Source organism: Salvia splendens, chromosome 10 (assembly GCF_004379255.2).
Source record: "Salvia splendens isolate huo1 chromosome 10, SspV2, whole genome shotgun sequence".
Lineage (NCBI taxonomy): Eukaryota > Viridiplantae > Streptophyta > Magnoliopsida > Lamiales > Lamiaceae > Salvia > Salvia splendens.
The window spans coordinates 28,904,292-28,976,380 of NC_056041.1; the positions used below are offsets into that span (position 1 = coordinate 28,904,292).

At 34.7% G+C, this 72,089-nt stretch overlaps 1 long non-coding RNA gene across 28 annotated transcripts; it reads left to right on the forward strand.

Moving 5' to 3' along the window:
- The first annotated feature begins 7,845 nt into the window (after nucleotides 1-7,845).
- On the forward strand, nucleotides 7,846-37,244 carry LOC121751716. Of its 28 annotated transcripts, none has more exons than XR_006040164.1 (91): nucleotides 7,846-8,192; nucleotides 8,703-8,754; nucleotides 8,905-9,014; nucleotides 9,280-9,357; nucleotides 9,429-9,589; nucleotides 9,688-9,840; nucleotides 10,246-10,326; nucleotides 10,828-10,943; nucleotides 11,057-11,387; nucleotides 11,499-11,572; nucleotides 11,653-11,768; nucleotides 11,905-12,133; nucleotides 12,244-12,396; nucleotides 12,498-12,615; nucleotides 12,746-12,892; nucleotides 12,976-13,034; nucleotides 13,129-13,252; nucleotides 13,677-13,757; nucleotides 14,259-14,374; nucleotides 14,510-14,816; nucleotides 14,928-15,001; nucleotides 15,082-15,197; nucleotides 15,289-15,516; nucleotides 15,627-15,784; nucleotides 15,886-16,003; nucleotides 16,134-16,280; nucleotides 16,364-16,422; nucleotides 16,517-16,640; nucleotides 17,065-17,145; nucleotides 17,647-17,762; nucleotides 17,898-18,205; nucleotides 18,317-18,390; nucleotides 18,472-18,587; nucleotides 18,724-18,952; nucleotides 19,063-19,215; nucleotides 19,317-19,434; nucleotides 19,565-19,711; nucleotides 19,795-19,853; nucleotides 19,948-20,071; nucleotides 20,496-20,576; nucleotides 21,078-21,193; nucleotides 21,329-21,626; nucleotides 21,738-21,811; nucleotides 21,893-22,008; nucleotides 22,145-22,372; nucleotides 22,483-22,635; nucleotides 22,737-22,854; nucleotides 22,986-23,132; nucleotides 23,216-23,274; nucleotides 23,369-23,492; nucleotides 23,917-23,997; nucleotides 24,498-24,613; nucleotides 24,749-25,046; nucleotides 25,158-25,231; nucleotides 25,312-25,427; nucleotides 25,564-25,792; nucleotides 25,903-26,055; nucleotides 26,144-26,274; nucleotides 26,405-26,551; nucleotides 26,635-26,693; nucleotides 26,788-26,911; nucleotides 27,169-27,226; nucleotides 27,396-27,445; nucleotides 27,590-27,770; nucleotides 28,021-28,091; nucleotides 28,182-28,297; nucleotides 28,436-28,736; nucleotides 29,099-29,174; nucleotides 29,286-29,443; nucleotides 29,543-29,666; nucleotides 29,776-29,904; nucleotides 30,014-30,070; nucleotides 30,255-30,373; nucleotides 30,593-30,703; nucleotides 30,802-30,926; nucleotides 31,011-31,085; nucleotides 31,183-31,491; nucleotides 31,564-31,639; nucleotides 31,757-31,831; nucleotides 32,040-32,168; nucleotides 32,247-32,347; nucleotides 33,030-33,133; nucleotides 33,258-33,414; nucleotides 33,511-34,965; nucleotides 35,063-35,522; nucleotides 35,620-35,701; nucleotides 35,814-35,934; nucleotides 36,007-36,094; nucleotides 36,240-36,327; nucleotides 36,686-36,781; nucleotides 37,118-37,242. It is a non-coding gene; the product is annotated as an uncharacterized LOC121751716 (long non-coding RNA). The 28 variants fall into 28 exon arrangements; XR_006040169.1 differs by having other exon boundaries at nucleotides 11,079-11,387; nucleotides 11,477-11,572; XR_006040166.1 differs by having other exon boundaries at nucleotides 11,079-11,387; nucleotides 14,488-14,816.
- Nucleotides 37,245-72,089: the final 34,845 nt, after the last annotated feature.

The following is a 72,089-nucleotide window of genomic DNA, read 5'->3' on the forward strand; positions in this document are numbered from 1 at the left end:
AAGACGCGACATGAAACTATTAAATTATTTAATCCTTAATAAGACATGAAAAATAAATTCAAATTATTTCCTTGTTCAAGATTAGGAAGAGATATTTTATTATTTAATGTATTCATACATATCTATCCTTATTTGAATCTTAGATATATAAATATTGGGAAACTATTAAATTATTCTTATCCATATCATCTAGGAATCAAAATAATATTATTTATTTCCTTAGATATAGATAATAATAAAAATATTCTTAAATCTAGGCAAATCTTCCTTGAAGAGTTTATTTCCATTAAATAATAATATTTTAATGATATCTTTTAATAAAATAATTAAATAATCATTAAAATAATCCTTCATCGTTATCTCATCGTACGAGGTTCGCACGAACGATGAACGACGAAGATCCTGCGAGTTCGTCGTCGGAACACGACGCATGCAGCGTCTCGGCCACCGGCGCGCAGGTGGCGCGCCAGCGTCTCGGCCCGTCGAGCCATCGGGTGTCACCGCGTCTCAGCCAGCGGCGAGCGCCCGTCTCGGTCTTTCCGCCTAGGGATGGAGTTCCCTCGCGTCTCGGCCAATTCTCGGTCGAACCGCCGCACGAGCCCTCGCTTTTCCGCGCGTCACCCCGTGATCGCGAGTCCCCGGCTCCCACTGTCTCGACATCCCTACCTCGATCGCGCGTGGTGCGATCCGTCTCGGCGCAAGCACCGACGGATTGCACGTCTTGTACGATCGAGCAATTCAAGTTCTTTGATTCGAGTGTTCTTGAGTTCATCATGCATAATAAATTAAACAAAACACCACGAACATGCTTCGTAATCAAATTGGACATGCATACATGAATTTCGCTAAATTTAAATCCAAATAATAAGAGCCAAAGACTGGCTCTGATACCAATTGAAGGGGTTGGCAGCGGAAGCGTGCAGAAATATTTGATCACATGAATTTGATCTATTTAGCAGATTATTCAGACAAATTCTATTCGTGCAATTATCACATGTATCATGCTCATAACTTGAATTAAAACATGCTTTAGCATATAAAATCCCTAAAGCATGCTTGCTACGGAATTATCCAATTTACCTCGTTGATTCAATCAAGAATCGATGATGGCTTGCTCCGTCTCCACGTGAAGATCTTCAATACAAGACCTCGGATCTTCTGACTGGTGTCCCAGACTATACGCTGATATTTGTGTGGGCAAATCTCACCAACGTACTAGGAATCGAACAATGGAATACAGAAACTGCTCACAGAGGAGGCACAAATTTCGAACTCTCTCGCTAGAGAGGATGAAATTTTTATGTAAAAGTTGTTTTCTGTCTCCTTTATTCTCCTATTTATATTAAGTCACAAATTGGGTCCAGTCAGGGATCTAAGCAAGAATTGGATCAGGCCTCACACCCAATTAGCTTTTTACTAATTAAATTGAACTCACAATTTAATATAAGCTTATATTGGAATATTACAAGTAGCCACTACATAAGTAATATTGCACTGCCTTTCCAAATCCGAAATTACAAGTATTCCGGGTTTCCTTTATTTGCGTTCAAATCATTTCCCGCGCTTAAGATAGAAACATCCATTAATTAATTAATGTCTGTTATGGACTTAATTAATCAACATATTTAATCTCCAGGAGTGGACTTAGCAAGAAACTCTTATTTATTATTCATATAGTAATCAAACTCCAACTAGCTAGGTTCCGAATAATAAAACCTTGTTTCGAGCTCCTCTTGTGGATGTTATCAAACGAGACTCTCCTCGCGCACGATTCAACGTAATAGCAATCCTAGCACCGCTAGATAATGATCACCACTACCCAATATACCTGAATCGTTGGGTTACGAAAAACCCGCACCTTTGGTAAGTCAAAGTAGTAGATACTCAATATCGTATGCTCAATGCTGACGTACATTGATTAAAAAATTATTATCAAGACCTCGTCTTTCAGTAGATAGCATAAAGACTCGTCTTGCTGTTAGATCCATTCAGTGCTATACCACACCAACGTCATCTTATTTCAATAAGGCTTAGAAATAATCGGACTAACATTGCAACCTTTCAAGATAGGTAGTCTAGGCCTATCTGGGTTGTGAAATTCTTCTTTTTCTTTGTTCAGAACTGACCGTGATACCTTAAAGTGGACGACGCCCACAACCGGTCTACTAGAACAAAGACTTAGACTTTGTTACGTTCTTACACATTTAAATATGCAATAAACAACCATTAAATGTAAAACATAACAACATTATGACAAAAATAATCTGTTTTATTCATTGGAAAATAACAAGTAGAGTTTTACAGTATCCAATCACTCGAAAGGTGATTTCTAGTATACAAAACCCTAACAAGACAAACATCATCCTCCATCATATACCATATCTGAACCATCATGTGAAACGAGAATGTGGCCACAAACTCGATCACTGGACCGGCCGACCTAGAGGACGGCTCACGATCCCCATCAGTGCACTAGCCTAAGTAGTCCCGAATTCGTTAACCATCAAAGTCTAGTATAACTTTATTCTAGTACACAAATCAGATAGGCAATTCAAAAACATAAAATACGGCATGACATAATATTTAAAACAACCCTTATTTCACCATAAACATATCATTTCAAATAAAAGATATTAAGTAATAAAGCCCACCTCAAAAGCTTAGAGTTTTCCTTAGTAGCTTCTCGTTCCGACCTTAGCGGCTGTGCGAACCACCTTTTCGGAAAATACATAAAGTACCCATCAAATCTCGGTAACGAAGATATTTAGAATGCATGCACTCTAAGTAAAATCTTTTAATTCGTTTTCTCGGTTTTTCGTGCGTTCTCGATTTTTCGGCGGCCGCCCAAGGCGTCGCGTGCGACGCCGGTCGACCGCTTATGCTCGTTCTTTCCTCCGTTGGCTCCTCGTATTTTTCATGACGTCGAAAAAAAATTTTCTAAAATTTAATCAGGCACATATTTAATTTATCGCAATTATTTCTCTTCGTAAATATTTTTTTTTTACTTCGCACTTAGGGTAGTATTATCCGCTTTTCGAAATATTCCGGGATTTAATTAAATATTTTCCCGCGGTTTAATCTAATTGACGGCCCAAAATTTTATTTACTTAGCACACCTTATTCCTCCAATTAAATTTAGGATGCCCCAGATAAAATTAAAGAGGCCCAACTAAAATAGCCTCCCAACAAAAACAAGGCCCACAAAAAAAAAAGAACAAAAGAGGCTCAACTATCACTCTACCCTCTCCACACCTCTCTCTCTCCCTATCTTTCTCTTCCTTCTCTCTCTCTCTCGCCGACGTAAACCAGCGGATTTCATCCAAATCCGCCGGTGTCTCTTCAATTCCTTCCATGCCGCCGTTCCTCCGTCACTACTGTCGCCGTCCGTTGCTGCTGGTGCCGGCTTCTCCAACGAATCTCATCGCCTTTCAACTCAACTCCGACAAGCTTGGTAACGAAGATATTTAGAATGCATGCACTCTAAGTAAAATCTTTTAATTCATTTTCTCGGTTTTTCGTGCGTCGTCGATTATTCGGCGGCCGCCCAAGGCGTCGCGTGCGACGCCGGTCGACCGCTTACGCTCGTTCTTTCCTCCGTTGGCTCCTTGTATTTTCCATGACGTCGAAAAAAAATCTAAAATTTAATCAAGCACATATTTAATTTATCGCAATTATTTCTCTTCGTAAATATTTTTTTTACTTCGCACTTAGGGTAGTATTATCCGCCTTTCGAAATATTCCGGGATTTAATTAAATATTTTCCCGCGGTTTAATCTAATTGACGGCCCAAAATTTTATTTACTTAGCCCACCTTATTCCTCCAATTAAATTTAGGATGCCCCAAATAAAATTAAAGAGGCCCAACTAAAATAGCTCCCCAATAAAAACAAGACCCACAAAAAAAAAGAACAAAAGAGGCCCAACTATCACTCTACCCTCTCCACACCTCTCTCTCTCCCTGTCTTTCTCTTCCTTCTCTCTATCTCGCCGACGTAAACCAGCGGATTTCATCCAAATCCGCCGGTGTCTCTTCAATTCCTTCCACGCCACCGTTCCTCCGTCACTACTGTTGCCGTCCGTTGCTGCTGGTGCCGGCTTCTCCAACGAATCTCATCGCCTTTCAACTCAACTCCGACAAGCTCCACTTCAGCCGACCGCTCGCCGTCGGCAACACGAGGCCACTGCTGCTGGGAAGACGCGACGCCACCGCTGTCTCGCCGGGAAGACGCGACGCTACTACCGTTTCGCCGGGAAGACGCGACGCTGCTGTCGCCATCGAGCTCCTCTGCTCTAGCCGGCTTCACCAGCCACAGCCGACGTCTACAGCGAGCCGTCGGTGGTCGGACAGCCCAGGGGCGTCCCCGCCGCCTACCCGAACAGCCCCGCACAAGCCGGAAAAAGCCCTGATTCCCTCCGGGCAGCCCCGTACTTAACCCGAACGTCTCGCAAGGTATGTTTTTATTACCAAGTTATGTTCTTTCGGACTTTCGATTTCATACAACGAGTGTTCGATTATGTTGATTGTTAAATTGTTTGAATTACTTGTGAAAGGTGAATTGTGAAATGATGTAGGAAATATATATGTACTAAAAATTCATGTTTTGGGGATTGAAAAGAGATTATACCTGAAGAAGGATTGAACTTGGTGGTGGAGGAGCAAGAATGGTAGAAGTTCCTACTTCCTTCTCTTTCAGCTCTCACTCTATCTCTCGGCCCTCTCTCTCAAATTTTTTTTCTTTCTTGAAATGTTGAAGTAGAAAAGTAGAGGAAAGATGAATGAACATAAGTTATAACATGGGTGACTCTTGATTTTGTAGAGTTAATTGTGGGAGGTGGAAGGTGAAGAAGTTGGAGATTGGAGGGTCTCCACTTGAAGAGGGCGTCGGCCATGAGGGAGAGGAAGAAGAAGAAAAGCTTCTTGGGCTTGCTCCCATTTGTTTGGAAAGAATTGGGCTCCTAATTAATTAATTGAGAAAGATAGGGAGAGAGAGAGGTGTGGAGAGGGTAGAGTGATAGTTGGGCCTCTTTTGTTCTTTTTTTTTGTTGGCCTTGTTTTTATTGGGAGGCTATTTTAGTTGGGACTCTTTAATTTTATTTGGGGCTTCCTAAATTTAATTGGAGGAATAAGGTGGGCTAAGTAAATAAAACTTTGGGCCGTCAATTAAATTAAACCGTGGGAAATTATTTAATTAAATCCCGAAATATTTCGAAAGGCAGATAATACTACCCTAAGTGCGAAGTAAAAAAAATATTTACGAAGAGAAATAATTGCGATAAATTAATTATGTGCTTGATTAAATTTTAGAATTTTTTTTTCGACGTCATGGAAAATACGAGGAGCCAACGGAGGAAAGAACGAGCGTAAGCAGCCGACCGGCGTCGCACGCGACGCCTTGGGCGGTCGCCGAATAATCGTAAATGCACGAAAAACCGAGAAAATGAATTTAAAGATTTTACTTAGAGTGCATGCATTCTAAATATCTTCGTTACCGAGATTTGATGGGTACTTTATGTATTTTCCGAAAAGGTGGTTCGCACAGCCGCTAAGGTCGAAACGAGAAGCTACTAAGGAAAACTCTAAGCTTTTGAGGTGAGCTTTATTACTTAATCTCTTTTATTTGAAATGATATGTTTATGGTGAAATAAGGGTGGTTTTAAATATTATGTCATGCCGTATTTTATGTTTTTGAATTGCCTATCTGATTTGTCTACTAGAATAAAGTTCTACTAGACTTTGATGGTTAACGAATTCGGGTATAAGTAGGGGCTAAGCCAGACTTAGGCTAGTGCACTGATGGGGATCGTGAGCCGTCCTCTAGGTCGGCCGGTCCAGTGATCGAGTTTGTGGCCACATTCTCGTTTCACATGATGGTTCAGATATGGTATATGATGGAGGATGATGTTTGTCTGCGTGGAGACTATTTTACGGAATGATTTTAGTGTTTCTCGGCCTTTTAAAGTAAAACCCGAGTTTTACTCAATGATGGCTTGACATAACTTAAACAATAAATGTATTTCGGGCATGAGTTCACTGGGTGCATCAAGTACTCAACCCCTGCATATGTTTTCCCTATGTGCAGGTTGAGCGAGGACGGGAGGCGGAGGATGTTGAGCAATGAGCCAAGATTTTTATTCAATAAATGTTCCGGTTACTACTGTGTCCTCATACATAGTAGTAGTCAAACTCTCAATTGCTTCCGCTACTCTAAGTCTTAAGAATTTTTACTTTTTCTTTAAGTTGTTGAACTATGTCATTCACACTATGTTACTTCGTGATTTGAAACTTTGATTTGATAATGGAATTTCGTCTTTTGATCTATATGTCGTACTTCCTTGATTGCTACCCCTTCTTCCCCGCTTCTTAATTCCCCACTAGTCGCGATCCACTGTGCTTTCTATCCTTAGGAAGTGCGGTCATGACAGTATTTCAGAAGCATTGTATTGCTAGATTTTCGGAGCTCAATCAATTTTGTCGATGCCTAGCGGGTTTGAGGTGTTACTATATGCTAAGAGAGTTTTATCTTTGAAACAATACGGCAATTCGAGCACAGTAGCCGCGACACAATTTGTCTTGCGGAAAGAGGGATTTCCCGACTCGACTAATCATAGCTCAGTTTGTTTTATTATTTTCATTGCGATTTCTGTTCCACTTATTATAGTTTTTTTTTCTTTGATTGCAATAGCTAGAATGACGCCTATATGATTTTATCTCAAATGTGACTCTTACTGTTGGACGGACTGACAAAATGTGACGCCTATATGATTTCATGTTTATTATCAAAAACAACATTAGTGTGTCGTAATATTTGTGAATTTACTTATTTTTCATTATTTTGTATAAGGCAAAATTGTTGTTGCATATATGCGGGGCTGGGCCTAAATATATTGAGAGAATTTCGAAGCAATTGGGCCGGACCTCGGATGTTTAGGCATACTTATTAGGTTTCATTTTTGCCACATCTATTCTATTCCTCATAAAAACAAAACATAATAATAATATACATAAATATAATCCAGCATTTTAAGTTATGTTCATTACAACACATATCGAAAGTTTGAAACCATCTTTTAGTCATATTCATATTTTATGTCATATAGAGCATATGACGTCTGTATAAGTGTGAATATAGATTTTTTCAGATTTACAAATCACGTATATAGAATTGGTGGCCTACTAATTCAACAATAATCCTTCAATTTTGTTTTTTTTGGCCTAGAAAAATTCCTACTTTGTTATTGAATTCATCAAGTTAAATAAGATGTAAATAAGTAAATAAATTGATATATAGATAATGAGTCGGAGAGAATTTTCTATAAATGAAAATGAAATATTTTTATTTGTGTCTGGATAAAAAAATGGTATCTTTATTTTGATGGGATGGATGAAATATTAAACATTTTAGTTGAATAAATATAAGATGAAAATTAAAAAATTAGATATTTGTGTTCTCATTTAGCTTACAAAAAGAAGTATTGTAATGATGAATAAATGTTCAGTTAGAACAAATTAAGCTCTTTAGCATAATTCTAATTTTGACTCAAATAAAATGCAAAGTAATAATATATAAATTTAATTACAAAGAAGAATTTAAATTGAAATATATTTATACAAAGTCAAATAAAAAATAGTCCAGATTAAAACCTAATTTTTAAAACAAATATAATGATATAGCCATACCACCCAATTTAGAACTCTAGTATATATTTTTATAAATGCTTCCAAATCATAAAATCGAACACAATTACAAAACAAATAAAGCCCAATTTACATTCCATAAACTAAAATTCCAATACAAATAAACCCAAATAAGAGTAGTACTCCATAAATTAAAATTGCCTAGAAACCCTAAATTAAATTAAAAATATCCCTCTCCATCTCCCCTCCCCTCCCCCAACGGGCATCTCCATCTCCATCTCTCAATTGGCAGAATCGACTCGTGTTTTCCCCACACCAAGAGTCATAGCCCTGGCAGATTTCACGCCGCCGGCCTGCTTGCCCGGAGAAGAAAGCCGAGGATGTGGCTGTCTCGGAGTTTGGTCCCCGCCGCGGCTGCTACTCGCCGTCATCAGACGCCGCCGTCTCCTGCAGCAGGTCGCTGGTCCGGATTCGTGGGCAGCGTCGCGTGGCTGCTGACTCGCGGCCTTGCCTCCGCCGCCAACTGCGTGAACCCGTCCCCGTCCGCCCTTCCATCGTGGGTCTTTTCTCCTTCTTCTCCTTTTTCTACTCATCTTTCTCCCTAATTGAATTGTAAATTGAATGGAAGTATCGTGATTTGTTTCTGTGTTGGTATATATAGGGTTTTTTTTCTAGTTTGCAAGAGTGTCTACATATTTAGGTATTGCTTTTATTAGTGACTAGAGTCCTAGGTTAATTTTTCCATCATGATTTTGTTCACTCTAAGGCTCATTTCCCATGGAGGGCATGCTACATCTAAAATTTCTTTTAGCGGTTATGAACAACTTGTATTTGTTGAACTTGCTGTTATATGTGTATACTCTAGAATATACTTAAATGATGGAAAGAATGTCTTTGGACTCAAATCTGTTCCAAGTTGTTGTCTGTCAAGGAAAGACATTCATTGTAAACTGTTGGGATGATTTATATATTCATAAACTTGAAGGGAAAGATCATTAATGACTTCATTGTTCCTTTCCTTTTTGGTTATGGTAATTAGTTTTTAATGCCCACATGTTTGATCCAGCTGAGCAAAGTGGGGACTTATCAAGATCAATGGGCATCCCAACTTTCAATCGGTATTCAAACTTTTATGTACTGATTACTAATTGTCTATAATCAACACCACTATCCAAACTGATTTGCTATTTTTCCTGAACCCATTATCTCTTAATAATTTATAGATGTGTTAACTTTCTACTAATTTATATTGTTTTTCTCTCATGGAGAACTATGGCCTTCCTGAAATCCACACAGATAGACTACAATGCCACGGGCTTACACTGGTGTTGGGAAATGAAGCTTTGGAAATCATAGAATATGCTTTTTCAAAAGATAGGTATGTCCTTGAAATATCTGCTTAGATTTGTTCATTGATGCTTCTGAAAAACGTTGTCCAAAGAACCGAATAGTGTGATAATTTCTGAATATTATTGTGAATCTGTAGTCTTCGAATCACATCTTAATCTAGGAGTTTGACATAGTGAAAGATGCTGATAGACTAGTTTCATGCCTGACTAATAAGACAATTGTTCTGCTATTTTTGACATACCTCTTCGGCATTGTTTCCATGAGATCCTCACAATTGCTATCATTTCTAGCAGGTTGTGAAGACTTTTGACTTCAGCCTCACTGGTGCCTCTTCAAGATCTTGTAAATATGTCATGAATACTATGATGCTGGTAACTAATCTGACCTTTTAACTAATAACGCCTAAAAGTGAGGTCTGAAGTTGTTATTGCTTTTGTTGCAGACTTTTAAGAACAAGAGGCTTGCTTATGCAGTTAAGGAGAGTACTCTTGATAGTCTCATCATGGAACTATTGCTCCAGCTTTTGGATGATAGTAATCCCCAATGGTGGATGATGGAAGTCAACTTTTAAGAGCTTCGAATGTTCAGATGTTAAAGATTCTGGTAACTATCACTGTAAACTTATAAGGCAAGCATTTCTAGTTTTTCTCCTTTCTTCTTGCGAATATAATTGTCGTTGGGTGGCTGGATTGCACGTGCAGGATAACGTAGAATGTATTTCATCATTTCCTGTGCTTATATATCTGTCAAGACCTGGATCAATCAAGATGGCCATCTCCATCAAATGATCTCTTGAAATCAGAAACCAGAAGTTCTCTGATTTGGTTGTTAAATGTTTGATCATGCTCACTAAGGTATTATATCTTGATCTGTTTTATCTTGTTTTATCTTTTTTAATTATGTAGTGTTTTTATCATATTGTGATGTTGTGGATCTTCCTTTTGTATGAATTTTATGTTGCATAGTTTGATGATCACTATTTGCATAGTCTTACATAGTCGATTTGATAGTTATTGTTTTAACTGTTGGAGATCTATGATCTATGCAGGTGCTTCAGTCTTAGTTCAGTCTGATTCTATACGAATCTATGTTCTTTCGGTTTAATGTCTCAATATTTATGCAACTTGTGGATGCTGATCTTCTATGCTATAGTTGTTATTTGACACATGCAGCTCTCAGTCTCTATTTATAATGCAACATGTATAAATTAAATTTTCTTATGATTGAGATCAATATATCTTGCATATTCCATTTGGCAGGTCTGAGCAGGTTAAGGAGCCAAGACCAGAAGCTGTTCCTTAGGCTGTGGGTTCTGTACCCACTTAAGAGTGTAGCTGATGGTATGTGTACTCTGCTTAAGTCTTTGTTTGGCATTTGAACAATGTTTCTGGCCAATGTTGTCAACTCCCCACGTAGCCTAGGATCAGGCCAATTTAATGCTGTCACTTACTTTTGCAGAATCTGTCCACCCCCTAGCCTAGCCCAATCCTTAAATAGGTTCTAGGTTTTGCGTTAACCGCAATTTTATGTGCAGCACTGCTCTAGCCCAACCATCTTAAGCTTATAAATTGGAGATGGCTTTGTAAATGATATTGCTATTATACCTTCATGTTGTTTTACCTTGAGGCTTAGATTTATGGCTGTCTTTTACGAGTCTAAGATATCTTCCCTATCAGCACCTCAGGACCTTACTGATCCAGTTGATATATTAAAGCCTTTGGAGAAGTCTGGATTTTAGGAAAGGGTGTTAAATGGCCTATCTTTGTTCTATACCTATGAAAAATATTCAAAAAATAATTTAACGTAGCCTTTTATTCATAATTTTTGTATTTTATTTTCAGAAAGCTTCAAAATGGTGGGAGAGGAAAGAGGCTGTTGCTGAGCTAGCCGAACTTGCTTCAACCAAAAAGATTTCTCTTGGAGATTTTTTCAGAAAGTTTGTCATACATTAAAGAAGGTATGCTATGGGTTTCCTTGACCACAAGTCCATAACTCAATTAAGGTTTTTCTTGACTTTTCGCAGAAATATTGTTGGTGTTATTATTGTGAAAATGTAATTGGTGTTATCAGCACAACATTTTGATTTTTGCAGGTTATCACTCATGTAAATGTTACTGAAGGAAGGAAAAAAAAGGAAAAAAAAGAAAAAAACATTGTTGTTGCAGCTGAAGCTATTCAAGTGCTGGGCATTCTTCCTAAGGGCATGAGAACCCTTCCTAAAAAAAAGAAAAAAAGAACAAATAGAAAAAAAAGGAAAAAAAAATGAAAAAAGCAAAAAAAGAAAAAAAAGGAAAAAATAATTGTTGATGCATTTAAAGCTATTCAAGCATTGGGCAACTTTGCTGGGGATCCGAGAGCCCATTTTTTGGCCAGTTGTCGCTTCTTATATGCCTGTAAACCGGTTAGTCCAGAACTTTGTAAATGATACTGCTATTATACCTTCGTGTTGTTTTACCTTAGAGGCTTAGATTTCTGGTTTTCTTTTATTAGTCTAAGATGTCTTCCCTATCAGCACCTCAGGACCTTGTCGATCTAGTTGATATATTAAAGCCTACTTAGGAGAAGTCTGGATTTTGGGAAGCGGTGGTAAGTGGCCTATCCCTGTCCTTTACCTATGAAAAATATTCAAAAAATAATTTAATGTGGCCTTTGCATTTTATTTTCAGAAAGCTTCAGAATGGCGTGAGAGGAAAGAAGTTGTTGCTGAACTAACCGAACTTGCTTCCACCAAAAAGATTTCTCTTCGAGATTTTTTCAGAATGTCTGTCATACATTAAATAAGGTATGCTATGGTTTTTCTTGACCACAAGCCCACAACTCAATTAAGGTTTTTCTTGACTTTTCGCAGAATATATTGTTGGTGATAATATCGTGAAAATGTAAATGGTGTTGTCTGCAAAACATTTTGATTTTTGCAGGTTATCACGAATGTAAATGTTACTGAAGGAAGGAAGAAAAAGGAAAAAAACATTGTTGTTGCAGCTGAAGCTATTCAAGCGCTGGGCAACCTTCCTAATGGCCTGAGAACCCTTCTAAAAAAAGAGAAAAAAGGAAAAAAAAAAGAAAAAAAAGGAAAAAAGGGAAAAAGAGAAAAAAAATAATTGCTACTGCGTATAAAGTTATTCAAGCATTGGGCAACATTGCTAGGTAGTTAGTCTGACCTTTTAACTAATAACGCCTAAAATTGAAGAGTCATGTCATGATTTTGATTATTTGGGTGTCAATTAAGCCTGAAGTGGTTATTGCTTTTGTCACAGACTTTTCAGAGCAAGAGCCTTGCTTATGCAGTTAAGGAATGTACTCTTCTCATCAAGGAACTGTTACTCTGGCTTTTGGATGATAGGCTTCCGGAGATGGATGATGGATGTCAAATTTTAACTGCTTTGAATGTTCTGATGTTAAAAATTCTGGTAAGTATCACTGTAAACTTATGAGAGGCTAGCATGGCTTGTTTTTTCTCCTCTCCTCTTGTGAATATAATTGCTATTGTGTGGCCGGATTGCACGTGCAGGATAACGCAGAATATACGTCATCATTTCCTAGGCTTATAAATCTGTAAAGACCTCTGGATCCATCAAGATGTCCATCTTCAGATCAGAAATCTTTAAATGTTTGATCATGCTCCAAAGGTGTTATATTTTGTTTTTTTTATAAATTTTAATTATGTAGTGTTATTATTCTATTGTTGTTGTGATACTGTCATTTTTCCCAATATGAGCTTGTTCTTCAATTCAAATTTACAAGTATTACTCTTTGCAGGAATCTGCAACTCCAAAGTAGGTTGTTAAAGTAACTTATTCTACATCATCTGTGGTGACTGGTGGCATAGATGGACTTCCACGTGAAGATATAAGTGAAAAGATCACCCCCACTTTGTTAAAAGACTTATAGAGTCCTGATTGGAAGGTTTGTAATATGGAGTATGTGTTTGTTAATCATCAAATTTGTTTATGATTTAAGAGGGCATGTTGACTTTATCTTCTGTCTAGGTCCACTTGGAGTCTATTGAAAATGTAACCAAAATTCTAGAAGAGGTGAACTGGAACTGGTACGTTTAGTGGAAAATTTGAAATAACTATCAAATTTTGTATATGGAGTATATTATTATCTACTGATGTGCCCTCTTATCATTCTTGTTTTAGGAGATCTATTTGGAGCTCTATAAGGGCGTCTACACAACAGTTCTAAAATTTGATAAGTGCTACTTTGTCCATAATTGGTACTCTTGGGACTATAATGGGATATCCAGTTGAGAAGTAAAGCTAGGTACTCTTTTATAATTGGTACTCTTGGGACTATAATGGGATATCTTGTTTTATCTTTTTTAATTATGTAGTGTTTTTATCATATTGTGATGTTGTGGATCTTCCTTTTGTATGAATTTTATGTTGCATAGTTTGATGATCACTATTTGCATAGTCTTACATAGTCGATTTGATAGTTATTGTTTTAACTGTTGGAGATCTATGATCTATGCAGGTGCTTCAGTCTTAGTTCAGTCTGATTCTATACGAATCTATGTTCTTTCAGTTTAATGTCTCAATATTTATGCAACTTGTGGATGTCGATCTTCTATGCTATAGTTGTTATTTGACACATGCAGATCTCAGTCTCTATTTATAATGCAACATGTATAAATTAAATTTTCTTATGATTGAGATCAATATATCTTGCATATTCCATTTGGCAGGTCTGAGCAGGTTAAGGAGCCAAGACCAGAAGCTGTTCCTTAGGCTGTGGGTTCTGTACCCACTTAAGAGTGTAGCTGATGGTATGTGTACTCTGCTTAAGTCTTTGTTTGGCATTTGAACAATGTTTCTGGCCAATGTTGTCAACTCCCCACGTAGCCTAGGATCAGGCCAATTTAATGCTGTCACTTACTTTTGCAGAATCTGTCCACCCCCTAGCCTAGCCCAATCCTTAATTAGGTTCTTGGTTTTGCGTTAACCGCAATTTTATGTGCAGCACTGCTCTAGCCCAACCATCTTAAGCTTATAAATTGGAGATGGCTTTGTAAATGATATTGCTATTATACCTTCGTGTTGTTTTACCTTGAGGCTTAGATTTATGGCTGTCTTTTACGAGTGTAAGATATCTTCCCTATCAGCACCTCAGGACCTTATTGATCCAGTTGATATATTAAAGCCTTTGGAGAAGTCTGGATTTTAGGAAAGGGTGTTAAATGGCCTATCTTTGTTCTATACCTATGAAAAATATTCAAAAAATAATTTAACGTAGCCTTTTATTCATAATTTTTGTATTTTATTTTCAGAAAGCTTCAAAATGGTGGGAGAGGAAAGAGGCTGTTGCTGAACTAGCCGAACTTGCTTCAACCAAAAAGATTTCTCTTGGAGATTTTTTCAGAAAGTTTGTCATACATTAAAGAAGGTATGCTATGGGTTTCCTTGACCACAAGTCCATAACTCAATTAAGGTTTTTCTTGACTTTTCGCAGAAATATTGTTGGTGTTATTATTGTGAAAATGTAATTGGTGTTATCAGCACAACATTTTGATTTTTGCAGGTTATCACTCATGTAAATGTTACTGAAGGAAGGAAAAAAAAGGAAAAAAAAGAAAAAAACATTGTTGTTGCAGCTGAAGCTATTCAAGTGCTGGGCATTCTTCCTAAGGGCATGACAACCCTTCCTAAAAAAAAGAAAAAAAGAACAAATAGAAAAAAAGGAAAAAAAAATGAAAAAAGCAAAAAAAGAAAAAAAGGAAAAAATAATTGTTGATGCATTTAAAGCTATTCAAGCATTGGGCAACTTTGCTGGGGATCCGAGAGCCCATTTTTTGGCCAGTTGTCGCTTCTTATATGCCTGTAAACCGGTTAGTCCAGAACTTTGTAAATGATACTGCTATTATACCTTCGTGTTGTTTTACCTTAGAGGCTTAGATTTCTGGTTTTCTTTTATTAGTCTAAGATGTCTTCCCTATCAGCACCTCAGGACCTTGTCGATCCAGTTGATATATTAAAGCCTACTTAGGAGAAGTCTGGATTTTGGGAAGCGGTGGTAAGTGGCCTATCCCTGTCCTTTACCTATGAAAAATATTCAAAAAATAATTTAATGTGGCCTTTGCATTTTATTTTCAGAAAGCTTCAGAATGGCGTGAGAGGAAAGAAGTTGTTGCTGAACTAACCGAACTTGCTTCCACCAAAAAGATTTCTCTTGGAGATTTTTTCAGAATGTCTGTCATACATTAAATAAGGTATGCTATGGTTTTTCTTGACCACAAGCCCACAACTCAATTAAGGTTTTTCTTGACTTTTCGCAGAATATATTGTTGGAGATTTTTGCAGGTTATCACGAATGTAAATGTTACTGAAGGAAGGAAGAAAAAGGAAAAAACATTGTTGTTGCAGCTGAAGCTATTCAAGCGCTGGGCAACCTTCCTAATGGCCTGAGAACCCTTCTAAAAAAAGAGAAAAAAGGAAAAAAAAAAGAAAAAAAAGGAAAAAAGGGAAAAAGAGAAAAAAAATAATTGCTACTGCGTATAAAGTTATTCAAGCATTGGGCAACATTGCTAGGTAGTTAGTCTGACCTTTTAACTAATAACGCCTAAAATTGAAGAGTCATGTCATGATTTTGATTATTTGGGTGTCAATTAAGCCTGAAGTGGTTATTGCTTTTGTCACAGACTTTTCAGAGCAAGAGCCTTGCTTATGCAGTTAAGGAATGTACTCTGATAGTCTCATCAAGGAACTGTTACTCTGGCTTTTGGATGATAGGCTTCCGGAGATGGATGATGGATGTCAAATTTTAACTGCTTTGAATGTTCTGATGTTAAAAATTCTGGTAAGTATCACTGTAAACTTATGAGAGGCTAGCATGGCTTGTTTTTTCTCCTCTCCTCTTGTGAATATAATTGCTATTGTGTGGCCGGATTGCACGTGCAGGATAACGCAGAATATACGTCATCATTTCCTAGGCTTATAAATCTGTAAAGACCTCTGGATCCATCAAGATGTCCATCTTCAGATCAGAAATCTTTAAATGTTTGATCATGCTCCAAAGGTGTTATATTTTGTTTTTTTTATAAATTTTAATTATGTAGTGTTATTATTCTATTGTTGTTGTGATACTGTCATTTTTCCCAATATGAGCTTGTTCTTCAATTCAAATTTACAAGTATTACTCTTTGCAGGAATCTGCAACTCCAAAGTAGGTTGTTAAAGTAACTTATTCTACATCATCTGTGGTGACTGGTGGCATAGATGGACTTCCACGTGAAGATATAAGTGAAAAGATCACCCCCACTTTGTTAAAAGACTTATAGAGTCCTGATTGGAAGGTTTGTAATATGGAGTATGTGTTTGTTAATCATCAAATTTGTTTATGATTTAAGAGGGCATGTTGACTTTATCTTCTGTCTAGGTCCACTTGGAGTCTATTGAAAATGTAACCAAAATTCTAGAAGAGGTGAACTGGAACTGGTACGTTTAGTGGAAAATTTGAAATAACTATCAAATTTTGTATATGGAGTATATTATTATCTACTGATGTGCCCTCTTATCATTCTTGTTTTAGGAGATCTATTTGGAGCTCTATAAGGGCGTCTACACGACAGTTCTAAAATTTGATAAGTGCTACTTTGTCCATAATTGGTACTCTTGGGACTATAATGGGATATCCAGTTGAGAAGTAAAGCTAGGTACTCTTTTATAATTGGTACTCTTGGGACTATAATGGGATATCTTGTTTTATCTTTTTTAATTATGTAGTGTTTTTATCATATTGTGATGTTGTGGATCTTCCTTTTGTATGAATTTTATGTTGCATAGTTTGATGATCACTATTTGCATAGTCTTACATAGTCGATTTGATAGTTATTGTTTTAACTGTTGGAGATCTATGATCTATGCAGGTGCTTCAGTCTTAGTTCAGTCTGATTCTATACGAATCTATGTTCTTTCAGTTTAATGTCTCAATATTTATGCAACTTGTGGATGTCGATCTTCTATGCTATAGTTGTTATTTGACACATGCAGATCTCAGTCTCTATTTATAATGCAACATGTATAAATTAAATTTTCTTATGATTGAGATCAATATATCTTGCATATTCCATTTGGCAGGTCTGAGCAGGTTAAGGAGCCAAGACCAGAAGCTGTTCCTTAGGCTGTGGGTTCTGTACCCACTTAAGAGTGTAGCTGATGGTATGTGTACTCTGCTTAAGTCTTTGTTTGGCATTTGAACAATGTTTCTGGCCAATGTTGTCAACTCCCCACGTAGCCTAGGATCAGGCCAATTTAATGCTGTCACTTACTTTTGCAGAATCTGTCCACCCCCTAGCCTAGCCCAATCCTTAATTAGGTTCTTGGTTTTGCGTTAACCGCAATTTTATGTGCAGCACTGCTCTAGCCCAACCATCTTAAGCTTATAAATTGGAGATGGCTTTGTAAATGATATTGCTATTATACCTTCGTGTTGTTTTACCTTGAGGCTTAGATTTATGGCTGTCTTTTACGAGTGTAAGATATCTTCCCTATCAGCACCTCAGGACCTTATTGATCCAGTTGATATATTAAAGCCTTTGGAGAAGTCTGGATTTTAGGAAAGGGTGTTAAATGGCCTATCTTTGTTCTATACCTATGAAAAATATTCAAAAAATAATTTAACGTAGCCTTTTATTCATAATTTTTGTATTTTATTTTCAGAAAGCTTCAAAATGGTGGGAGAGGAAAGAGGCTGTTGCTGAACTAGCCGAACTTGCTTCAACCAAAAAGATTTCTCTTGGAGATTTTTTCAGAAAGTTTGTCATACATTAAAGAAGGTATGCTATGGGTTTCCTTGACCACAAGTCCACAACTCAATTAAGGTTTTTCTTGACTTTTCGCAGAAATATTGTTGGTGTTAATATTGTGAAAATGTAATTGGTGTTATCTGCACTACATTTTGATTTTTGCAGGTTATCACGCATGTAAATGTTACTGAAGGAAGGAAAAAAAAGGAAAAAAAGAAAAAAACATTGTTGTTGCAGCTGAAGATATTCAAGTGCTGGGCAACCTTCCTAAGGGCATGAGAACCCTTCCTAAAAAAAAGAAAAAAAAGAACAAAAAGAAAAAAAAGGAAAAAAAATGAAAAAAACAAAAAAAGAAAAAAAAGGAAAAAATAATTGTTGATGCATTTAAAGCTATTCAAGCACTGGGCAACTTTGCTGGGGATCCGAGAGCCCATTTTTTGGCCAGTTGTCGCTTCTTATTTGCCTGTAAACCGGTTAGTCCAGAACTTTGTAAATGATACTGCTATTATACCTTCGTGTTGTTTTACCTTAGAGGCTTAGATTTCTGGTTTTCTTTTATGAGTCTAAGATGTCTTCCCTATCAGCACCTCAGGACCTTGTCGATCCAGTTGATATATTAAAGCCTACTTAGGAGAAGTCTGGATTTTGGGAAGCGGTGGTAAGTGGCCTATCCCTGTCCTTTACCTATGAAAAATATTCAAAAAAAATTTTGAATGTGGCCTTTGCATTTTATTTTCAGAAAGCTTCAGAATGGCGTGAGAGGAAAGAAGCTGTTGCTGAACTAACCGAACTTGCTTCCACCAAAAAGATTTCTCTTGGAGATTTTTTCAGAATGTTTGTCATACATTAAAGAAGGTATGCTATGGTTTTTCTTGACCACAAGCCCACAACTCAATTAAGGTTTTTCTTGACTTTTCGCAGAATATATTGTTGGTGATAATATCGTGAAAATGTAAATGGTGTTGTCTGCAAAACATTTTGATTTTTGCAGGTTATCACGAATGTAAATGTTACTGAAGGAAGGAAGAAAAAGGAAAAAACATTGTTGTTGCAGCTGAAGCTATTCAAGCGCTGGGCAACCTTCCTAATGGCCTGAGAACCCTTCTAAAAAAAGAGAAAATAGGAAAAAAAAAAAGAAAAAAAAGGAAAAAAAAGGGAGAAAGAGAAAAAATAATTGCTACTGCGTATAAAGCTATTCAAGCATTGGGCAACATTGCAAGGTAATTAGTCTGACCTTTTAACTAATAACGCCTAAAATTGAAGAGTCATGTCATGATTTTGATTATTTGGGTGTCAATAAAGCCTGAAGTGGTTATTGCTTTTGTCACAGACTTTTCAGAGCAAGAGCCTTGCTTATGCAGTTAAGGAATGTACTCTTCTCATCAAGGAACTGTTACTCTGGCTTTTGGATGATAGGCTTCCGGAGATGGATGATGGAAGTCAAATTTTAACTGCTTTGAATGTTCAGATGTTAAAAATTCTGGTAAGTATCACTGTAAACTTATGAGAGGCAAGCATGGCTTGTTTTTTCTCCTCTCCTCTTGTGAATATAATTGCTATTGTGTGGCCGGATTGCACGTGCAGGATAACGCAGAATATACGTCATCATTTCCTGGGCTTATAAATCTGTAAAGACCTCTGGATCCATCAAGATGTCCATCTTCAGATCAGAAATCTTTAAATGTTTGATCATGCTCCAAAGGTGTTATATTTTGTTTTTTTTATAAATTTTAATTATGTAGTGTTATTATTCTATTGTTGTTGTGATACTGTCATTTTTCCCAATATGAGCTTGTTCTTCAATTCAAATTTACAAGTATTACTCTTTGCAGGAATATGCAACTCCAAAGAAGGTTGTTAAAGTAACTTATTCTACATCATCTGTGGTGACTGGTGGCATAGATGGACTTCCACGTGAAGATATAAGTGAAAAGATCACCCCCACATTGTTAAATGACTTATAGAGTCCTGATTGGAAGGTTTGTAATACGGAGTATATGTTTGTTAATCATCAAATTTGTTTATGATTTAAGAGGGCATGCTGACTTTATCTTCTGTCTAGGTCCACTTGGAGTCTATTGAAAATGTAACCAAAATTCTAGAAGAGGTGAACTGGAACTGGTACGTTTAGTGGAAAATTTGAAATAACTATCAAATTTTGTATATGGAGTATATTATTATCTACTGATGTGCCCTCTTATCATTCTTGTTTTAGGAGATCTATTTGGAGCTCTATAAGGGCGTCTACACAACAGTTCTAAAATTTGATAAGTGCTACTTTGTCCATAATTGGTACTTTTGGGACTATAATGGGATATCCAGTTGAGAAGTCAAGCTAGGTACTCTTTTATAATTGGTACTCTTGGGACTATAATGGGATATCTTGTTTTATCTTTTTTAATTATGTAGTGTTTTTATCATATTGTGATGTTGTGGATCTTCCTTTTGTATGAATTTTATGTTGCATAGTTTGATGATCACTATTTGCATAGTCTTACATAGTCGATTTGATAGTTATTGTTTTAACTGTTGGAGATCTATGATCTATGCAGGTGCTTCAGTCTTAGTTCAGTCTGATTCTATACGATTCTATGTTCTTTCGGTTTAATGTCTCAATATTTATGCAACTTGTGAATGTTGATCTTCTATGCTATAGTTGTTATTTGACACATGCAGCTCTCAGTCTCTATTTATAATGCAACATGTATAAATTAAATTTTCTTATGATTGAGATCAATATATCTTGCATATTCCATTTGGCAGGTCTGAGCAGGTTAAGGAGCCAAGACCAGAAGCTGTTCCTTTGGCTGTGGGTTCTGTACCCACTTAAGAGTGTAGCTGATGGTATGTGTACTCTGCTTAAGTCTTTGTTTGGCATTTGAACAATGTTTCTGGTCAATGTTGTCAACTCCCCACGTAGCCTAGGATCAGGCCAATTTAATGCTGTCACTTACTTTTGCAGAATCTGTCCACCCCCTAGCCTAGCCCAATCCTTAATTAGGTTCTAGGTTTTGCGTTAACCGCAATTTTATGTGCAGCATAGCTCTAGCCCAACCATCTTAAGCTTATAAATTGGAGATGGCTTTGTAAATGATATTGCTATTATACCTTCGTGTTGTTTTACCTTGAGGCTTAGATTTATGGCTGTCTTTTACGAGTCTAAGATATCTTCCCTATCAGCACCTCAGGACCTTATTGATCCAGTTGATATATTAAAGCCTTTGGAGAAGTCTGGATTTTAGGAAAGGGTGTTAAATGGCCTATCTTTGTTCTATACCTATGAAAAATATTCAAAAAATAATTTAACGTAGCCTTTTATTCATAATTTTTGTATTTTATTTTCAGAAAGCTTCAAAATGGTGGGAGAGGAAAGAGGCTGTTGCTGAACTAGCCGAACTTGCTTCAACCAAAAAGATTTCTCTTGGAGATTTTTTCAGAAAGTTTGTCATACATTAAAGAAGGTATGCTATGGGTTTCCTTGACCACAAGTCCACAACTCAATTAAGGTTTTTCTTGACTTTTCGCAGAAATATTGTTGGTGTTAATATTGTGAAAATGTAATTGGTGTTATCTGCACAACATTTTGATTTTTGCAGGTTATCACGCATGTAAATGTTACTGACGGAAGGAAAAAAAAGGAAAAAAAGAAAAAAACATTGTTGTTGCAGCTGAAGCTATTCAAGTGCTGGGCAACCTTCCTAAGAGCATGAGAACCCTTCCTAAAAATAGAAAAAAAAGAACAAAAAGAAAAAAAAGGAAAAAAAATGAAAAAAGCAAAAAAAGAAAAAAAAGGAAAAAATAATTGTTGATGCAATTCAAGCACTGGGCAACTTTGCTGGGGATCCGAGAGCCCATTTTTTGGCCAGTTGTCGCTTCTTATTTGCCTGTAAACCGGTTAGTCCAGAACTTTGTAAATGATACTGCTATTATACCTTCGTGTTTTTTTACCTTAGAGGCTTAGATTTCTGGTTTTCTTTTATGAGTCTAAGATGTCTTCCCTATCAGCACCTCAGGACCTTGTCGATCCAGTTGATATATTAAAGCCTACTTAGGAGAAGTCTGGATTTTGGGAAGCGGTGGTAAGTGGCCTATCCCTGTCCTTTACCTATGAAAAATATTCAAAAAAAAATTTGAATGTGGCCTTTGCATTTTATTTTCAGAAAGCTTCAGAATGGCGTGAGAGGAAAGAAGCTGTTGCTGAACTAACCGAACTTGCTTCCACCAAAAAGATTTCTCTTGGAGATTTTTTCAGAATGTTTGTCATACATTAAAGAAGGTATGCTATGGTTTTTCTTGACCACAAGCCCACAACTCAATTAAGGTTTTTCTTGACTTTTCGCAGAATATATTGTTGGTGATAATATCGTGAAAATGTAAATGGTGTTGTCTGCAAAACATTTTGATTTTTGCAGGTTATCACGAATGTAAATGTTACTGAAGGAAGGAAGAAAAAGGAAAAAACATTGTTGTTGCAGCTGAAGCTATTCAAGCGCTGGGCAACCTTCCTAATGGCCTGAGAACCCTTCTAAAAAAAGAGAAAATAGGAAAAAAAAAAGAAAAAAAAGGAAAAAAAAGGGAGAAAGAGAAAAAATAATTGCTACTGCGTATAAAGCTATTAAAGCATTGGGCAACATTGCAAGGTAATTAGTCTGACCTTTTAACTAATAACGCCTAAAATTGAAGAGTCATGTCATGATTTTGATTATTTGGGTGTCAATAAAGCCTGAAGTGGTTATTGCTTTTGTCACAGACTTTTCAGAGCAAGAGCCTTGCTTATGCAGTTAAGGAATGTACTCTTCTCATCAAGGAACTGTTACTCTGGCTTTTGGATGATAGGCTTCCGGAGATGGATGATGGAAGTCAAATTTTAACTGCTTTGAATGTTCTGATTTTAAAAATTCTGGTAAGTATCACTGTAAACTTATGAGAGGCAAGCATGGCTTGTTTTTTCTCCTCTCCTCTTGTGAATATAATTGCTATTGTGTGGCCGGATTGCACGTGCAGGATAACGCAGAATATACGTCATCATTTCCTGGGCTTATAAATCTGTAAAGACCTCTGGATCCATCAAGATGTCCATCTTCAGATCAGAAATCTTTAAATGTTTGATCATGCTCCAAAGGTGTTATATTTTGTTTTTTTTTATAAATTTTAATTATGTAGTGTTATTATTCTATTGCTGTTGTGATACTGTCATTTTTCCCAATATGAGCTTGTTCTTCAATTCAAATTTACAAGTATTACTCTTTGCAGGAATATGCAACTCCAAAGAAGGTTGTTAAAGTAACTTATTCTACATCATCTGTGGTGACTGGTGGCATAGATGGACTTCCACGTGAAGATATAAGTGAAAAGATCACCCCCACATTGTTAAATGACTTATAGAGTCCTGATTGGAAGGTTTGTAATACGGAGTATATGTTTGTTAATCATCAAATTTGTTTATGATTTAAGAGGGCATGCTGACTTTATCTTCTGTCTAGGTCCACTTGGAGTCTATTGAAAATGTAACCAAAATTCTAGAAGAGGTGAACTGGAACTGGTACGTTTAGTGGAAAATTTGAAATAACTATCAAATTTTGTATATGGAGTATATTATTATCTACTGATGTGCCCTCTTATCATTCTTGTTTTAGGAGATCTATTTGGAGCTCTATAAGGGCGTCTACACAACAGTTCTAAAATTTGATAAGTGCTACTTTGTCCATAATTGGTACTTTTGGGACTATAATGGGATATCCAGTTGAGAAGTCAAGCTAGGTACTCTTTTATAATTGGTACTCTTGGGACTATAATGGGATATCTTGTTTTATCTTTTTTAATTATGTAGTGTTTTTATCATATTGTGATGTTGTGGATCTTCCTTTTGTATGAATTTTATGTTGCATAGTTTGATGATCACTATTTGCATAGTCTTACATAGTCGATTTGATAGTTATTGTTTTAACTGTTGGAGATCTATGATCTATGCAGGTGCTTCAGTCTTAGTTCAGTCTGATTCTATACGATTCTATGTTCTTTCGGTTTAATGTCTCAATATTTATGCAACTTGTGAATGTTGATCTTCTATGCTATAGTTGTTATTTGACACATGCAGCTCTCAGTCTCTATTTATAATGCAACATGTATAAATTAAATTTTCTTATGATTGAGATCAATATATCTTGCATATTCCATTTGGCAGGTCTGAGCAGGTTAAGGAGCCAAGACCAGAAGCTGTTCCTTTGGCTGTGGGTTCTGTACCCACTTAAGAGTGTAGCTGATGGTATGTGTACTCTGCTTAAGTCTTTGTTTGGCATTTGAACAATGTTTCTGGTCAATGTTGTCAACTCCCCACGTAGCCTAGGATCAGGCCAATTTAATGCTGTCACTTACTTTTGCAGAATCTGTCCACCCCCTAGCCTAGCCCAATCCTTAATTAGGTTCTAGGTTTTGCGTTAACCGCAATTTTATGTGCAGCATAGCTCTAGCCCAACCATCTTAAGCTTATAAATTGGAGATGGCTTTGTAAATGATATTGCTATTATACCTTCGTGTTGTTTTACCTTGAGGCTTAGATTTATGGCTGTCTTTTACGAGTCTAAGATATCTTCCCTATCAGCACCTCAGGACCTTATTGATCCAGTTGATATATTAAAGCCTTTGGAGAAGTCTGGATTTTAGGAAAGGGTGTTAAATGGCCTATCTTTGTTCTATACCTATGAAAAATATTCAAAAATAATTTAACGTAGCCTTTTATTCATAATTTTTGTATTTTATTTTCAGAAAGCTTCAAAATGGTGGGAGAGGAAAGAGGCTGTTGCTGAACTAGCCGAACTTGCTTCAACCAAAAAGATTTCTCTTGGAGATTTTTTCAGAAAGTTTGTCATACATTAAAGAAGGTATGCTATGGGTTTCCTTGACCACAAGTCCACAACTCAATTAAGGTTTTTCTTGACTTTTCGCAGAAATATTGTTGGTGTTAATATTGTGAAAATGTAATTGGTGTTATCTGCACAACATTTTGATTTTTGCAGGTTATCACGCATGTAAATGTTACTGACGGAAGGAAAAAAAAGGAAAAAAAGAAAAAAACATTGTTGTTGCAGCTGAAGCTATTCAAGTGCTGGGCAACCTTCCTAAGAGCATGAGAACCCTTCCTAAAAATAGAAAAAAAAGAACAAAAAGAAAAAAAAGGAAAAAAAATGAAAAAAGCAAAAAAAGAAAAAAAAGGAAAAAATAATTGTTGATGCAATTCAAGCACTGGGCAACTTTGCTGGGGATCCGAGAGCCCATTTTTTGGCCAGTTGTCGCTTCTTATTTGCCTGTAAACCGGTTAGTCCAGAACTTTGTAAATGATACTGCTATTATACCTTCGTGTTGTTTTACCTTAGAGGCTTAGATTTCTGGTTTTCTTTTATGAGTCTAAGATGTCTTCCCTATCAGCACCTCAGGACCTTGTCGATCCAGTTGATATATTAAAGCCTACTTAGGAGAAGTCTGGATTTTGGGAAGCGGTGGTAAGTGGCCTATCCCTGTCCTTTACCTATGAAAAATATTCAAAAAATAATTTAATGTGGCCTTTGCATTTTATTTTCAGAAAGCTTCAGAATGGCGTGAGAGGAAAGAAGTTGTTGCTGAACTTACCGAACTTGCTTCCACCAAAAAGATTTCTCTTGGAGATTTTTTCAGAATGTTTGTCATACATTAAAGAAGGTATGCTATGGTTTTTCTTGACCACAAGCCCACAACTCAATTAAGGTTTTTCTTGACTTTTCGCAGAATATATTGTTGGTGATAATATCGTGAAAATGTAAATGGTGTTGTCTGCAAAACATTTTGATTTTTGCAGGTTATCACGAATGTAAATGTTACTGAAGGAAGGAAGAAAAAGGAAAAAACATTGTTGTTGCAGCTGAAGCTATTCAAGCGCTGGGCAACCTTCCTAAGGGCCTGAGAACCCTTCTAAAAAAGAGAAAAAAGGAAAAAAAAAGAAAAAAAAGGAAAAAAAAGGGAAAAAGAGAAAAAAAAATAATTGCTACTCCATATAAAGCTATTCAAGCATTGGGCAACATTGCTAGGTAATTAGTCTGACCTTTTAACTAATAACGCCTAAAATTGAAGAGTCATGTCATGATTTTGATTATTTGGGTGTCAATTAAGCCTGAAGTGGTTATTGCTTTTGTCACAGACTTTTCAGAGCAAGAGCCTTGCTTATGCAGTTAAGGAATGTACTCTTCTCATCAAGGAACTGTTACTCTGGCTTTTGGATGATAGGCTTCCGGAGATGGATGATGGAAGTCAAATTTTAACTGCTTTGAATGTTCTGATGTTAAAAATTTTGGTAAGTATCACTGTAAACTTATGAGAGGCAAGCATGGCTTGTTTTTTCTCCTCTCCTCTTGTGAATATAATTGCTATTGTGTGGCCAGATTGCACGTGCAGGATAACGCAGAATATACGTCATCATTTCCTGGGCTTATAAATCTGTAAAGACCTCTGGATCCATCAAGATGTCCATCTTCAGATCAGAAATCTTTAAATGTTTGATCATGCTCCAAAGGTGTTATATTTTGTTTTTTTTATAAATTTTAATTATGTAGTGTTATTATTCTATTGCTGTTGTGATACTGTCATTTTTCCCAATATGAGCTTGTTCTTCAATTCAAATTTACAAGTATTACTCTTTGCAGGAATCTGCAACTCCAAAGAAGGTTGTTAAAGTAACTTATTCTACATCATCTGTGGTGACTGTTGGCATAGATGGACTTCCACTTGAAGATATAAGTGAAAAGATCACCCCCACTTTGTTAAAAGACTTATAGAGTCCTGATTGGAAGGTTTGTAATATGGAGTATATGTTTGTTAATCATCAAATTTGTTTATGATTTAAGAGGGCATGTTGACTTTATCTTCTGTCTAGGTCCACTTGGAGTCTATTGAAAATGTAACCAAAATTCTAGAAGAGGTGAACTGGAACTGGTACGTTTAGTGGAAAATTTGAAATAACTATCAAATTTTGTATATGGAGTATATTATTATCTACTGATGTGCCCTCTTATCATTCTTGTTTTAGGAGATCTATTTGGAGCTCTATAAAGGCGTCTACACGACAGTTCTAAAATTTGATAAGTGCTACTTTGTCCATAATTGGTACTCTTGGGACTATAATGGGATATCCAGTTGAGAAGTCAAGCTAGGTACTCTTTTATAATTGGTACTCTTGGGACTATAATGTGATATCTTGTTTTATCTTTTTTAATTATGTAGTGTTTTTATCATATTGTGATGTTGTGGATCTTCCTTTTGTATGAATTTTATGTTGCATAGTTTGATGATCACTATTTGCATAGTCTTACATAGTCGATTTGATAGTTATTGTTTTAATTTGTTAATCATCAAATTTGTTTATGATTTAAGAGGGCATGCCGTCAATCTGACTTTATCTTCTGTCTAGGTCCACTTGGAATCTATTGAAAACGTAACCAAAACTCTGGAAGAGGAGAACTGTAACGGTACGTTCAGTAGAAAATTTGATATAACTATCAAATTTTGTATATGGAGTATATTATTATCTACATGATGTGCCCTTTTATCTTTCTTGTTTTAGGAGATCTATTTCGAGCTTTATAAGTGCCTCTACATGACAGTTCTAAAATTTGATAATTGCTACTTTGTCCACAGTTGGTGCTTTTCGGACTACAATGGGACATCCAGTTGAGAAGTCAAGCTAGGTACTCTTTTATACTATAGGTTATAGGTTTATTACAATCTCAATAATATAAATGCTTGGGATCGTTTATTAAATCCGGAATTCCTCAAAGCCAATAGTTGTATCTTTAAATCCCAATATTGATACTCTTCTTTCATGTACATAGCTCATGTGAAGGCTTGATCATTTACACGAATGTGGCTCGTGCAAGGGATTCTTTCAGATTTTTCAGATGCCTTGGTGACAACAAAAAGCATATGCTTGAGTGTACATTGAGTACCTTAGATACGTGGCTTGAGTGTACATCTTGCCAATGTTGTCAAGTCACCACGTAGCCAAAGGTCGAGGTAATACAATGTTGTCTTTTACTTTTGTCGAATCTGTCTACCCCCTTGCCTAACCCATTCCTTGATTAGGTTCTAGGTTTTGTGTGAACCACAATTTATATGCATCATCGATTCTGACCAACCATCTTAAGCTTTAATGAATTGAAGCTGCCTTTGTAAATGATACTGATATTTTACCCTCGTGTTGTTTTACCTTAGAGGCTTAGATTTCTGGCTATCTTTTACGAGTCTAAGATATCTTCCCTATCAGCTCCTCAGGACCTTATCGATGCAGTTGATATATTTAAGCCGTTGGAGAAGTCTGGATTTTGGGAAGCGGTGGTAAGTGGCCTATCTTTGTCTTTTACCTATTAAAAATATTCAAAAAATTATTTATTGTAGGCAATTCATAATTTTTGTCTTTTATTTTAGAAAGCTTCAAAATGGTGTGAGAGGAAAGTGGCTGTTGCTGAACTAACCGAACATGCATCAACCAAAAAGAATGCTCCTGCGGATTTTTTTCAGAAAGTTATCTAATATTGAAGAAGGTATGCTATAGTTTCCTGGACCAAAAGTCCACAACTCAAACCATGTTATTCATGATTTTATGCAGAACATAGTGTTGGTGTTAATATCGTGACCAAATAATGGGTGTTGCCTGTGTGCAACATTTTCGAATTTTGCAGTTTGTCACAAATGTAAACATTATTGAAGAAAAAAAAAGAAAAAACATTGTTGTTGCAGCTGAAGCTATTCAAGCACTATGCAATCTTGCTAAGGGCCTGATAACCCTTCCTACAAAAAAGGCAAGTAAAGGAAAAAAAGGAAAAAGGAAAAAGAAAAAAGAAAAAAAGAAGAAAAAAAGGAAAAAAAGGGAAAAAATGAAAAAATTGTTGTTGCATATAAAGCTATTCAAGCACTGGGCAACTTTGCTAGGGATCCGAGTGCCATTTTTCGGCCAGTTGCATCTTATTGCCTATAAACCGGGTTAGTCAAAAACTGTGTTCTATTATTTTTTAAATTACAATGCCCATAAAAATGATAATAGATGTGTTTTTAAGTAGTTATTTGACTTTTTCATTCTATGGACTGATCGTTGATGTATAAATTGAACAAATGCCATCTTTATGTTTTGTTTCTTTTTCTAATTAGGATTGGAATAGATCTGACACCCAACAGCTGTTAGAGTTAACTGTGTAAATAAGAGTTGTGATTTTAGTTTGACATAGTGAAAGATGCTGATAGGGTAGTTTCACGCATGGCGAATAAGACATTGTTATGCTATTTTTGACATACCTCTTAGGCATTGTTTCTATGAGGTCCTCACAATTGGTATCTTTTCATGCAAGTTGTGAAGACTTTTGACTTCCGCCTCACTGGTGCCTTTCAAGATCTTGTAAATATGTCCTGAATACTATGATATAGGTAATTAGTCTGATGTTTTAAGTAATAATGTCTAAAATTAAAGTGTCATGTCATGGTTTTGATTATTTGGGTGTCAATTGAGGTCTGAAGTGGTTATTGCTTTTGTTGCAGACTTTTCAGAACAAGAGGCTTGCTTATGCATTTAAGGAGAGTCCTCTCATAGTCTCATCACGGAACTGTTACTCTGGCTTTTGGATGATAGGGTTCCGGAGATGGATGATGGAAGTCAAATTTTAACAGCTTTGAATGTTTTGATGTTAAAGATTCTGGTAACTATCTCTGTAAACTTATGAGGCATGCTTGGCTTGTTTTTTCTCCTCTCTTCTTGCGCATATAATTGCTATTGTGTGGCTGGATTGCACGTGCAGGATAACACAGAACGTACATCATCAATTCTTGTGCTTATAAATCTGTTAGGAAATCTGGATCCATCAAGACGTCCATCTTCAGTTCTCTGATTTGGTTGTTAAAATGTTTGATCAAGCTCCAAAGGTATTATATCTAGTTTTTTTTCTTAAATTTTAATTATGTAGTGCAACTGCCATTTTTCCCAATATAAGCTTGTTCTTCAATTCAAATTTACAAATATTACTCTTTGCAGGCATCTGCAGCTCCAAAGAAGGTTGTTAAAGTAACTTATTCTACATCATCTGTGGTGACTGGTGGCCTGGATGGACTTCCACGTGAAGATACTGTTTAAAAGATCACCCCCACTTTGTTAAAAGGCTTAGTGAGTTCTGATTGGAAGATTTGTAATATGGAGTTTATGTTTGTTAATCATCAAATATGTTTATGATTTAAGAGGGCATGCCGTCAATCTGACTTTATCTTCTGTCTAGGTCCACTTGGAATCTATTAAAAATGTAACCAAATTCTGAAGAGGTGAACTGGAACTGGTATGTTCAGTGGAAAATTTGATAAATTTTGTATATGGAGTATATAATTATCTACATGATGTGCCATCTTATCTTTCTTGTTTTATTAGATCTATTTGGAGCTCTAAAAGGGAAAATTTGATAAATTTTGTATATGGAGTATATAATTATCTACATGATGTGCCATCTTAGCTTCTTGTTTTAGGAGATCTATTTGGAGCTCTAAAAGGGCGTCTACACAATAGTAACAAAAATTTGATAATTGCTACTTTGTCCACAATTGGTGCTCTTGGGACCACAATGGGACAGCAGAAATTAAGCTAGGTACTCTCTTATACTATTACTTATAGGTTTATTAAGAGTCACTTGCGCTAACTAACTGAGATTTACAATCCCAATATTATAAATGCTTGGGATCATTTATTAAATCCAGAATTCCTCAAAGCCAATAGTTATACCTTTAAATCACAATATTGAAACTCTTCTGTCATGTACATAGCTCTTGTGAAAGCTTGATCATTTACATGAATGTGGCCCATGCAGGGCATTCTTTCAGATGTTTTGAAATGCCTTGGCGACAACAGAAAGCATATGCGTGAGTTTACATTGAGTACCTTAGACACTTGGCCTTGTGCTGCCCATCCCAATAAAATGGTCTGTAGTCGATTTGTAAAATAGTGTTTTTCGAACTTCTGCTTTGAGTATCCCTGACCTCATCGTTTGTTGTTGTCTTCTGCTACCATATATTTCAGCTATTCTCACAGGCTAAAGTAGGCGCAGAGGGGCGAAATTTGATTGGCTATCAAGACAACTTGCTGGATTAGCTGAGTTTCATGATGCAATCAAGCTAATCAAACCCACTACATCTGCTATTACGGTATTTTGTTATTCAAAGTTGATATTCTTCAGGTAGCTGTTTGTGCCAACTTTGTCTCAGGATATTTCTTGGTTACCTTTCTAGGATAAATCAACAGATGTTCATAAAGAGACTGAAGCATGATTTAATGAAATATTGAGGGTTTGTGGACATGAAACGGTATGAACATCCAAAATTTTTATTACTTTATTGAGGTTTGCTAACTCTTTTAGCTGCTAGATGTCGCTAGACCTATCTTATATCTCTCGCCTTACAGGTATCCGAAAATTTGAGAGATATACAAGATTAAGCTTTAGCTGATATTAGCAAACGACTGAAGCCATATGGAGCTTTTCATGCTACTTTCCATTAAATCACTCATCTCCTAATAAAAAATTTATATTGTTTTTCTACTTTTTCACATCATTATGTTGATTTTTCTTGTGCCACATATCCATTGCAGAATAATTATGAATCTGGTGAATTTGTTTCGTCAAGCATCACGTTGGAAAGCAGCCTAAAGACAGCAAAACCTAATGGAAATGGCGACCGCGAATCTCAACATGGAAGAAGAAATGCACCTTCAGTATGTTTTTTGTGGTTAATATATTTCTTCTAAACCATAATGTATTTGTTAATTGATGTCCTGTTTATTTAGAGAGTTGTGCCTAACAAGGGATTCAAGCAAGAATCTATCTTGTCTTTTCAAGACATCAACATTCAGTCACCACAAGGTTGGTTCACATTTATTTTATCGGGCAACAAGGTGCAATTATTTTGATAACGCTGCACACAATGTTGTAGCTTTTAAGGCCGCATAGTAGATTATTGACTTAGTGTTACTCTCGCAGGATGGCAGAGAAAGAATTATTGTTCACAGATTCAAATTAGATGAATTGCGTGTAGAGGAAATTCAAGATCTTGAGGTTTCTGCTCTCTTTTAAGATTTTATTTATTAATTTTATCAGATTAGATTTTCCATTCCACGGAGGAGGTCTTCATACAGCTTTTGCAAATTTTTATCAGCTTTTGGGTTTGGGTAAATAGTAGCAGACCATCAGCGTTGACTTGTTTTAGCATTTGTGTGGCTTATGTAATATTTATGTATGTGATGATATGCTACATTCTTTATAGATTTTTAGTAAGGGACTATGCTTACTTCAAAAAGAATGATGTCATGAAATACTTTCGAGAGGATCTGCATCGGAGGCTCTAAGTGCTGACTTCAAAAATCAAGTTGATGGCATTGAGATGTTGCAAAAGGTTATTTCAACATAAATTCTAGTTTTGATTATGTAACTTGCAATTTTCTTTTACCTTCGATTTGTTTATGATATACAGGCTCTTCCTCCATGGGAAGGGAGGTGATTGAAGTCTTAGATATACTTTTAAAGTGGTTTGTGTTGAGGTTTTGTGAATTCAACACATCATGCTTATTAAAGGTGAATAGGATTTTATTAATTTGTTTGTTTTTTTAGTTAGCATGCCCATGTGCTTGGCTGTGTGAATTTATCAAATGATATTTTTGAAAAAGAAATGAGTGGTTGCATATTTTATGAGTGTTCTCAGGACACTTGTTATTAGGACATTTGTTTATTCAGTTTGTTTCTAGAATTGCTAAAATTACAAATTGTTATTGAGTCTCCAATATCTATCTCTATAATGATGTTACAGCAAGTGAATACATATGTCCTTATAATTCTTATCTATCATATTTAAACTATCTCGTATCCTTTCTCGACTCTTGATCTTCTGTAACTTTGATTGACCTTTTATTTTAAAGATCTAACAAGACTGCATTGCTAAGTGGTTGATGTTGGTTAGTGATGTCTAAAAATGTTTAAAAAATTGCGTATTTGTTAAGACCTTTGCATAGCCTTTACATTTTGTATGTTCACATGATTTCATATAATTATTTGTTCTTCAAAATTGTATTAGTAATGTTCTTATTGCTTGAATTGGAACTTTGTTTATCTATTTTTCTAATTTTTTCTTCATAATTTTTCTACTGACAATATCTCTGATTCTGTTTTGTTTGTCCAATGTCATTTCTACATTATTTGGGCAATTATAGCTATCTTTTGAGAAACTTATTTTTGTTTTTTTGCCAATATGTTGTTGAAGGGATGAAAGTTGTGTGCCATGAATTGGCTTAAGCAACTGCTGACCCCAAGGGCAGCACAATGGAAGAAATACAGAATGATGCTGATTAACTAGTTTCATGCCCGGTGAATAAGGCAATTATTATTTTGACCTAAAAAACTTATAGCGCCTAAAATTGAAGAGTCATGTCATGATTTTTATTATTTGTGTGTTAATTGAGGTCTGAAGTTGGTATTGCTTTTGTTGCAGACTTTTTAGAACAAGAGGCTTGCTTATGGAGATAAGGAGAGTACTAGTCTCATCTTACACGAAACTGTTGCTATGGCTTTTGGATGATAGGGTTCCACGGATGGATGATGGAAGTCAACTTTTGAGAGCTTTTAATGCTCTGATGTTAAAGGTTCTGGTAACTATCACTATAAAACTTATGAGGCAAGCATTGCTAGTTTTTCTCCTCTCTTGTGAATATAATTGTTGTTGTGGGGCCGGATTGCACGTGCAGGATAATGCATAGCGTAATTCATCATTTGTTGTGCTTATAAATCTGTTAAGACCTTTGGATCCATTAAGATGGCCTTCTCCAGCATCAAATGAGTCTCTAGCAATCAGAAACCAGAAATTCTGCGATTTGGTTGTTAAATGTTTGATCAAGGTCACGAATGTATTATTTCTTGATCTGTTTTATTTTGTTTATTTTTTCTTTTAATTATGTATTGTTATTATATTATTGATGTAGTGAATCTTCCTTCTGTAAGAATGTTATGTTGCATAGTTTGACGACATTGTTTGAAAGCATTTGCATAGTCTTACTTAATCGATTGATAGTTGTTTTAACTTTTGGAGATCTATGTAGGTGCTTCACTCTTAGTTTTTGTATGCCCCCCCTAATTTATGGTTTTGCATCGTGGGTTCATTGTAGCCCACTTTTTTTGTAAGTCAATTGGTGTCTTTTGATCATTTCATAGATGATCATTTTTCAATATAATTTTATCCTTCCTTTGTATTTCTTGAGGAATTATTTTCTGGTTAGTTAATATGCTCCTGTTTAAGATATTGTTTGTTTTTCTATTTTCTGGTTAGTTAATATACTTAAATATTTTATAGATTTAGCAACTTAAGTACATGGTAATGTTCTGTCTTAGTTATTATTTGTCCATCCATTATTTACAAGTTTATGGAGTCAAGAAATCTGCTTGTTTTGAATTTTTCTTTTGCTTTCAAGATAAACCTTTATCCATTCCTTTGCCATTGTTTGAAGCGAAATAGTACCTATGTAGTAGATTAATCCTCATATCATGCCTTTTTATTTTTATTTTTCTTGATATTCTCTTTGCTTCATCTGGTGAATATTTATATACTCCTTTATTTATTGGGCTTTTCTAAAAATGCTAGATATTACTATTATATACATGTTGTCTTTGGTTCTTTGATGTTAGAGTATTGCGCTTACTGTGATTCTTTTGTATGAATTGCATTGGCAGATGGGGCTGCTTATTCAAAATTGTTATCTTGCTACTAAGTTTTTTGTTTCAGCTATTGTGTCTTTGAAGACCAGATTGAATAACAAACGAATTTGGATCCATCTGTTGAGATGTTGATCCTTTTACTGTGTTATTCCTGGCTGGAATGAGAAAAATGTTCAGGTGCTGCATCCAGGAATTAACTGCATCTGGTGAACAGGAATTTACTGTTTTTTGCTTTTCTGGAAGATGTAAAGGTATTTCTGCATTAAACCTGCTTTACTACGAGGTAAATTCTTTTTGGTGTAAAACTGTCAGTTTTCCCAATATAAGTTTGTTATATGGAGTATATGTTTGTTAATCATCAAATCTTTGAATGATTTAAGAGGGCATCCATCAATCTGACTTTATCTTCTTCTAGGTCCGCTTGGAATCTACTGAAAGTGTGACCAAAATTCTGGAAGAGGTGAACAAACGTGTTCTGCTGGATGGAACTGGTACGTCAGTCGAAAATTTGAAAAAACTAGTCTCAAATTTTGTATATGGAGTAAATAATTATCTACATGACGTGCCCTCTTTTCTTTCTTGTTTTAGGAGATCTATTTGGAGCTATAAAAAGGCGTCTACACGACACTAACAAAAATTTGATTGTTGCTACTTTATCCACAATTGGTGCTCTCTTATACTATTAGTTATTAGTTTATTAAGAGTCTCTTGCGCTAACTAACTGAGATTCTCAATCCCAATATTATAAATACTTGGGATCATTTAACAAATCCCGAATTCCTCAAAGCCAATAGCTTTACATATGCGTGAGTGGTCATTGAGTACCTTAGATACTTAGCTATTCTCATCCCAATAAAATGGTCTGTAGTCGATTGGGAAAATAGTGTTTTTCCAACTTCTGTTTTGAGTATTGTTGACCTCATCTTTTGTTGTGTCTACCACTACCATGTATTTCAGCTGTTCTCACAGACGCTAGGATAAATCAGCAAATGTTCGTAAAGCGGCTGAAGCATACTTTAATGTATTGAGGGTTTGTGGACATAAAACGGTATGGACATCCATAATTTTTATTACTTGATTGAGGCTTGCTAACTCTTTTAGCTGCTAGATTGCACCACATCTATTTTATATCTCTCCCATTATAGGTATCCAAGAATTTGAGAGATATACAAGGTTCTGATTTAGCTATTATTAGCAAACAACTGAAGCCATATTGAGCTTTTCAAGGTATTATGCTACTTTCCATTAACTCACTTATCTCTTAATAAAAAATATATTAATTTTTTTTCACTTTCCATATCATTTTATTGATTTTTCTCGTGTCACATATCCATTGCAGATAATTATGAATCTGGTGGATATGTTTTGTTAAGCATCACGGCAGAAAGCATCCTAAAGACAGCAAAACCAAACGGTCATGGTTACCGCGAATCTTGGCATGAAAGTAGAAATGCACCTTCGTATGTTTTCTGTGGTTAATATCTTTCTTCTGAACCATAATGTATATTTTAATTGATGTCCTGTATATTTAGAGAGTTGGCACCTAACAAGGGATCCATGCAAGAATCCATCTTGTCTATTCAAGACATCGATATTCAGTCACGAGTTTTGATCAGCAAGGTTGGCACAGATTTATTTTTTAGGGCAATAAGGTGCAAATATTTTGGTAGCTGCAGGCTGCAAACAGTGCCCGTATCTTCTGCAAACAGTGCCCGTATCTTTTATGCCAAAAAAGTAGATTATTAACTTAGTGTTACTCTCGCAGGATGACAGGGAAATGATTATTGTTTTCCGATTCAAATTCGAAGAATTGCATATAGAGCGCATTCAAGATCTTCAGTTTTCGTTTTGAGGTTTCATTTCTCTTATAAGATTTCTTTATTAATTTTGTGGGATTAGCTTTTCTATACCACAGAGGAGGCCTTCATATAACTTTTTAGAACTTTTTTCAGCTTTTGGGTTTGAGTAAATTGTTAGACCATTAGTGTTCGACTTATTTTGGCATCTGTGTGGCTTATATAATTTTTTTGCATGTGATCATATGTTACATTCTTTATAGATGTTAGTAAGTGACTTTGCTTACTTCTCAAACATTATGATGTCAAATTGATGGCATTGAGATGTTGCAGAAGGTTCTTTCAACATAAATTCTAGTTTTGATTGTGTAACTTGAAATTTTCTTCTAACCTTCGATTTGTTTATGATATACAGGCTCTTCCTCCATGGGAAGGGAGGTGATTGAAGTCTTAGATATACTCTTAATTTGTGTTAAGGTTTTGTGAATCCAACACATCATGCTTATTAATGGTAAATAGGATTTTATTAATCTGTCGTTTTTTTTGTCAGCATGCCTGTGTGCTTTGCTCACTGAATTAAAGCTCACTGAATTCACTGAAAAGGAAATGAGTTGTAGCATATTTGATGAGTATTCTCAATTAGAACATTTGTTTATTCTGCTTGTTTGTGGAATTGCTAAAATTACAAATTTTTATTGATTCTCCAATATCTAGCTCTCTAATGATGTTATAGCAGGTGTATATACATGTTCTGATAATTCTTATCTATCATATTTAAACTATCTCGTATCCTTTCTTAACTTTTGAGCTTCTGTAACTTTGATAAGGTACTTAAATTTCATCCCAGGCTTCTGGATCTGTTGAAAAATGAGGGCTACACTATGACAGAAGCAGAGGCAACCCATCTTTCTTCCATGCTTGGTTGAGAAGGTAACTGATGTATTAACTGTCTATGTGATATGCTTTTATTTCTTGTTAAGAATTTTCGGGCTATAGGTCTATGGCAAGTGATTCTGGTTGTTTTGAATTGGATTGAATTTCTTTTTTTATACAAAATTTAATATCTCAACCTGTATTCAAAATCTTATTAAGCTAAGGAAGTTTGTGTTTATATATTGTGTATAGCGTGTGTATTATGTGCAATGTACGTAGTGTGTGTATATGCAGTGCGTATTTTTTTTGTGCATGGCTAATGCTTGTATTTTGTATATAGTGTGTATAATTTGTACTATGTAGTGTGTAGTATGCGCAGTGTATACTGTGAGTAGTGTGTGTATTTTGTGTATACTTTCTCTAGTGAGTCTTTTTATGTATAGTGTATTTAGTACGTTTGTTTTGTTTATAAATTATGCAATGTGTATTGTGTGTCTAATGCGTGTATTTTTTGTATAATGTGTTTTAAGTGTGCTATGCACATGTATTTTATAATACTTGTATATTTGTGTATAGTGTGTGTTTTTTTGTAGCGTATGTACGGTGCGGTGTGTATTTTGTATGTGTAGATGTTTGTATTTTGAGTATAATGTGTAATGTGTGTATTTTGTGTTTAGTGTGTGTAATTTGTGTTTAGTGTGTGTATTTTGTGTTTAGTGTGTATAGTCTGCGTATTCTGTGTATAGTTTATTTTGTTTGTTTGTTTTTTTGTAGTATGTGAAGTATATGTGTTTTGAGTATAGCGTGGGTATTGTGTGTAAACTATGTGTATTCTGTGTATCTTGTATATAGTGCGTAATGCATATTTTGTTTAGGATTTAGAGTAGTAAGTGCAGTGTGTGTATAGTGTGTGCAATGTAATTGTGTATTGTGTGCATAGTGTGTGTGTGCAACGTGATTGTGTGTATTTTGTGTATATAGTTTGTGTTTATATATTGTGTATAGCGTGTGTATTATGTGCAATGTACGCAGTGTGTGTATATGTAGTTTGTTTTCGTGTTAAGTTATGTGTGTGTATTGTGCTTTTATTTTATGTATAACGTGTGTCTAGTGTCTGTATTTTTTTATAGTTTGGTTATAGTGTGTGCTATGAGTATATTTTCTGTACGTGTGTGTTTTGTGTAGTGCGTTGTCTGCTTTTTCATGTAAAATGTCTAAGGTGTGTATCGTGTGTCTATTTTGTGTATAGTATGTGTAGTGTATGTAGTTTGTGTGTGTATGTTTTGTGTATAAGTTTATTTGGTCTGTGTATAGTTGCAATGTTTTGAGTTGTGTGTTTGCAGTGCATGTAGTTTTTTTTATAGTGTGTGTGTTTCACTTGTAATTTGGCTTGTTTATATTGTGTGTATAGTGTGTATATTATGTGCCATGTAGTATATATTTTGTGTTATGTGTATATGTGTTTTGTGTATATTTTGTGTACAGTGCATGTTATATTGTGTCTCGTGTGTTATGTGACCCATATGTAAATGTTCTACATTTTTATACTTTGTGTATAATGTGTGTGTTTTGTGTTCAGTGTATTGAGTCCGTTTGTTATAGTGTGTTCAATGTGTATTTTGTGTTAATACTTTGTGTATAGCGTGTGTATTACGTTGTGTGCATATTTTATGTGTAGATTTTGTATTTTGTATATATAGTGAGTGTCCAATGCGTATATTATGTGTATACTGTGTTTATTGTGTATGACATATGTTTTTTTATATGTGTTGTGTGCATATTTTGTTTATAGAGTGTGCATATTTATATACTTGTACATAGTGTTAGTCTTTTGTTATATATGTTTGTGTAGCTATTTGTATTTTTTTTATAATATAACCAGTGTGTTCCACATTCGGTATTGTATTGTGTGCAATGCGTATTTTTTTTGTGCATGGCGAATGCGTGTATTTTGTGTATAGTGTATGTATATAGTGTGTATAATTTGTACTATGTAGTATGCACAGTGTATACTGTGAGTAGTGTATTTTGCGTATACTTTCTCTAGTGAGTCTTTTTATGTATAGTGTATTTAGTACGTTTGTTTTGTTTATAATTTATGCAATGTGTATTGTGTGTATAGTGTGTGTCTAATGCGTGTATTTTTTGTATAATGTGTTTTAAGTGTGCTATGCATATGTATTTTATAATACCTGTATATTTGTGTATAGTGTGTTTTTTTGTAGCGTATGTACGGTGCGGTGTGTAATTTGTGTTTAGTGTGTGTAATTTGTGTTTAGTGTGTGTATTGTGTTTAGTGTGTATAGTCTACGTATTCTGTGTTTAGTTTATTTTGTTTGTTTGTTTTTTTATAGTATGGGAAGTATATGTGTTTTGAGTATAGCGTGGGTATTGTGTGTAAACTATGTGTATTCTGTGTATCTTGTATATAGTGCGTAATGCATATTTTGTTTAGGATTTAGAGTAGTAAGTGCAGTGTGTGTATAGTGTGTGCAATGTAATTGTGTATTGTGTGCATAGTGTGTGTGCAACGTGATTGTGTGTATTTTGTGTATATAGTTTGTGTTTATATATTGTGTATAGCGTGTGTATTATGTGCAATGTACGCGGTGTGTATATGCAGTTTGTTTTCGTGTTAAGTTATGGGTGTGTATTGTGCTTTTATTTTGTGTATAACGTGTCTAGTGTCTGTATTTTTTTATAGTTTGGTTATAGTGTGTGCTATGAGTATATTTTCTGTTCGTGTGTGTTTTGTGTAGTGCGTCAGTGTGTCTTTTGTGTAGTGTGTTCTCTGCTTTTTCTTGTAAAATGTCTAAGGTGTGTATCATGTGTCTATTTTGTGTATAGTATGTGTAGTGTATGTAGTTTGTGTGTGTATGTTTTGTGTATAAGTTTATTTGGTCTGTGTATAGTTGCAATGTTTTGAGTTGTGTGTTTGTAGTGCATGTAGTTTTTTTATAGTGTGTGTGTTTCACTTGTAATTTGGCTTGTTTATATTGTGTGTATAGTGTGTATATTATGTGCCATGTAGTATATATTTTGTGTTATGTGTATATGTGTTTTGTGTATACTTTGTGTACAGTGAATGTTATATTGTGTCTCGTGTGTTATGTGACCCATATGTAAATGTTCTACATTTTTATACTTTGTGTATAATGTGTGTGTTTTGTGTTCAGTGTATTGAGTCCGTTTGTTATAGTGTGTTCAATGTGTATTTTGTGTTAATACTGTGTATAGCGTGTGTATTACGTTGTGTGCGTATTTTATGTGTAGATTTTGTATTTTGTATATATAGTGAGTGTCCAATGCGTATATTTTGTGTATACTGTGTTTATTGTGTATGACATATGTTTTTTTATATGTGTTGTGTGCATATTTTGTTTATAGAGTGTGCATATTTATATACTTGTACATAGTGTTAGTCTTTTGTTATATATGTTTGTGTAGCTATTTGTATTTTTTTTATAATATAACCAGTGTGTTACACATTCGGTATTGTATTGTGTGCAGTGCGTATTTTTTTTGTGCATGGCGAATGCGTGTATTTTGTGTATAGTGTATGTATATAGTGTGTATAATTTGTACTATGTAGTATGCACAGTGTATACTGTGAGTAGTGTATTTTGCGTATACTTTCTCTAGTGAGTCTTTTTATGTATAGTGTATTTAGTACGTTTGTTTTGTTTATAATTTATGCAATGTGTATTGTGTGTATAGTGTGTGTCTAATGCCTGTATTTTTTGTATAATGTGTTTTAAGTGTGCTATGCATATGTGTTTTATAATACCTGTATATTTGTGTATAGTGTATTTTTTTGTAGCGTATGTACGGTGCGGTGTGTAATTTGTGTTTAGTGTGTGTATTGTGTTTAGTGTGTATAGTCTGCGTATTCTGTGTTTAGTTTATTTTGTTTGTTTGTTTTTTTATAGTATGGGAAGTATATGTGTTTTGAGTATAGCGTGGGTATTGTGTGTAAACTATGTGTATTCTGTGTATCTTGTATATAGTGCGTAATGCATATTTTGTTTAGGATTTAGAGTAGTGTGTGCAATGTAATTGTGTATTGTGTGCATAGTGTGTGTGTGCAACGTGATTGTGTGTATTTTGTGTATATAGTTTGTGTTTATATATTGTGTATAGCGTGTGTATTATGTGCAATGTACGCGGTGTGTATATGCAGTTTGTTTTCGTGTTAAGTTATGGGTGTGTATTGTGCTTTTATTTTGTGTATAACGTGTGTCTAGTGTCTGTATTTTTTTATAGTTTGGTTATAGTGTGTGCTATGAGTATATTTTCTGTACGTGTGTGTTTTGTGTAGTGCGTCAGTGTGTCTTTTGTGTAGTGTGTTGTCTGCTTTTTCTTGTAAAATGTCTAAGGTGTGTATCATGTGTCTATTTTGTGTATAGTATGTGTAATGTATGTAGTTTGTGTGTGTGTGTTTTGTGTATAAGTTTATTTGGTCTGTGTATAGTTGCAATGTTTTGAGTTGTGTGTTTGTAGTGCATGTAGTTTTTTTATAGTGTGTGTTTCATTTGTAATTTGGCTTGATTATATTGTGTGTATAGTGTGTATATTATGTGCCATGTAGTATATATTTTGTGTTGTGTGTATGTGTTTTGTGTATATTTTGTGTGCAGTGCATGTTATATTGTGTCTCGTGTGTTATGTGTCTCATATGTAAATGTTCTATATTTTTATACTTTGTGTATAATGTGTGTGTTTTGTGTTCAGTGTATTGAGTCCGTTTGTTTAATTTATAGTGTGTTCAATGTGTATTTTGTGTTAATACTTTGTGTATAGCGTGTGTATTACGTTGTTGTGTGCCTATTTTATGTGTAGATTTTGTATTTTGTATATATAGTGAGTGTCCCATGCGTATATTTTGTGTATACTGTGTTTATTGTGTGTGACATATGTTTTTTTATATGTGTTGTGTGCATATTTTGTTTATAGAGTGTGCATATTTATATACTTGTACATAGTGTTAGTCTTTTGTTATATATGTTTGCGTAGCTATTTGTATTTTTTTATAATATAAGCAGTGTGTTACACATTCAGTATTTAGTATGGCGTGCAATGCGTATTTTTTTGTGCATGACGAATGCGTGTAATTTGTGTATAGTGTATGTATATAGTGTGTATAATTTGTAGTATGTAGTGTGTAGTATGCGCAGTGTATTTTATAATACTTGTATATTTGTGTATAGTGTGTATTTTTTTCTAGCGTATGTGTGGTGTGTATTTTGTATGTGTAGATGTTTTTATTTTGAGTATAATGTGCAATGTGTGTAATTTGTGTTTAGTGTGTGTAATTTGTGTTTAGTGTGTGTATTTTGTGTTTAGTGTGTGTAATTTGTGTTTAGTGTGTCTAGTCTGTGTATTCTGTGTATCTTGTATATAGTGCGTAATGCATATTTTGTTTAGGATTTAGAGTAGTAAGTGCAGTGTGCGTATAGTGTGTGCATTGTAATTGTGTATTGTGTGGATAGTGTGTGTGTGCAACGTGATTGTGTGTATTTTGTGTATATAGTTTGTGTTTATATATTGTGTATAGCGTGTGTATTATGTGCAATGTACGCAGTGTGTGTATATGCAGTTTGTTTTCGTGTTTAAGTTATGTGTGTGTATTGTGCTTTTATTTTGTGTATAACGTGTCTAGTGTCTGTATTTTTTTATAGTTTGGTTATAGTGTGTGCTATGAGTATATTTTCTGTACGTGTGTATTTTGTGTAGTGCGTCAGTGTGTGTTTTGTGTAGTGTGTTGTCTGCTTTTTCTTGTAAAATGTCTAAGGTGTGTATAATGTGTCTATTTTGTGTATAGTATGTGTAGTGTATGTATTTTGTGTGTGTGTTTTGTGTATAAGTTTATTTGGTCTGTGTATAGTTGCAATGTTTTGAGTTGTGTGTTTGTAGTTCATGTGTTTTATGTATATTGTGTCTCGTGTGTTATGTGTTCCATATGTAAATGTTCTTTATTTTTATACTTTGTGTATAATGTGTGTGTTTTGTGTTTAGTGTATTGAGTCAATTTGTTTAATTTATAGTGTGTTCAATGTGTATTACGTTGTTGTGTGCGTATTTTATGTGTAGATTTTGTATTTTGTGTATATTGTGTTTATTGTGTGTGCCATATATTTATTTTTTGTATGTGTTGTGTGCATATTTTGTTTATAGAGTGTGTGCATATTTATTTACTTGTACATAATGTTAGTCTTTTGTTATATATCTTTGTGTAGCTATTTGTATTTTTTTATAATGTAAGCAGTGTGTTACACATTCAGTATTGTGTGCAGTGCGTATTTTTTTTGTGCATGGCTAATGCGTGTATTTTGTGTATACTGTATGTGTATAGTGTGTATAATTTGTACTATGTAGTGTGTAGTATGCGCAGTGTATACTGTGAGTGGTGTGTGTATTTTGTGTATACTTTCTCTTGTGAGTTTGTTTTGTGTATAATGTATTTAGTCCGTTTGTTTTGTTTTGTTTATAATTTATGCAATGTGTATTGTGTGTATAGTGTGTGTCTAATGCGTGTATTTTTTGTATAATGTGTTTTAAGTGTGCTATGCACATGTATTTTATAATACTTGTATATTTGTGTATAGTGTGTGTTTTTTTGTAGCTTATGTACGGTGTGTATTTTGTATGTGTAGATGTTTGTGTATAATGTGTAATGTGTGTAATTTGTGTTTAGTGTGTGTAATTTGTGTTTAGTGTGTGTATTTTGTGTTTAGTGTGTATAGTGTATTCTGTGTATAGTTTATTTTGTTTGTGTATAGTTGCAATGTTTTGAGTTGTGTGTTTGTAGTGCATGTAGTTTTTTTTATAGTGTGTGTTTCATTTGTAATTTGGCTTGTTTATAATGTGTGTATAGTGTGTATATTATGTGCCATGTAGTATATATTTTGTGTTATGTGTATATGTGTTTTGTGTATATTTTGTGTACAGTGCATGTTATATTGTGTCTCGTGTGTTATGTGTCCATATGTAAATGTTCTATATTTTTATACTTTGTGTATAATGTGTGTGTTTTGTGTTCAGTGTATTGAGTCCGTTTGTTTAATTTATAGTGTGTTCAATGTGTATTTTGTGTTAATACTTTGTGTATAGCGTGTGTATTACGTTGTTGTGTGCGTATTTTATGTGTAGATTTTGTATTTTGTATATATAGTGAGTGACCCATGCGTATATTTTGTGTATACTGTGTTTATTGTGTGTGACATATGGGGTTTTTTTTATGTGTTGTGTGCATATTTTGTTTATAGAGTGTGCATATTTATATACTTGTACATAGTGTTAGTCTTTTGTTATATATGTTTGTGTAGCTATTTATATTTTTCTTTATAATATAAGCAGTGTGTTACACATTCAGTATTCTATTGTGTGCAGTGTGTATTTTTTTTGTGCATGACGAATGCGTGTATTTTGTGTATAGTGTATGTATATAGTGTGTATAATTTGTACTATGTAGTGTGTAGTATGCGCAGTGTATACTGTGAGTAGTGTGTGTATTTTGTGTATACTTTCTCTTGTGAGTCTTTTTGTGTATAGTGTATTTAGTCCGTTTGTTTTGTTTATAATTTATGCAATGTGTATTGTGTGTATAGTGTGTGTCTAATGCGTGTATTTGTTGTATAATTTGTTTTAAGTGGGCTATGCACGTGTATTTTATAATACTTGTATATTTGTGTATAGTGTGTGTTTTTTTCTAGCGTATGTGCGGTGTGTATTTTGTATGTGTCGATGTTTGTATTTTGAGTATAATGTGTAATGTGTGTAATTTGTGTTTAGTGTGTGTAATTTGTGTTTAGTGTGTCTAGTCTGCGTATTCTGTGTATAGTTTATTTGTTTGTTTGTTTTTTTATAATATGTGAAGTATATGTGTTTTGAGTATAGCGTGGGTATTGTGGGTAAACTATGTGTATTCTGTGTATCTTGTATATAGTGCGTAATGCATATTTTGTTTAGGATTTAGAGTAGTAAGTGCAGTGTGCGTATAGTGTGTGCAATGTAATTGAGTATTGTGTGGATAGTGTGTGTGTGCAACGTGATTGTGTGTATTTTGTGTATATAGTTTGTGTTTATATATTGTGTATAGCGTGTGTATTATGTGCAATGTACGCAATGTGTGTATATGCAGTTTGTTTTCGTGTTTAAGTTATGTGTGTGTATTGTGCTTTTATTTTGTGTATAACGTGTGTCTAGTGTCTGTATTTTTTTATAGTTTGGTTATAGTGTGTGCTATGAGTATATTTTCTGTACGTGTGTGTTTTGTGTAGTGCGTCAGTGTGTGTTTTGTGTAGTGTGTTGTCTGCTTTTTCTTGTAAAATGTCTAAGGTGTGTATAATGTGTCTATTTTGTGTATAGTATGTGTAGTGTATGTATTTTGTGTGTGTGTGTTTTGTGTATAAGTTTATTTGGTCTGTGTATAGTTGCAATGTTTTGAGTTGTGTGTTTGTAGTGCATGTATTTTATGTATATTGTGTCTCGTGTGTTATGTGTCCCATATGTAAATGTTCTTTATTTTTATACTTTGTGTATAATGTGTGTGTTTTGTGTTCAGTGTATTGAGTCCATTTGTTTAATTTATAGTGTGTTCAATGTGTATTTTGTGTTAATACTTTGTGTATAGCGTGTGTATTACGTTGTTGTGTGCGTATTTTATGTGTAGATTTTGTATTTTGTATATATAGTGAGTGACCCATGCGTATATTTTGTGTATACTGTGTTTATTGTGTGTGACATATGTGTTTTTTTTTATGTGTTGTGCGTATTTTGTTTATAGAGTGTGCATATTTATATACTTGTACATAGTGTTAGTCTTTTGTTATATATGTTTGCGTAGCTATTTGTATTTTTTTATAATATAAGCAGTGTGTTACACATTCAGTATTGTATGGCGTGCAATGCGTATTTTTTTGTGCATGACGAATGCGTGTAATTTGTGTATAGTGTATGTATATAGTGTGTATAATTTGTAGTATGTAGTGTGTAGTATGCGCAGTGTATACTGTGCGTAGTGTGTGTATTTTGTGTATACTTTCTCTAGTGAGTCTTTTTGTGTATAGTGTATTTAGTCCGTTTGTTTTGTTTATAATTTATGCAATGTGTATGGTGTGTATAGTGTGTGTCTAATGCGTGTATTTGTTGTATAATGTGTTTTAAGTGTGCTATGCACGTGTATTTTATAATATTTGTATATTTGTGTATAGTGTGTGTTTTTTTCTGGCGTATGTGCGGTGTGTATTTTGTATGTGTAGATGTTTGTATTTTGAGTATAATGTGTAATGTGTGTATTTTGTGTTTAGTGTGTGTATTTTGTGTTTAGTGTGTGTATTTTGTGTTTAGTGTGTGTAATTTGTGTTTAGTGTGTGTAATTTGTGTTTAGTGTGTCTAGTCTGCGTATTCTGTGTATAGTTTATTTTGTTTGTTTGTTTGTTTTTTTTATAGTATGTGAAGTATATGTGTTTTGAGTACAGCGTGGGTATTGTGTGTAAACTATGTGTATTCTGTGTATCTTGTAGTGCGTAATGCATATTTTGTTTAGGATTTAGAGTAGTAAGTGCAGTGTGCGTATTGTGTGGATTGTGTGTGTGCAACGTGATTGTGTGTATTTTGTGTATATAGTTTGTGTTTATATATTGTGTAGAGCGTGTGTATTATGTGCAATGTACGCAGTGGGTGTATATGCAGTTTGTTTTCGTGTTTAAGTTATGTGTGTATATTGTGCTTTTATTTTGTGTATAACGTGTGTCTAGTGTCTGTATTTTTTTTAGTTTGGTTATAGTGTGTGCTATGAGTATATTTTCTGTACGTGTGTATTTTGTGTAGTGCGTCAGCGTGTGTTTTGTGTAGTGTGTTGTCTGCTTTTTCTTGTAAAATGTCTAAGGTGTGTATAATGTGTCTATTTTGTGTATAGTATGTGTAGTGCATGTATTTTGTATGTGTGTGTTTTGTGTATAAGTTTATTTGGTCTGTGTATAGTTGCAATGTTTTGAGTTGTGTGTTTGTAGTGCATGTAGATTTTTTTATAGTGTGTGTTTCATTTGTAATTTGGCTTGTTTATATTGTGTGTATAGTGTGTATATTATGTGCAATGTAGTATATATTTTGTGTTATGTGTATATTTTGTGTACAGTGCATGTGTATTATGTATATTGTGTCTCGTGTGTTATGTGTCCCATATGTAAATGTTCTTTATTTTTATACTTTGTGTATAATGTGTGCGTTTTGTGTTCAGTGTATTGAGTCCGTTTATTTTGTGTTATGTGTATATGTGTTTTGTGTATATTTTGTGTACAGTGCATGTTATATTGTGTCTCGTGTGTTATGTGTCCATATGTAAATGTTCTATATTTTTATACTGTGTGTATAATGTGTGTGTTTTGTGTTCAGTGTATTGAGTCCGTTTGTTTAATTTATAGTGTGTTCAATGTGTATTTTGTGTTAATACTTTGTGTATAGCGTGTGTATTACGTTGTTGTGTGCGTATTTTATGTGTAGATTTTGTATTTTGTATATATAGTGAGTGACCCATGCGTATATTTTGTGTATACTGTGTTTATTGTGTGTGACATATGTGTTTTTTTTTTATGTGTTGTGCATATTTTGTTTATAGAGTGTGCATATTTATATACATGTACATAGTGTTAGTCTTTTGTTATATATGTTTGCGTAGCTATTTGTATTTTTTTATAATATAAGCAGTGTGTTGCACATTCAGTATTGTATGGCGTGCAATGCGTATTTTTTTGTGCATGACGAATGCGTGTAATTTGTGTATAGTGTATGTATATAGTGTGTATAATTTGTAGTATGTAGTGTGTAGTATGCGCAGTGTATACTGTGCGTAGTGTGTGTATTTTGTGTATACTTTCTCTAGTGAGTCTTTTTGTGTATAGTGTATTTAGCCCGTTTGTTTTGTTTATAATTTATGCAATGTGTATGGTGTGTATAGTGTGTGTCTAATGCGTGTATTTGTTGTATAATGTGTTTTAAGTGTGCTATGCACGTGTATTTTATAATATTTGTATATTTGTGTATAGTGTGTGTTTTTTTCTGGCGTATGTGCGGTGTGTATTTTGTATGTGTAGATGTTTGTATTTTGAGTATAATGTGTAATGTGTGTATTTTGTGTTTAGTGTGTGTATTTTGTGTTTAGTGTGTGTATTTTGTGTTTAGTGTGTGTAATTTGTGTTTAGTGTGTCTAGTCTGCGTATTCTGTGTATAGTTTATTTTGTTTGTTTGTTTGTTTTTTTTATAGTATGTGAAGTATATGTGTTTTGAGTACAGCGTGGGTATTGTGTGTAAACTATGTGTATTCTGTGTATCTTGTAGTGCGTAATGCATATTTTGTTTAGGATTTAGAGTAGTAAGTGCAGTGTGCGTATTGTGTGGATTGTGTGTGTGCAACGTGATTGTGTGTATTTTGTGTATATAGTTTGTGTTTATATATTGTGTATAGCGTGTGTATTATGTGCAATGTACGCAGTGGGTGTATATGCAGTTTGTTTTCGTGTTTAAGTTATGTGTGTATATTGTGCTTTTATTTTGTGTATAACGTGTGTCTAGTGTCTGTATTTTTTTTAGTTTGGTTATAGTGTGTGCTATGAGTATATTTTCTGTACGTGTGTATTTTGTGTAGTGCGTCAGCGTGTGTTTTGTGTAGTGTGTTGTCTGCTTTTTCTTGTAAAATGTCTAAGGTGTGTATAATGTGTCTATTTTGTGTATAGTATGTGTAGTGCATGTATTTTGTATGTGTGTGTTTTGTGTATAAGTTTATTTGGTCTGTGTATAGTTGCAATGTTTTGAGTTGTGTGTTTGTAGTGCATGTAGATTTTTTTATAGTGTGTGTTTCATTTGTAATTTGGCTTGTTTATATTGTGTGTATAGTGTATATATTATGTGCCATGTAGTATATATTTTGTGTTATGTGTATATTTTGTGTACAGTGCATGTGTTTTATGTATATTGTGTCTCGTGTGTTATGTGTCCCATATGTAAATGTTCTTTATTTTTATACTTTGTGTATAATGTGTGCGTTTTGTGTTCAGTGTATTGAGTCCGTTTATTTTGTGTTATGTGTATATGTGTTTTGTGTATATTTTGTGTACAGTGCATGTTATATTGTGTCTCGTGTGTTATGTGTCCATATGTAAATGTTCTATATTTTTATACTGTGTGTATAATGTGTGTGTTTTGTGTTCAGTGTATTGAGTCCGTTTGTTTAATTTATAGTGTGTTCAATGTGTATTTTGTGTTAATACTTTGTGTATAGCGTGTGTATTACGTTGTTGTGTGCGTATTTTATGTGTAGATTTTGTATTTTGTATATATAGTGAGTGACCCATGCGTATATTTTGTGTATACTGTGTTTATTGTGTGTGACATATGTGTTTTTTTTTTATGTGTTGTGCATATTTTGTTTATAGAGTGTGCATATTTATATACATGTACATAGTGTTAGTCTTTTGTTATATATGTTTGCGTAGCTATTTGTATTTTTTTATAATATAAGCAGTGTGTTGCACATTCAGTATTGTATGGCGTGCAATGCGTATTTTTTTGTGCATGACGAATGCGTGTAATTTGTGTATAGTGTATGTATATAGTGTGTATAATTTGTAGTATGTAGTGTGTAGTATGCGCAGTGTATACTGTGCGTAGTGTGTGTATTTTGTGTATACTTTCTCTAGTGAGTCTTTTTGTGTATAGTGTATTTAGCCCGTTTGTTTTGTTTATAATTTATGCAATGTGTATGGTGTGTATAGTGTGTGTCTAATGCGTGTATTTGTTGTATAATGTGTTTTAAGTGTGCTATGCACGTGTATTTTATAATATTTGTATATTTGTGTATAGTGTGTGTTTTTTTCTGGCGTATGTGCGGTGTGTATTTTGTATGTGTAGATGTTTGTATTTTGAGTATAATGTGTAATGTGTGTATTTTGTGTTTAGTGTGTGTATTTTGTGTTTAGTGTGTGTATTTTGTGTTTAGTGTGTGTAATTTGTGTTTAGTGTGTCTAGTCTGCGTATTCTGTGTATAGTTTATTTTGTTTGTTTGTTTGTTTTTTTTATAGTATGTGAAGTATATGTGTTTTGAGTACAGCGTGGGTATTGTGTGTAAACTATGTGTATTCTGTGTATCTTGTAGTGCGTAATGCATATTTTGTTTAGGATTTAGAGTAGTAAGTGCAGTGTGCGTATTGTGTGGATTGTGTGTGTGCAACGTGATTGTGTGTATTTTGTGTATATAGTTTGTGTTTATATATTGTGTATAGCGTGTGTATTATGTGCAATGTACGCAGTGGGTGTATATGCAGTTTGTTTTCGTGTTTAAGTTATGTGTGTATATTGTGCTTTTATTTTGTGTATAACGTGTGTCTAGTGTCTGTATTTTTTTAGTTTGGTTATAGTGTGTGCTATGAGTATATTTTCTGTACGTGTGTATTTTGTGTAGTGCGTCAGCGTGTGTTTTGTGTAGTGTGTTGTCTGCTTTTTCTTGTAAAATGTCTAAGGTGTGTATAATGTGTCTATTTTGTGTATAGTATGTGTAGTGCATGTATTTTGTATGTGTGTGTTTTGTGTATAAGTTTATTTGGTCTGTGTATAGTTGCAATGTTTTGAGTTGTGTGTTTGTAGTGCATGTAGATTTTTTTATAGTGTGTGTTTCATTTGTAATTTGGCTTGTTTATATTGTGTGTATAGTGTGTATATTATGTGCAATGTAGTATATATTTTGTGTTATGTGTATATTTTGTGTACAGTGCATGTGTTTTATGTATATTGTGTCTCGTGTGTTATGTGTCCCATATGTAAATGTTCTTTATTTTTATACTTTGTGTATAATGTGTGCGTTTTGTGTTCAGTGTATTGAGTCCGTTTATTTTGTGTTATGTGTATATGTGTTTTGTGTATATTTTGTGTACAGTGCATGTTATATTGTGTCTCGTGTGTTATGTGTCCATATGTAAATGTTCTATATTTTTATACTGTGTGTATAATGTGTGTGTTTTGTGTTCAGTGTATTGAGTCCGTTTGTTTAATTTATAGTGTGTTCAATGTGTATTTTGTGTTAATACTTTGTGTATAGCGTGTGTATTACGTTGTTGTGTGCGTATTTTATGTGTAGATTTTGTATTTTGTATATATAGTGAGTGACCCATGCGTATATTTTGTGTATACTGTGTTTATTGTGTGTGACATATGTGTTTTTTTTTATGTGTTGTGCATATTTTGTTTATAGAGTGTGCATATTTATATACTTGTACATAGTGTTAGTCTTTTGTTATATATGTTTGCGTAGCTATTTGTATTTTTTATAATATAAGCAGTGTGTTGCACATTCAGTATTGTATGGCGTGCAATGCGTATTTTTTTGTGCATGACGAATGCGTGTAATTTGTGTATAGTGTATGTATATAGTGTGTATAATTTGTAGTATGTAGTGTGTAGTATGCGCAGTGTATACTGTGCGTAGTGTGTGTATTTTGTGTATACTTTCTCTAGTGAGTCTTTTTGTGTATAGTGTATTTAGTCCGTTTGTTTTGTTTATAATTTATGCAATGTGTATGGTGTGTATAGTGTGTGTCTAATGCGTGTATTTGTTGTATAATGTGTTTTAAGTGTGCTATGCACGTGTATTTTATAATATTTGTATATTTGTGTATAGTGTGTGTTTTTTTCTGGCGTATGTGCGGTGTGTATTTTGTATGTGTAGATGTTTGTATTTTGAGTATAATGTGTAATGTGTGTATTTTGTGTTTAGTGTGTGTAATTTGTGTTTAGTGTGTGTAATTTGTGTTTAGTGTGTGTAATTTGTGTTTAGTGTGTCTAGTCTGCGTATTCTGTGTATAGTTTATTTTGTTTGTTTGTTTGTTTTTTTTATAGTATGTGAAGTATATGTGTTTTGAGTACAGCGTGGGTATTGTGTGTAAACTATGTGTATTCTGTGTATCTTGTAGTGCGTAATGCATATTTTGTTTAGGATTTAGAGTAGTAAGTGCAGTGTGCGTATTGTGTGGATTGTGTGTGTGCAACGTGATTGTGTGTATTTTGTGTATATAGTTTGTGTTTATATATTGTGTATAGCGTGTGTATTATGTGCAATGTACGCAGTGGGTGTATATGCAGTTTGTTTTCGTGTTTAAGTTATGTGTGTATATTGTGCTTTTATTTTGTGTATAACGTGTGTCTAGTGTCTGTATTTTTTTTAGTTTGGTTATAGTGTGTGCTATGAGTATATTTTCTGTACGTGTGTATTTTGTGTAGTGCGTCAGCGTGTGTTTTGTGTAGTGTGTTGTCTGCTTTTTCTTGTAAAATGTCTAAGGTGTGTATAATGTGTCTATTTTGTGTATAGTATGTGTAGTGCATGTATTTTGTATGTGTGTGTTTTGTGTATAAGTTTATTTGGTCTGTGTATAGTTGCAATGTTTTGAGTTGTGTGTTTGTAGTGCATGTAGATTTTTTTATAGTGTGTGTTTCATTTGTAATTTGGCTTGTTTATATTGTGTGTATAGTGTGTATATTATGTGCAATGTAGTATATATTTTGTGTTATGTGTATATTTTGTGTACAGTGCATGTGTATTATGTATATTGTGTCTCGTGTGTTATGTGTCCCATATGTAAATGTTCTTTATTTTTATACTTTGTGTATAATGTGTGCGTTTTGTGTTCAGTGTATTGAGTCCGTTTATTTTGTGTTATGTGTATATGTGTTTTGTGTATATTTTGTGTACAGTGCATGTTATATTGTGTCTCGTGTGTTATGTGTCCATATGTAAATGTTCTATATTTTTATACTGTGTGTATAATGTGTGTGTTTTGTGTTCAGTGTATTGAGTCCGTTTGTTTAATTTATAGTGTGTTCAATGTGTATTTTGTGTTAATACTTTGTGTATAGCGTGTGTATTACGTTGTTGTGTGCGTATTTTATGTGTAGATTTTGTATTTTGTATATATAGTGAGTGACCCATGCGTATATTTTGTGTATACTGTGTTTATTGTGTGTGACATATGTGTTTTTTTTTTATGTGTTGTGCATATTTTGTTTATAGAGTGTGCATATTTATATACATGTACATAGTGTTAGTCTTTTGTTATATATGTTTGCGTAGCTATTTGTATTTTTTTATAATATAAGCAGTGTGTTGCACATTCAGTATTGTATGGCGTGCAATGCGTATTTTTTTGTGCATGACGAATGCGTGTAATTTGTGTATAGTGTATGTATATAGTGTGTATAATTTGTAGTATGTAGTGTGTAGTATGCGCAGTGTATACTGTGCGTAGTGTGTGTATTTTGTGTATACTTTCTCTAGTGAGTCTTTTTGTGTATAGTGTATTTAGCCCGTTTGTTTTGTTTATAATTTATGCAATGTGTATGGTGTGTATAGTGTGTGTCTAATGCGTGTATTTGTTGTATAATGTGTTTTAAGTGTGCTATGCACGTGTATTTTATAATATTTGTATATTTGTGTATAGTGTGTGTTTTTTTCTGGCGTATGTGCGGTGTGTATTTTGTATGTGTAGATGTTTGTATTTTGAGTATAATGTGTAATGTGTGTATTTTGTGTTTAGTGTGTGTATTTTGTGTTTAGTGTGTGTATTTTGTGTTTAGTGTGTGTAATTTGTGTTTAGTGTGTCTAGTCTGCGTATTCTGTGTATAGTTTATTTTGTTTGTTTGTTTGTTTTTTTTATAGTATGTGAAGTATATGTGTTTTGAGTACAGCGTGGGTATTGTGTGTAAACTATGTGTATTCTGTGTATCTTGTAGTGCGTAATGCATATTTTGTTTAGGATTTAGAGTAGTAAGTGCAGTGTGCGTATTGTGTGGATTGTGTGTGTGCAACGTGATTGTGTGTATTTTGTGTATATAGTTTGTGTTTATATATTGTGTATAGCGTGTGTATTATGTGCAATGTACGCAGTGGGTGTATATGCAGTTTGTTTTCGTGTTTAAGTTATGTGTGTATATTGTGCTTTTATTTTGTGTATAACGTGTGTCTAGTGTCTGTATTTTTTTTAGTTTGGTTATAGTGTGTGCTATGAGTATATTTTCTGTACGTGTGTATTTTGTGTAGTGCGTCAGCGTGTGTTTTGTGTAGTGTGTTGTCTGCTTTTTCTTGTAAAATGTCTAAGGTGTGTATAATGTGTCTATTTTGTGTATAGTATGTGTAGTGCATGTATTTTGTATGTGTGTGTTTTGTGTATAAGTTTATTTGGTCTGTGTATAGTTGCAATGTTTTGAGTTGTGTGTTTGTAGTGCATGTAGATTTTTTTATAGTGTGTGTTTCATTTGTAATTTGGCTTGTTTATATTGTGTGTATAGTGTGTATATTATGTGCAATGTAGTATATATTTTGTGTTATGTGTATATTTTGTGTACAGTGCATGTGTTTTATGTATATTGTGTCTCGTGTGTTATGTGTCCCATATGTAAATGTTCTTTATTTTTATACTTTGTGTATAATGTGTGCGTTTTGTGTTCAGTGTATTGAGTCCGTTTATTTTGTGTTATGTGTATATGTGTTTTGTGTATATTTTGTGTACAGTGCATGTTATATTGTGTCTCGTGTGTTATGTGTCCATATGTAAATGTTCTATATTTTTATACTGTGTGTATAATGTGTGTGTTTTGTGTTCAGTGTATTGAGTCCGTTTGTTTAATTTATAGTGTGTTCAATGTGTATTTTGTGTTAATACTTTGTGTATAGCGTGTGTATTACGTTGTTGTGTGCGTATTTTATGTGTAGATTTTGTATTTTGTATATATAGTGAGTGACCCATGCGTATATTTTGTGTATACTGTGTTTATTGTGTGTGACATATGTGTTTTTTTTTATGTGTTGTGCATATTTTGTTTATAGAGTGTGCATATTTATATACTTGTACATAGTGTTAGTCTTTTGTTATATATGTTTGCGTAGCTATTTGTATTTTTTTATAATATAAGCAGTGTGTTGCACATTCAGTATTGTATGGCGTGCAATGCGTATTTTTTTGTGCATGACGAATGCGTGTAATTTGTGTATAGTGTATGTATATAGTGTGTATAATTTGTAGTATGTAGTGTGTAGTATGCGCAGTGTATACTGTGCGTAGTGTGTGTATTTTGTGTATACTTTCTCTAGTGAGTCTTTTTGTGTATAGTGTATTTAGTCCGTTTGTTTTGTTTATAATTTATGCAATGTGTATGGTGTGTATAGTGTGTGTCTAATGCGTGTATTTGTTGTATAATGTGTTTTAAGTGTGCTATGCACGTGTATTTTATAATATTTGTATATTTGTGTATAGTGTGTGTTTTTTTCTGGCGTATGTGCGGTGTGTATTTTGTATGTGTAGATGTTTGTATTTTGAGTATAATGTGTAATGTGTGTATTTTGTGTTTAGTGTGTGTATTTTGTGTTTAGTGTGTGTAATTTGTGTTTAGTGTGTGTAATTTGTGTTTAGTGTGTCTAGTCTGCGTATTCTGTGTATAGTTTATTTTGTTTGTTTGTTTGTTTTTTTTATAGTATGTGAAGTATATGTGTTTTGAGTACAGCGTGGGTATTGTGTGTAAACTATGTGTATTCTGTGTATCTTGTAGTGCGTAATGCATATTTTGTTTAGGATTTAGAGTAGTAAGTGCAGTGTGCGTATTGTGTGGATTGTGTGTGTGCAACGTGATTGTGTGTATTTTGTGTATATAGTTTGTGTTTATATATTGTGTATAGCGTGTGTATTATGTGCAATGTACGCAGTGGGTGTATATGCAGTTTGTTTTCGTGTTTAAGTTATGTGTGTATATTGTGCTTTTATTTTGTGTATAACGTGTGTCTAGTGTCTGTATTTTTTTTAGTTTGGTTATAGTGTGTGCTATGAGTATATTTTCTGTACGTGTGTATTTTGTGTAGTGCGTCAGCGTGTGTTTTGTGTAGTGTGTTGTCTGCTTTTTCTTGTAAAATGTCTAAGGTGTGTATAATGTGTCTATTTTGTGTATAGTATGTGTAGTGCATGTATTTTGTATGTGTGTGTTTTGTGTATAAGTTTATTTGGTCTGTGTATAGTTGCAATGTTTTGAGTTGTGTGTTTGTAGTGCATGTAGATTTTTTTATAGTGTGTGTTTCATTTGTAATTTGGCTTGTTTATATTGTGTGTATAGTGTGTATATTATGTGCAATGTAGTATATATTTTGTGTTATGTGTATATTTTGTGTACAGTGCATGTGTTTTATGTATATTGTGTCTCGTGTGTTATGTGTCCCATATGTAAATGTTCTTTATTTTTATACTTTGTGTATAATGTGTGCGTTTTGTGTTCAGTGTATTGAGTCCGTTTATTTTGTGTTATGTGTATATGTGTTTTGTGTATATTTTGTGTACAGTGCATGTTATATTGTGTCTCGTGTGTTATGTGTCCATATGTAAATGTTCTATATTTTTATACTGTGTGTATAATGTGTGTGTTTTGTGTTCAGTGTATTGAGTCCGTTTGTTTAATTTATAGTGTGTTCAATGTGTATTTTGTGTTAATACTTTGTGTATAGCGTGTGTATTACGTTGTTGTGTGCGTATTTTATGTGTAGATTTTGTATTTTGTATATATAGTGAGTGACCCATGCGTATATTTTGTGTATACTGTGTTTATTGTGTGTGACATATGTGTTTTTTTTTTATGTGTTGTGCATATTTTGTTTATAGAGTGTGCATATTTATATACTTGTACATAGTGTTAGTCTTTTGTTTTATATGTTTGCGTAGCTATTTGTATTTTTTTATAATATAAGCAGTGTGTTGCACATTCAGTATTGTATGGCGTGCAATGCGTATTTTTTTGTGCATGACGAATGCGTGTAATTTGTGTATAGTGTATGTATATAGTGTGTATAATTTGTAGTATGTAGTGTGTAGTATGCGCAGTGTATACTGTGCGTAGTGTGTGTATTTTGTGTATACTTTCTCTAGTGAGTCTTTTTGTGTATAGTGTATTTAGTCCGTTTGTTTTGTTTATAATTTATGCAATGTGTATGGTGTGTATAGTGTGTGTCTAATGCGTGTATTTGTTGTATAATGTGTTTTAAGTGTGCTATGCACGTGTATTTTATAATATTTGTATATTTGTGTATAGTGTGTGTTTTTTTCTGGCGTATGTGCGGTGTGTATTTTGTATGTGTAGATGTTTGTATTTTGAGTATAATGTGTAATGTGTGTATTTTGTGTTTAGTGTGTGTATTTTGTGTTTAGTGTGTGTAATTTGTGTTTAGTGTGTGTAATTTGTGTTTAGTGTGTCTAGTCTGCGTATTCTGTGTATAGTTTATTTTGTTTGTTTGTTTGTTTTTTTTATAGTATGTGAAGTATATGTGTTTTGAGTACAGCGTGGGTATTGTGTGTAAACTATGTGTATTCTGTGTATCTCGTAGTGCGTAATGCATATTTTGTTTAGGATTTAGAGTAGTAAGTGCAGTGTGCGTATTGTGTGGATTGTGTGTGTGCAACGTGATTGTGTGTATTTTGTGTATATAGTTTGTGTTTATATATTGTGTATAGCGTGTGTATTATGTGCAATGTACGCAGTGGGTGTATATGCAGTTTGTTTTCGTGTTTAAGTTATGTGTGTATATTGTGCTTTTATTTTGTGTATAACGTGTGTCTAGTGTCTGTATTTTTTTTAGTTTGGTTATAGTGTGTGCTATGAGTATATTTTCTGTACGTGTGTATTTTGTGTAGTGCGTCAGCGTGTGTTTTGTGTAGTGTGTTGTCTGCTTTTTCTTGTAAAATGTCTAAGGTGTGTATAATGTGTCTATTTTGTGTATAGTATGTGTAGTGCATGTATTTTGTATGTGTGTGTTTTGTGTATAAGTTTATTTGGTCTGTGTATAGTTGCAATGTTTTGAGTTGTGTGTTTGTAGTGTATATAGTTTTTTTTATAGTGTGTGTTTCATTTGTAATTTGGCTTGATTATATTGTGTGTATAGTGTGTATATTATGTGCCATGTAGTATAAATATTTTGTGTTATGTGTATATGTGTTTTGTGTATATTTTGTGTATATTTTGTGTGCATATATTATGTCTCGTGTGTTATGTGTCCCATATGTAAATGTTCTATATTTTTATACTTTGTGTATAATGTGTGTGTTTTGTATTCAGTGTATTGAGTCCGTTTGTTTAATTTATAGTGTGTTCAATGCGTATTTTGCGTTAATACTTTGTGTATAGCATGTGTATTACGTTGTTGTGTGTGTATTTTATGAGTAGATTTTGTATTTTGTATATATAGTGAGTGTCCAATGCGTATATTTTGTGTATACTGTGTTTATTGTGTGTGCCATATGTTTATTTTTGGTATGTGTTGTGTGCATATTTTGTTTATAGAATGTGTGCATATTTATGTACTTGTACATAATGTTAGTCTTTTGTTATATATGTTTGTGTATCTATTTGTATTTTTTTATAATGTAAGCAGTGTGTTACACATTCAGTATTGTGTGCAGTGCGTATTTTTTTTGTGCATGGCGAATGCGTGTATTTTGTGTATAAGTATGTATATAGTGTGTATAATTTGTACTATGTAGTGTGTAGTATGCGCAGTGTATACTGTGAGTAGTAGTGTGTGTATTTTGTGTATACTTTCTCTAGTGAGTATTTTTGTGTATAGTGTATTTAGTACGTTTGTTTTGATTATAATTTATGCAATGTGTATTGTATGTATAGTGTGTGCCTAATGCGTGTATTTTTTGTATAATGTGTTTTAAGTGTACTATGCACATGTATTTTATAATACTTGTATATTTGTGTATAGTGTGTGTTTTTTTGTGGCGTATGTACGGTGCGTATTTTGTATGTGTAGATGTTTGTATTTTGAGTATAATGTGTAATGTGTGTGTTTTAAGTTTAGTTTGTGTATTTTGTGTTTAGTGTGTATATTCTGCGTATTCTGTGTATAGTTTATTTTGTTTGTTTGCTTTTTTATAGTATGTGAAGTATATGTGTTTTGAGTATAGCGTGGGTATTGTGTGTAAACTATGTGTATTCTGCGTATCTTGTATATAGTGCATAATGCATATTTTGTTTAGGATTTAGAGTAGTAAGTGCAGTGTGTGTATAGTGTGTGCAATGTAATTGTGTATTGTGTGCATAGTGTGTGTGTGCAACGTGATTGTGTGTATTTTGTGTATATAGTTTGTGTTTATATATTGTGTATAGCGTGTGTATTATGTGCAATGTACGCAGTGTGTGTATATGCAGTTTGTTTTCATGTTAAGTTATGTGTGTGTGTTGTGCTTTTATTTTGTGTATAACGTGTGTCTAGTGTCTGTATTTTTTTATAGTTTGGTTATAGTGTGTGCTATGAGTATATTTTCTGTACGTGTGTATTTTGTGTAGTGCGTCAGTGTGTGTTTTGTGTAGTGTGTTGTCTGCTTTTTCTTGTAAAATGTCTAAGGTGTGTATAATGTGTCTATTTTGTGTATAGCATGTGTAGTGTATGTATTTTGTGTGTGTGTGTTTTGTGTATTTGTTTATTTGGTCTGTGTATAGTTGCAATGTGTACTTTGTGTATAATGTGTGTGTTTTGTGTTCAGTGTATTGAGTCCGTTTGTTTAATTTATAGTGTGTTCAATGCGTATTTTGTGTTAATACTTTGTGTATAGCATGTGTATTACGTTGTTGTGTGTGTATTTTATGTGTAGATTTTGTATTTTGTATATATAGTGAGTGTCCAATGCGTATATTTTGTGTATACTGTGTTTATTGTGTGTGCCATATGTTTATTTTTGGTATGTGTTGTGTGCATATTTATGTACTTGTACATAATGTTAGTCTTTTGTTATATATGTTTGTGTAGCTATTTGTATTTTTTTATAATGTAAGCAGTGTGTTACACATTTAGTATTGTGTGCAGTACGTATTTTTTTTGTGCATGGCTAATGCGTGTATTTTGTGTATAGTGTATGTATATTGTGTGTATAATTTGTACTATGTAGTGTGTAGTATGCGCAGTGTATACTGTGAGTAGTGTGTGTATTTTGTGTATACTTTCTATACTGAGTATGTTTTGTGTATAGTGTATTTAGTCCGTTTGTTTTGTTTATAATTTATGCAATGTGTATTGTGTGTATAGTGTGTGTCTAATGCGTGTATTTTTTGTATAATGTGTTTTAAGTGTGCTATGCACATGTATTTTATAATACTTGTATATTTGTGTATAGTGTGTGTTTTTTTGTAGCGTATGTACGGTGTGGTGTGTATTTTGTATGTGTAGATGTTTGTATTTTGAGTATAATGTGTAGTGTGTGTAATTTGTGTTTAGTGTGTGTAATTTGTGTTTAGTGTGTGTATTTTGTGTTTAGTGTGTATAGTCTGCGTATTCTGTGTATAGTTTATTTTGTTTGTTTGTTTTTTTATAGTATGTGAAGTATATGTGTTTTGAGTATAGCGTGGGTATTGTGTGTAAACTATGTGTATTCTGTGTATCTTGTATATAGTGCGTAATGCATATTTTGTTTAGGATTTAGAGTAGTAAGTGCAGTGTGTGTATAGTGTGTGCAATGTAATTGTGTGCATAGTGTGTGTGTGTATTTTGTGTATATAGTTTTTGTTTATATATTGTGTATAGTGTGTGTATATGCAGTTTGTTTTCGTGTTAAGTTATGTGTGTGTGTTGTGCTTTTATTTTGTGTATAACGTGTGTCTAGTGTCTGTATTTTTTTATAGTTTGGTTATAGTGTGTGCTATGAGTATATTTTCTGTACGTGTGTATTTTGTGTAGTGCGTCAGTGTGTGTTTTGTGTAGTGTGTTGTCTGCTTTTTCTTGTAAAATGTCTAAGGTGTGTATAATGTGTCTATTTTGTATGTGTAGTGTATGTATTTTGTGTGTGTGTGATTTGTGTATAAGTTTATTTGGTCTGTGTATAGTTGCAATGTTTTGAGTTGTGTGTAGTTTTTTTTAGTGTGTGTGTTTAATTTGTAATTTGGCTTGTTTATATTGTGTGTATAGTGTGTATATTATGTGCCATGTAGTATATATTTTGTGTTATGTGTATATGTGTTTTGTGTATAGTGAGTGTCCAAGCTATACACACAAAGCACACAATATAAACTCACTATACAAATAATACACTCACTATACAAGCTATACACAAAATATAAACACACACTGCACTTACTACCATAAATCCTAAGCCCTATACCTATATACACTATGCACAAAATACTCAGTAGGCAAAGTACACACACTTTTCACAAAAAATACATATACCTCCCACACTACATAGAAAACAAACAAACTAAGCACACTATGCACAAAACACACTTTACTTACACTATACACAAAATACACATTACACGCATACTACTAACCACATACAAAATACACACACTATACACAATACCAAAAACACACACTATACACATAACATAAAATACATACATTGTACACAGTACAAATACACGCACAAAATACACAATGCACATACTACACTTATTATACACAAAATAAACAAGACGCACACTATACACTAAATATGCATATTTTGCACGCACCTTATACAAAATACTCATGCTACCCTCAAAATACTATACACAAACTCCACATATTATACTTTAAATACACACATTACACATATATACACAAAAAATAGATGTTGCACTACACACAAAACACACACTATATAGACAATAAACTGTAAACACACACGCACTATAAAAAAACTACATGCACTACAAACACTGCATACATTGCACACACTATAAACTAAACAAACGGACTTTATACACTGAACACAAAACACACATTATACACAAAAGTATACAAATAAAGAACGTTTACAAATGAGACACATAATACATGAGACACATTATATACAAAATACATGCACTGCACACACAATGTGCACAAAACACACATACACACTACACAAAATATATAGTACATTGCACATAATATACACACTATACACAAAATATAAACAAGCACTTTACATAAATTACAAATGAAATACGCACACACAAATTCTTTCTCAAACTACAGAATCAATAGAAGCTTTAGATATGAGGATAGTAGAGCTTCCTGTTCAGATATTCCTAGTCCTTCCGAGAGAAACTGGACGTTCAAAACACCTATACCACAGTCAAACTCCTCGGTTGAAGAAAATATAGGTGACCCTTACTCACCCACTAGAAGTACTATGGTCATAACTCTTAATAAAGAATTTACACCAGAAGTATTTGAATAAAGAATTAAGTTCTCCTTTTTACAAATAAAAAGAAAGAGTGGTTTAACAAATTAGATAATAAGATTAGAAGCAAAATAAAGAATGAATGGATGAATGAAATGAAAAGAATAAAATCAAACTTTCTTTTTTATGATTTTATAGCAATATACCTCTCTTCAGAAGGATGATATGATTGTTTTAAAAAACCTACCATTGAAGTTAATTCAAGTCTTATAAAAAAATGGTGTTTGTCAAATAATGGTACTATTATTTCAGCAGTTCATCCTCCTCTTCAATCATCCATATAATGCTTGCTGCACAGAGATGCCATTAAGAAAGAATTTTGGTCATGAAGTCAGAAGATTAGAAGAAGAAATCAAAAATCAAGAAAGAAGGATCAAGGTCTTCTATGAAATCCGAAGAAGTAGAGAAAGAATTTCTGGATTTATCAGATTCAAGGAAGACCATGAAAGAAATATGAGAACTATCGAAGAGCTTATTCAAAGGAGAATCAAAATCATCAAAGAATGCAAAAGAAGGATTCACATCATCCAAATCATACTAGCTGCCTAATCAAAAGATTGTCAGAATATTTGCCACAAAAGACAAAAGTTTTATCACAATTTTCCAAGAGTATACTAAAAGTCAAGAGTTATCATCAAAGGTGTCCACCACTTCCCAAGATGATCAGCACACTAGCAAATCGATGTCCATGGCGGACATGGTCCGAGTCTCACCGAATCCTGAAGGCCCAGAGGTGTTCGTCCCGGAGCATATTCAAAACATCGGCTTTGCTACCACCTCAAATGGCATCCCGGCGATCTACTTCTCCGGTGCTAAAATTCAGAAGTTGCCACTAACCTTGGTCACGCCATTGTTGGTATGTTCTCCCATTCCATTCCGGCCTCGCATCAAATTCAAAAGGCCCTTGATAATATCAAATTTAATCGAGGCTTTACATGGAAATATATTAATGCCAAACATATATTCTTGTGCAATGTGAGGATATTGCGGACTACGCCTAAAGGCGCTCCGGTGTGGTTCACTGATTGCTACCCCATGAGAGTTTTTAAATGGTCCCCGGACTTCGATGCTTATTGCGAATCGCCAATTGCGGCAATTTGGTGTAATCTAATTGGACTCCCGATCCACTTGTTTGATCAATCGGTGCTCTTTGCTATCGGGAAGCTGCTGGGCACGCCAATCCAAGTGGATCGAGCTACAGCCAATAAATCAAGGCTCTCGTTCGCGCGTATCTGCATTGAGATCGATATAACAAAGCCGCCCCCTGAGGAGATTATCCTAGACATCTATGGATGAGAAACGGTTCATCAAGTTCGGTGGGATAAAATCCCATCTTATTGTTCGGAATGCAGACACGTGGGCCACACAAGCGAAGTGTGTTATGCGGCGGGCAAGGGTGTGCGGCCACCAAAGAGAAACTACAACTACACAACACCAAAACAGCCTCATTCGGGCGCACAAGGAGGGTATACCAAGAAGGACTTACCGAGACAAAGCATGATTAACAAAGAAGGGAAACAAAATGGTAAGGCTAAGGGAATGGAAAAGAAAATGGGTAAAGAGGGGAGTGGACACGACATCATCAACCATTCTTGGGAGTGGCCGGACATCTTGGGCACACTACAAGAGGCCCGTGGGAAAGATCCGGTCATTCGAGATGATGAGTGTGGGGGGAGTGACAAAGAGCTACCTAAATTTGCTACCGGGGCCTTTGTCAAATTCATCCCACGAGAAAGCGACTACGAGATCCCGGCAAGGGGAAACAACTCGGGCCACGTGGCGTCACCCACACCCGTGCACGAAGATTCTAGGGGCTCGGATCAACGTTCAATGAGTAGAGGATCAGGCGGCCAGAAGACAAGAAATCATTTGAGCACCAACCAATACTACTTCCTCATGGCAAACGAGAGCTTCGAGGAGGATGAATATGAAGAAGGGGATGACCGAGAGAGAGACATGCTAGCCGTTCTCGTGGACAAAGGCGGCAACAACTTGATTGAGGAAGCCGAGCCATGTCATGACGACTCCAACCTTCAAATAACCAAGTACCAAGGGGGGCCTTCACACCCACCGGGTATGGATCTCTCTTGTTAATCATGTCCATACATCATTTGTTTTGGAACGTTAGGGGAATTGCGAATACGCCGACCCAAAACGTTCTCAAAAGACTAATTAATTCTCACCATATTAATTTTCTTGCAATAATGGAGCCGCTCACACCGCCGGACCCTGCGAGATTCTCCCGAGCTGTGGGCCTAAATTTCAAGGGCTTGAACTCTAATGGAAAGATTTGGATTTTTGTGGAAGAAGGGGCTGATTTTGAGGTGATCGACGACTCAGATCAAGTTCTCCATGGTCGGCTAACATCACCGCGCCTTGCAAGCCCCATTCTCATTTCGGCCATTGAAGAGCGAGGGAAGCTGTGTGTGCTTTTGTGCTAGGTCAAGCTTCGCAAACCCAGAGAATCTGCTAGATCATGAGGTCTAGGAACTCCGAAGATCTCAGAAGTCTCGGTCGTCGGACACACAATTTCGTCCTACAGGGAAGTAGGGATCAATCCCACAAAGATGGATGCATATGATGGTATTTAGGTGATTCTGGAAAGGTTTTTGGCTGCTGCCACGCAATTTTGTGTTGAGGAAAGCTAACTCTAGACTTAGGAACAAAATCTAACACTAGACCTAGGAAACTGAAAACATCATGCAGGCATGGAACATATTCGTAACTTTAATCCCTCAAATAAATATCCTTGACCTAGTAAACTACTACCTAATTTAGCTAAATAGAAGGAACGCAAGCAGTGAGGGCCATTTTCCTAAGACAGCAAAGTACGGATCAAAAGCTGCAGATAACAAACTATTAATTAAACTAACAACAAACTGCATCTCGTTACCTGATTTAAGCACGAACATGGAGAAAATAGAGTAAATAACTAGATTCAAACAAAACATACAGATTTGGACGTCGAAAACTGACGATTAATCAGAAACCAACAGATCTACTTTTACTAGACACAGTAAGCAGAACACAGAAATGAAACATCAAACTCAGGCACAATCAGACAACTCTGCTTCAAATCCACATGTCGGACGCTTAATCCACTTCGGATCCAAGCAATCCGAACCCAACCACGACCAAAATCAACTTCATAAACTCCGATTCAACAAATCTACTCAGTTCAGCGACAATCCAACCCCCGATTCTACTCCAATTCAATAAATCAAGTGCGAAGAGCATCCATTCAAGTAAATATCTATAAACTCAGAAACAAACATCATCCATACTCGAAATCGACATCATCATAACGGAAAATAGAAACTGCATAGATAAGATCAACAGTAATTTGACAGTCAACAAGGCCAAGCTTCGAACAGCGAAGCTCGGTGAAGATTCGCAGCAACAAACGAAATAAAAGCAAATAAATTGTATCTTCGCCTTTGTGAGGATGGTGTAACAACCAACCAAAAGTAAACCCCGAACCCCCTTGCCTATTCCCGAAAACCAAATGTGTAGAAGTGTGTGTGAGCTGAGAGCCAAAAGGCCGAGAGTGCCAAAAAAAAGGTCCCCCCTTCGTGATGCATGCTCTCTTCCTTATATAGATGTGAAGGTGATCTTCTAGAAGCCTTCGCAGGAAATCTCTATTCTACCCTTCAGCTTCACGACCTCCTCCGTCTGATTATTTTCCTTCAAATTGCTCACTTTATCGCCACATTTCCTTCGCCTTGCAATTATCTTCCTCTTTTCCTCGGCCTGACGATTTCTACTACACACCTAGCTTAAAAAGATGTGTTAGACCCCGTAAATGCATGAAAATAATCCCCTAACCAGTGCATGAAATTAGCCTTATCAAACTGCTCACACTTAAACCATGCTTGTCCTCAAGCATGAAAGACAAGAAAAAGAAATAAGGCGAATTTCAATGCATGGTTATCCTATGACCGACTCTACAGACACAAACAAGACACAAACTCCTAGACCTAGACACACTAACAAACTAACAAAAAGAAAACAAACACTTAAAGAAAACACAAAGGCCTGAATTAGTTTCAACTTTTAGGCAGCCGTCCCCACAAGCTTAAGGTCTATCCGATTTGTCTACAGTCTCCAAATCCTCCCCTTCCCTTCTTTTACTTAATCGGTCTGTCAGTTCGTCAAGATAGCCTATTGACTTCCCAATTGTTGGATTCACTCGATCTCTCATTCCTCGCCGGGGACGTTAGGATCGATTCACTCTTAAGTCAATGTCACACCACTGATGCTTCGGGTTATGAGAGTTTCTCCTCCCTACAGTCCCCTTTTCCTTTTAATTCCTGGGTCAGGTTACTATTGCTTCCTGCACTTAGATTTCTTTTTCTTCTATTCCCACTTATATATATATATATATATATATATATATATATATATATATATATATTATTCCCTCTAGACTTCGTTCAGCTTATACCTACGATTTATTTTATTCTCTGGACTTCGTCCAGCTTATACCTCCTTTTCCTAGACTTCGTCCAGCTTATAGCTCCAGAAACCCTCTTTTTTTTTCTCCTTCAGACTCTTTTCCCTAAGCATTCAGTGGCGGCCCCCCTTTTTACATGTTAACTCAAAGTGTTTAGGGTTATAATTTACGCATATAGTGGGGCTTCACAACTAGGTCATCTAAGGCATCCTCTATCGTTCTTACTTCATTCAAACCGATGTCAGTTTATTAAGGAAAAATGCCTCAAAGTTGACATGCATCCTATCTTCAATTGCTCTTACTAAGGGAATCTTGTCGTATTGTATTCACTAGCTCATGCGACACGCAAAGACCTAGACCTAAAGACTCCTATTCATATTAACAAAAACTCAACAAAAACTCCGCTAACTCCCTCTCCCTCCCACTTCACTCAAGCTTGTCCCCAAGCTATCCCAGTGTGAAGGGGGGAAACAGGGAAGGGATAACAGACCTAAACAAACACAAAAAGCACAACACAAAACAACAAACAAGCACAAGTAAAATAAACTTCTCACACTTAGACCGAACAACGAGCTAAGTGGGAGAAATTACTACAGAACAAAAGCCAAAACATGCCTAAAAGAAACACAAACTTCTCACACTTAGACCAAAGATTGGGCTAAGTGGGAGAAGACACATATAAACGCAGACACATATATACACTACTAGGCATGCTGGAAAAACAACACAAAAGCATAAACTCAAAACAACAAACATATACAAACATAAAAAAACCAAAAGAAAAACTGAAAGGTAAAAGTTACTTGGTCATTGGAGGTCTCAATTCGGGGTTTGGCCCCCGCGGGAGCCAAACTGGGGTGGAACATAGGGGCGGGTCACCTTCACTTTCTTCCTTGCCGGCGACGCCGGCTTCTCCTCTTCATTCTCACTCTTTTTCGACACATTCTTCTTCACAGACAATGGCTTCGATGCAGACGGGGCTAACAAGGGCCTTGATGCTGGTGGGGGTTGCTGGAGGGATGAACTTCCCTGCCCTAGCTGCTTGGACACGCTGCTGGGTCTAGAGAGCAATTTCATCTGGGGCTCAGGAAACTTCTCCTTCAGCCACTGGGTCATCATCATCATCATCAACTTAACGGCTTCCGTCATACGATCATTCTGCGCGGATGACCTCACCACCAGATCAGTAATACTGCCCCTGAGGGCCATCATCTCCTCTCGGACTCCGCCGAGTTCCTTCCTCATTTCGCCCATCTCCTTCCGGACTTCACTGAGCTCCTTCTGCATCGTGCCCATTTCCTTTTTCATCTCTTCATACTCTTCGCTGTTCACTACTTCGACACCATCCTGCTCCGGCTTCACTTGGGGTTCCATCCTGCTTTCGATGTGTTCTCCATGATCAGAATCTGCAAATTTCACAAGAACTTGGGAGAATTTTTCGATTAGGGTTAGATAACTGTGGGTATTGTGAGAGAAAAGATTTGGGGGATATTTTAGAGTTAGAGAGAGAGTTCGGTTTTTAGAGATTGGAAAATAAAAAGAATAAGGAGGGAAATAGGTATTTTAGGTAAGGATAGGGAACGGTTGCAGGACGGTTGCAGGCATGATGTAAGCAACCGTACGACTTCTCATAAAGATAAAATTTGAATTTCGAAATTTCACAACTTCCCTCCCAAACTTCTGGTTCGAAAATCTCTCTGCCCCATGTAAACGCTATTCTCTGCAATACCGCACTTAGGGAAAAACAAAAATGAAACGCCAGACTCCCAGGTCGAGGATTCACATGTGACAAAACAATTTCCCTTTTTTTAAAACACCTTCACGGTGGAGGGTTCATGGGTCTCTCATCCCTATATTTCATATCAAAAGAGGTTACATTTGAGGGGTTACAAGTAGGCCGATCCATCTAAGTCTAGGAAAACAAAAATTATTTACAAAAATCTCTAGAACACTTACGCTATGAGAGTAAGATTGGGACATGCTAGGGATGGCTCGACACCACCGTACTCTCCAACGTCCGGTGAGCCCAAGATCAAACCGTCCCTCCTCGACACCTTGACTAATCGTTGTCTTCATTCCGGACTCGAATGTTGGGGGTACCCATCTCGTCCAAACGGACGATGGCCTTGAGCAATCTAGGGATCGTTTGTTCGGACATGCTACAGAAACTTGGTTGGTCAAGTCCCAACTTGGCTAGCCAGTCAGCCGCTTTGTTCCCTCCCGGTGAATGAAGGAGGATCGGATGTGGTGTTGTTGTTTAAGGATGGAAAGGGGCGCCATGATTCGACGGATATGCGTCGGCCCCCAGGTTGTGCCATTAAAGAGCTTGATTGCTTGCTCAGAGTCCGATTCAATCCACATGGGCCGGTTGAACTCCTTAGCCACGACGAGGCCGTGGTGGATGGCCATGAGCTCGGCCTCAAGGACAGATTGTGCATCAAGTGGGGTCGCAAAGGCAGCAAGGACTTTCCCGGTATACTTTCAGACTACCCCTCCTCCTCCGGCCTTGCCCATCGTGTGTTATGTGTTCATGTGTTTTATGTATATTGTGTCTCGTGTGTTATGTGTTCCATATGTAAATGTTCTTTATTTTTATACTTTGTGTATAATGTGTGTGTTTTGTGTTTAGTGTATTGAGTCAATTTGTTTAATTTATAGTGTGTTCAATGTGTATTACGTTGTTGTGTGCGTATTTTATGTGTAGATTTTGTATTTTGTGTATATTGTGTTTATTGTGTGTGCCATATATTTATTTTTTGTATGTGTTGTGTGCATATTTTGTTTATAGAGTGTGTGCATATTTATTTACTTGTACATAATGTTAGTCTTTTGTTATATATCTTTGTGTAGCTATTTGTATTTTTTTATAATGTAAGCAGTGTGTTACACATTCAGTATTGTGTGCAGTGCGTATTTTTTTTGTGCATGGCTAATGCGTGTATTTTGTGTATACTGTATGTGTATAGTGTGTATAATTTGTACTATGTAGTGTGTAGTATGCGCAGTGTATACTGTGAGTGGTGTGTGTATTTTGTGTATACTTTCTCTTGTGAGTTTTTTTTGTGTATAGTGTATTTAGTCCGTTTGTTTTGTTTTGTTTATAATTTATGCAATGTGTATTGTGTGTATAGTGTGTGTCTAATGCGTGTATTTTTTGTATAATGTGTTTTAAGTGTGCTATGCACATGTATTTTATAATACTTGTATATTTGTGTATAGTGTGTGTTTTTTTGTAGCGTATGTACGGTGTGTATTTTGTATGTGTAGATGTTTGTGTATAATGTGTAATGTGTGTAATTTGTGTTTAGTGTGTGTAATTTGTGTTTAGTGTATGTATTTTGTGTTTAGTGTGTATAGTGTATTCTATGTATAGTTTATTTTGTTTGTGTATAGTTGCAATGTTTTGAGTTGCGTGTTTGTAGTGCATGTAGTTTTTTTTATAGTGTGTGTTTCATTTGTAATTTGGCTTGTTTATAATGTGTGTATAGTGTGTATATTATGTGCCATGTAGTATATATTTTGTGTTATGTGTATATGTGTTTTGTGTATATTTTGTGTACAGTGCATGTTATATTGTGTCTCGTGTGTTATGTGTCCATATGTAAATGTTCTATATTTTTATACTTTGTGTATAATGTGTGTGTTTTGTGTTCAGTGTATTGAGTCCGTTTGTTTAATTTATAGTGTGTTCAATGTGTATTTTGTGTTAATACTTTGTGTATAGCGTGTGTATTACGTTGTTGTGTGCGTATTTTATGTGTAGATTTTGTATTTTGTATATATAGTGAGTGACCCATGCGTATATTTTGTGTATACTGTGTTTATTGTGTGTGACATATGGGGTTTTTTTTATGTGTTGTGTGCATATTTTGTTTATAGAGTGTGCATATTTATATACTTGTACATAGTGTTAGTCTTTTGTTATATATGTTTGTGTAGCTATTTTTATTTTTCTTTATAATATAAGCAGTGTGTTACACATTCAGTATTCTATTGTGTGCAGTGCGTATTTTTTTTTTGCATGACGAATGCGTGTATTTTGTGTATAGTGTATGTATATAGTGTGTATAATTTGTACTATGTAGTGTGTAGTATGCGCAGTGTATACTGTGAGTAGTGTGTGTATTTTGTGTATACTTTCTCTTGTGAGTCTTTTTGTGTATAGTGTATTTAGTCCGTTTGTTTTGTTTATAATTTATGCAATGTGTATTGTGTGTATAGTGTGTGTCTAATGCGTGTATTTGTTGTATAATTTGTTTTAAGTGGGCTATGCACGTGTATTTTATAGTACTTGTATATTTGTGTATAGTGTGTGTTTTTTTCTAGCGTATGTGCGGTGTGTATTTTGTATGTGTCGATGTTTGTATTTTGAGTATAATGTGTAATGTGTGTATTTTGTGTTTAGTGTGTGTAATTTGTGTTTAGTGTGTGTAATTTGTGTTTAGTGTGTCTAGTCTGCGTATTCTGTGTATAGTTTATTTTGTTTGTTTGTTTTTTTATAATATGTGAAGTATATGTGTTTTGAGTATAGCGTGGGTATTGTGGGTAAACTATGTGTATTCTGTGTATCTTGTATATAGTGCGTAATGCATATTTTGTTTAGGATTTAGAGTAGTAAGTGCAGTGTGTGTATAGTGTGTGCAATGTAATTGAGTATTGTGTGGATAGTGTGTGTGTGCAACGTGATTGTGTGTATTTTGTGTATATAGTTTGTGTTTATATATTGTGTATAGCGTGTGTATTATGTGCAATGTACGCAATGTGTGTATATGCAGTTTGTTTTCGTGTTTAAGTTATGTGTGTGTATTCTGCTTTTATTTTGTGTATAACGTGTGTCTAGTGTCTGTATTTTTTTATAGTTTGGTTATAGTGTGTGCTATGAGTATATTTTCTGTACGTGTGTATTTTGTGTAGTGCGTCAGTGTGTGTTTTGTGTAGTGTGTTGTCTGCTTTTTCTTGTAAAATGTCTAAGGTGTGTATAATGTGTCTATTTTGTGTATAGTATGTGTAGTGTATGTATTTTGTGTGTGTGTGTTTTGTGTATAAGTTTATTTGGTCTGTGTATAGTTGCAATGTTTTGAGTTGTGTGTTTGTAGTGCATGTATTTTATGTATATTGTGTCTCGTGTGTTATGTGTCCCTTATGTAAATGTTCTTTATTTTTATACTTTATGTATAATGTGTGTGTTTTGTGTTCAGTGTATTGAGTCCATTTGTTTAATTTATAGTGTGTTCAATGTGTATTTTGTGTTAATACTTTGTGTATAGCGTGTGTATTAC